Here is a 72,089-nt window from a genome sequence, read left to right as displayed (position 1 = left end):
ACATGGTGAATACCAGTGAAAAATGAGGTAGGATCAGAAGAGGCTAAAATGGGGAAAGAGCAAGTTAAAAATTAGACAAATTAGATGTCTTCAAGTCACCAGGGCCTGATGAAATGCATCCTAGAATACTCAAGGAGCTGACTGAGGAGATATCGGAGCCATTAGCAATTATCTTTGAAAAATGATGGAAGATGGCAGAGATTCCAGAAGACTGGAAAAGGGCAAATGTAGTGCCAATCTATAAAAAGGGAAATAAGGAGAACCTGGGGAATTAAAGACCAGTCAGCTTAACTTCTGTACCCTGAAAGATAATGGAGCAAATAATTAAGCTATCAAATTGCAAACATCTAGAAGATAATAAGGTGATCAGTAACAATCAGCATGGATTTGTCAAGAACAAATGCTGTCAAACCAACCTGATAGCTTTCTTTGACAGAGTAACAAGCCTTGTGGATGGGGGGAAAGTGGTAGACATGGTATACCTTGACTTCAGTAAAGCTTTTGATACTGTCTCGCATGACCTTCTCATAAACAAACTAGGGAAATGCAACCTTGATGGAGCTACTATAAGGTGGGTGAAAAACTGGTTTGAAAACCGTTCCCAGAGAGTAGTTATCAGTGGTTCACAGTCATGCTGGAAGGGCATAACAAGTGGGGTCCCACAGGGATCAGTTCTGGGTCTGGTTCTGTTCAATATCTTCATCAATGATTTAGATAATGGCATAGAGAGTACACTTACAACGTTTGCGGATGATACCAAGCTGGGAGGGGTTGCAAGTCTTTTGGAGGATAGGATTAAAATTCAGAGTGAACTGGAGAAATGGTCTGAAGTAAATAAGATGAAATTCAATAAGGACAAATGCAAAGTACTCCACTTAGGAAGGAACAATCAGTTGCACACATAAAAAATGGGAAATGACTGCCGAGGAAGGAGTACTGTGGAAAAGGATCTGGGGGTCATAGTGGATCAGAAGCTAAATATGAGTCAACAACCCTGTTGCAAAAAAAGTGAACATCATTCTGGGATGAATTAGCAGGAGTGTTGTAAGCAAGACACGAGAAGTAATTCTTCTGCTCTGTGCTGATTAGGTCTCAACTGGCGTATTGTGTCCAGTTCTGAGCGTCAAATTTCAGCAAAGATGTGGACAAATTGGAGAAAGTCAAGAGAAGAGTGACAAAAATGATTAAAGGTCTAGAAAACATGACCTATGAGGGAAGATTGAAAAAATTGGGTTTGTTTAGTTTGGAAAAGAGAAGACTGAGGGGGGACATAACAATTTTCAAGTACGTAAAAGGTGGTTACAAGGAGGAGGGAAAAATGTTTTTCTTAACCTCTGAGTATATGAGAAGAAGCAATGGGCTTAAATTGCATCAAGGGAGATTTAGGTTGGACATCAGGAAAAACTTCCTAACTGTCAGGGTGGTTAAGCACTGGAATAAATTGTCTAGGAAGGTTGTGGAATCTCCATCATTGGAGATTTTTAAGAGCCGTTTAGACAAACAGCTGTCAGGGATGGTCTAGATAATACTTAGTCCTGCCATGAGGCAGAGGGACTGGATTAGATGACCTCTCAAGGTTCCTTCCAGTCCTATGATTCTGTCAAGCTCAGGTCAGAATGGCCTTGAATCTTATCCTAGGATTTCTGCAACCATCTCTTAAATTTGGACTAGGGTAACTAAAGGCATTTCTACATTCAGGAAATGTACATTTAGGACATCCCAGGGATCATGCAAATACCAGTGTTCAAAATACATTTTTAAGTGTTTATTACTGTGTCCAGGTATATTTAGAAACACATTGTAGTGCCATTTTAACAAGGAGCTTTGCATGAGTAAGGAGACTTGATTTGTCATATAGTATCAGCTCCTCCCTTTTCAGTGCTGTGTAATATTTTATTTACCTCCCTGTAGTCGTGATTTGTCTTTTGTTTTGTATATCCCAAAGACTGACTGTAAGGACAATGCTGCCAGCTCCTTCATCTTCTTCATTATATCTGGGGAAGCCCATTTAGGGAGAGTATAATTGTGAATACTCTATAGTAAAAAAGGAAAATGAACATTATTTTTCTCCCATTCATTTTCTTTTCCCCCAGCCCACCCTTACACTGTTGCCTTTGGACTCCCTGTGGCTTTCTCCCAGTTCCTTCATCGTGTGGCTTCATTTCCTGGCATCTTCCCCAGAACACCCTTTTAGGGAGGTTCCATTGGGGCCCCAATGGAAATGTAATTCTTTCTCTTACTGCAGTTGCTTTCCATCTTGGTTTCTGCTAGTGTGCGGGTTTGGCATGTCCCGCCTGGCCAACTCACTCCTGCCCCTTCTCTACCACTGGATCTGCAAGGCATAATCTAGTTCATAGTGGGGAACTCTCATTTCCTGACTCCCAGTTCCCTGTTCTAACCACTAGACAATGCTGCTACCGCTTATTTTCAACTTCCAGCTAAGTATTTCTATAGTTACAAGGAGTTGTTCTAAAGAAAATACTTTTTTCTATTAGCAAAAATCATGATGAGCTTCTCAGCATGGTTGAGTAACTACAGTAACTCACTGGGTTGTACAGAAAGGGAAATAATATGAGGAGAAGGATTTTAGTGTCCTGTTTTAAAGGGATGATAAATAACAGGGATGAATGAAGATTAGTTTTCTAAATTGTAAACTATGCTTTGAGAATGTCCTTTTCTAATGCACTAAATTATGCTTCATTATCATTCACCATTCTTCAAATGGTGCTGAAAAGAAACCAAGCTCAGGACAGAACAGAAGATCCGTCATTACTGTGTTTGGTTGAAACCAAATTGCTGTGTTTAGCTGAATCAGATCTTCTGGATTAGTCTCCCTCTCGCTTTCTCTTTTAAATACCTCACAAAGCAGAGTATCGTATGTATTCCAGGCTTTGAACTTATTCAGTTGTTTGAGAGTGTCCAGGTCATATCCTGTGTTAGCTGCCATAGTTTTTAAAACACCCTGAAAGACAAAAACAAAAGGAAACATACACAATGAATGCCTCAATACACTCAGATACATGTTCATGTGGACTCATAGGCCCTGATCCTGCAAACTCTTACACGTGTGCTTAACTTTACACATGTGAATAGTCCCAATGAGGGTTTTTTGTTGTTGCAGTTCTCACTCATGGCCCCTAGATGCTCCTGCTCTTTCGGTTTCTGTGACTGCCTTTTGCTCATCCTTGCTATTATTCATTGGAAGGCTCCACTTGCTGCTTCTTCTCTCCCTGCCTTGAGTACTTCACCCCAAGGAGAGGGTGCAACCTCACTCACCTCTTCAAGTGAACCTTCCAAAATGGGTCAAGTATCAGAGGGGTAGCCGTGTTAGTCTGAATCTGTAAAAAGCAACAGAGGGTCCTGTGGCACCTTTAAGACTAACAGAAGTATTGGGAGCATAAGCTTTCGTGGGTAAGAATCTGAAGAAGTGAGGTTCTTACCCACGAAAGCTTATGCTCCCAATACTTCTGTTAGTCTTAAAGGTGCCACAGGACCTTCTGTTGCTTTTTCGAAAATGGGAGCTCCCTTGGGGAAGTGGATAAAGAGAGAGAAGGCACTGGGGGAAGGGGAAGCGGAAGAGAGGAACAAGGGAAAAAGGAAATGGAAACCCCAAGGCAGGAGGGAGGTGGAGAACCTACGGGATGGAATGGGAACAAAGCCCAGAGGAAGAATTCAGGAAAGAAGGAAGAGAGAAAAACAAATTATGTAGGGACAGGAAGAGGGAAACTGCCTGGATGACTGGAAAAGGGCAATGTTGGGATGGGAGAGATGTCTCACAAAGATGCCAAAAAGGGAACCAGGCTTGCCAGCTGCCCCATGAAGAAGGTGGTGAGGAGAGGAGACAAGACCTGCTATTTGCTCCCAGTCACTCTGGTGAGGATAGCAGACCACCAGCCTTCTCTCTCCCACAGAAGACAACAGTTTGCGGGGGCTGAGCCTCTTAATGGGGGAGGGTTGTTTGTGTATGAGCAGTTGAGCAGTTTGGTGGGGTTGGATAAGCATCCAAAGTTTAAGTTGCTTCTTGAAAACTCTAGGATTCTCCCATCACTGTTTAATATGTGTATTTTACAATATTGGTTCATGCATTTGCAGCTTGTGTCCTTGTGACAAAACATCATTACATATTGCTGTAAGGTTGCAATGTATGCGGCAAAAAATGTAGCGAATGTGGGATTTTCAATCCAGGAAGAGGATCAGTTCTTTGAAACAGCCTGAAAAACTGTATCAGCTTTGGGGTTCTGATAATTAAATGAATCATACGAGACGCCATCTAAATGTCACCAGAAAGTGTACACTCTAGCTGGCAGCCAGGTGACCTCTACACCTCTAGGACTGACTTTGGAAAAATCTTTCAAAAACTGAGCAATCCTGCACCTTGCCTCTGGACTACCAGAATGGCAACCAGTTTGAGAACCACAGTGCTTGACTACCAGTCCTGTGAAAATTAAGCAGAATTACATTGGAGTGAAATGAATGTGAAATATGGAAGCCCCACTATGTCCTTCGCTCCTTGTGAATGATTTATATCACTTTGACTTTATAAAAAAAAAAAAAAACAGTACCCGCAATGTAATGTTTGTGAGAGTTGTCTTTCCTTCTAACCCCGAGGGGCCTGAAACTGCCTGAGGTTATGCAGGGCTCTGCCTTCCTTATCTTTTTTGCAATAACCTATTTAATGCACCATTTCCAGACACCATTTGTGAAGCCCTGCTCATGGTAGGCCTGGTCTATATGTCTCTCAGGCATGTGAAAAATCCAACCCCCCAGAGATCTAGCTATACTGATCTAACCCTTGGTATAGATCAGCACGAGGTCGATGGAAGAATTCTATAGTAATTATATAGTTGGTATAGCTGAGTGTGTGTGTGTGTGGGGGGGGGGCAGGCTTTGTCTCATCCATGAGAGATGTAGCCATACGAAAGTAAATTCCTATTTTAGACCAGGCCTTACTGTGCACTTATTCGTGTGAGTAAGGGTTTCACAGCTGGTTCCGCAGGGACCCTTGCTCTGTGCTCCTGCAGAGGGTGGCTGTGGTGAAGCTGGCCAGCACAGCAGTTGGGGCAGAGTGGGAAGTAAACTGCACAAGGAAAAAGTCGGGCACAGCTTGCTTTCCCCCATAAAACAAGGAATAAGCAGGAACTGCCTAGTGACACTGAGGCAGCACAACTAGGCACTGCTTCAGCAGGCTACCCAGTGTAGCAGTGGCTACTCCATAGACTGTGCTGTGTTGTTCAAGGCCTGTTCACCCTATTTACTTATTGCTAGGCTTACAGAGGCTGTAGCAGGAAAAGTTGGGGGGTATTTGGGTGAAGATGTGTGTCAAGGCCAAAGCAGAAACACCGCTCAACTTTGGGTGAGAGGATGCAAATAAATAGCATTGTAATGTAACTTGTACAAGGAGAAATGCTTGAGTTGTTTTTACATTGGTTTTGTGTTGCAACAGTCACATCCTGAGGTCTTTATTTCTCCTCAGTTTCAGCAGAGTAATCACATCTGTATGATTGGTTTTGTGCTACAGTGTAGTGCAGGAAATTGCTGCCTCCGGAATATTTTCAGTCTCATTAGACTATTTAGCACAAATTAAATATAACTCAAAATAGCCTGAGCTACTTAGTGATACATTCACATCTAAACATTAAAATAAAACTCAAGTTTACATATATATTTAAGACTTGTTCAGTGTACAAGTATATTAATATTTTTATAGTAATATTAGCCTGTCTTGTGGTAATTTTATTTTTAAGAAGCTGTTGTTCCTCGGGAGACGGTAACAGCATTTCAGTAAATGGAAACAATCCAATGTTACAATCTCTTAAGTTTACAGTCTTTCCTTTTTGTTTTACCATATAGGGTTGCAACTTGTTTTGAAATTGCCATGATGTCAGGGTTTCATTCTGAAGTTCATCAAAACATGGACAGTTAGAAGAAGGAAAGTGCAGAATCTGAAATAAAAAAAAGTTAAACTTGTCATGTGGTCAGGCACTTTGAATGGGATCCACACAGGAACTTAGGTGTTGCAAAGTTGGGCATCACAGCGCCTAACTTTTAGGTGCCTAGGAAATAACCGGAACAACACTGGGATCCACAAAGCCTAAGAAAGGGGTCTAAGCTCCCTATCCAATGAAGGGGAGAGGTAGGCTCCTTAGACTGTGATCCACAAAAGCCAGCATGGCTAGGTGGTGAGCTGCCCAAGCTAGCCAATGGCAGTTGCTGATGACAGGGATGTGTGCTAAACACTGGCCGTCTCTCTCAGAGTTAGGTACCTAAGTCCAGGCTGAAGGGAGGCGCGTATCTTTGCTTAGCAATCCATGAATAGGAATCAGCCACATGGAGTCAGACAGCTGAAGTACTTAAGCTACTTCTTGAGACATTGAGTTAAGCGCCTGCCTTGCTCCACACACAACAGCCAGAGGAGGGGGGGCCCACCTTATAGCTTTTTGTCCAGTGGTTAGAGCACTCACCTGGGATCTGTGAGATCCAGGTGCAACTTCCCCCTCTCTGCCAGAGAGGGAGAAAAGATATGATCTGGGGTCTCCACCCTCTCAGGCACATTGTCCAAACCCTGAGCTATGGGATATTCTGATTTAGGGCTTCTTCAGTCTCTCCTGTGGAAGCTGTTGCTAAATAACTATGGCTAAATAATGAAAGAGTGATTGGAGCATGGAGACTGGACCTGGAGTTTCTCACCTCCTAGGTGGTGCCCTAACCACTGACCTACAGCATCTCTCTCTCTCTCTCTCTCTCTCTCTCTCTCTCTTGCCCAGTGAGTGTTCCATTGTGGATAAGTACTTAAACAGTCTGGGGTTTAGGCACCTAAATACCTTGGTGGATCTGGATCATTGTGACTATCTATTTAACCCAACGTGGATCAGATTCATGGACATGCTGCAGCTGCTTTGTGCCAATCCATTGGTGCAAGTTGTTCATATACTTGGTGAATTTGGGCAGTGGAAGATTTTGCTGGCATGTCAAGGAAGCTGTTAATCTAGCTGATCCCTTCTGTCAGAATGACCCTCTTAAGCCGCTGTGTATATCTTAGAACTGCTCTGAGAACTGGCCCATTTCCCAGGATCCAGTGTGTAAAGGCGGTTGAAACTACTTTTTCCCCACTTCTCAACTCCTGAGTCACACCAAATACAGCCCAGCACTGGAACCTGCATATTAGACTGCTGAAAGTTTGATTTCTTTGTCCAAATCCTGCTCTCAGATTCGTGTGTAAAATATGGCATTGTTTCAGTGGAACCACAATAACATGGTACCTGTTTTGCCGTTAAGTATTCTTGGGAATAAACAAGAGACAGAAGTGAATTGTGCTCCTAAATATTGAAAGGGTGCCTATGTAATAGCTTCATTACTGCTTAATTCACCATGTGTGAAATTCATCCTTATTCAGAGAATCTGCCATGTATCACTTAACTCCTGCTTAAGCCCAGCTTTGATGGCTTAAGAGGGACTTCAGTGTTGCATGTCTTGTATTGGCCTTCTCTGACCTAATGTGAATTTCACTCTGGGTAAATTGGGCAGAATGCACCTCCAGTGCTTCCCCCTGTAATGGTCCTTCCTCACTGAAGTGTCAATACAGAGGCTGGAGCAGATGCTAGCAGAAAGGAGTTAACATTTTAAATTGGAAATATTGCATAACCTCCGGAGTGCGTGTTCTTCTGCAATAGCGGCACACCTTGGAGGTTCAAGGCTACGTTGGGAGGCTTTGGAATTGCACAATAACAAACACTCCTTTTGCTTAATTACTACCCTTTGGGTGTTATTACTTAAGCCATTCCCTTTGGTTTCATTAAGTAGTACACAGTGCTGCTAAATGTCAGTTCTTAATGGATCACAATAGGCCAAGAAAATTATCTGTGACCAGGTTTATTACTATATGATACTTTGCCTTGATTTCCCAGTCTGTGTTGTTTGGGGCTTGAAAATACCCAGAGACATTTAGACATGGAAGGCTCGGGAAGACAGAGTTCCTGGCTTACAGGTGGTTGGCCTATTCAGCAGAAACTTCAAGTTGCTCCAGGAAGTCATTGTAATTAAACTTTAATTCCCACACCTGGGAAAGTTGTAGACCTGACAGGAAGAAGAGCACTCATGCAAATGCCCTTGTCTCCTCCCACAGCTCCCTTTCCCTTTAAAGTAGTGACTCAGAGAGTTTGGAGGTTTGTTTTGGATAAACATCTGACAGGTCTGATGCTTATCAAAACCTCTTTCAAGCCCTTCCCACCTGCAAACCTCCCTTCCTCTTGCTTAATTGGAGGACAAAGTGAAGGTTCAAGCTGGGTCACATTGTGTCTGGTCCAGTTTCCTTGAAGCACATCTCACTTTCACACATGGCTTTAGAATGGAGTAGTGCTCATGAACATCTCTGGAGTAGACAGGCAGGGTGGTCTCATGACAGTGGCCCATCCTCTGATGACCTTGATGACATGGTGTGTGGTGGTTTTATTGTTTCTTGTTTCTATTTCCTCAAAGTACTGTAGGTAGCACGAGGAATGAAGCCCTTTCTGTCCCTGCTTTCCGCAGCTTTTGTTCTTGTTAAATCTTTGGCCTGCACAGTGCCTCATTGCAGCAGCCCACCCTGGCTGATAGATCTGTACCTGAGTCAGTCAGGAAGAGTTGTTTATGCCATAGCTTCTACCTGCCCTGTCATTTGTTAGATACATTCACTTGGGCTGTATGCTTCTCAGGGTTGGGTCTGTCTTTCAATTATGTGTTTATACAGCACCTAGCACAATGGGGCTCCAATCTATAACTGAAGCCCCTGGGTGCTACTGCAATATAAATGAGTAATAACCACAGAGAGATCGTTTCAGTTTTGATGTAAATGTCTCTCCTTGGCTGACCTCAGGAGCACACCTGTCAGGCAGGGAAGAGTACAAAGCACATTTAAACTTGAAACCACCTTAAAGGTCTGTCTGTCTGCCTGAAAGAAAGAACCTGCCCCCATGAAAAGATTTTAGTGGAACTTCCTCAGCTTCATTCCTGACAGGATAACATCAGAGCTTCCCTGTGGAGGAATGCATGTCAGCTGTTCAGCCCCTGTAGACTTTCATGCAACAGTTGTGGTTGGGCCTGCATGACTGCATGTATTTATAATAGAGTTACCATATTGGAGCCCCTGAAAAAGAGGACACTTCAAGGGGCCCCAGCCCCGCCCCAACTCCGCCCCTTCCCCGCCCCAAACTCCGCCCCTTCCCTGCCCCACCCCAACGCCGCTCCTTCCCCAACGTCCTCGCCCCAACTCCGCCCCCTCCCCTGAACGCACCCCCCCCGCTCCTCCCCCTCCCCTGCTTCCCAGGAATCAAATGTTTGCGGGAAGCTTGAAACAGGCAGGTAGCAGGTAGGCTGGGGCTGGGGGCCGAGCACCCCTGGCCCCACCGGCCCCAGCCGAGCGGTTCTGGCCCGGCCCCGGCCCTGGCTGAGCAGCGCCGACCGGCGGCATCCCAGCTCGCAGCCACCTCCTCCTGGGCTCCGGCTGCTGCTGCACTGGGGAGAGCGGCGGGAGCTGGGAAAGTTGAACCCCGGGGAGGAGGCGGTCCCCTTACCATGCCTCCCTATTTTCCCAGACATGTTCGGCTTTTTGGAAAATCCTCCCGGACGGGGATTTGAGGACCAAAAAGCCGGACATGTCCGGGAAAATCCAGACGTATGGTAACCCTAATTTATAGACCACCAGCTATGGAAAGTGTGGGATTGAACATGTTGAGAAGAATGATATTTTCTCATCTCCTAATTTGTGTTCCTACTGAAAAATCTGATCAGAGGTGGAAAGTTCCCAATTGGTACTCACATGGTCTTTTGATAGTGGCGCAGTGCGTACTGGGATGGGTTGCCAAAGGATCTGGGGATTCCAGATCTGGTTGCCCACTGGGGGAAAGAGTCCGGCGAGATATACCTGAGCGCTCATAATGGTTCGATCATAATCTGTGCTTTGAATGAAAATCTGAAAGTAAAATGACAAATATTTTTTTCCTAATAATTAACAAGAGGGCAATTTTATCCAAATTCCCATTCCATGCTTCCCTCTTTTCCTTTCTCCTGTTTTGCATAAATCACAAAAGGTGAAATTCACCCTTGTGCAGAGGGCTAGCAGTAGATTTGTGCACCACTTAAGTCACACTTAAGTCCTGTTTCTAGGAATCTACTTCATCAGTCTAAATGGAATTTCTCGACGGCACCTTTTACCTTGGAATCTAAACACTGAAAAAATTATGAATAAGCATTAAAATCTAGATTAAAAATCATTTATTTGTTCCTCTGAGATTCAAGCATGTATCGGCATAGGAGCTGGAACTAGAGGCGTGGGGGGTACTGCAGCACCCCCTGGCTTGAAGTGGTTTCTATTATATACAGGGTATACAGTTTGGTTCAATGGCTCTCAGCACCCCCACTATAAAAATTGTTCCGGCACCCCTGTGTATAGTTTGTATGTTTAAGATGTGTTTTAAATTACTTGTGTGTGCCATTTCTGGGGCAAGGTTGACAGTTTACACCTGGGCGTTTGCTGGTGCTGCCTTCATTCCCCTTCCCATCATAGTTCACAGTATATCCTATTACTTCCATTATATACATTTTTTGCAATAAGAATTTTCTCAGCTAATAGGCCCCTGATTAGGATATCATCCAAGTATCAGCCTTTTCAGCCATGCTTAGAGCATTTCTCATCTTCAACCTCATCCATTAGCCCAGTGGAGCAGGATTTTAGGAAAATGTGGAACTGTAATGCAGTTTCCCTCCCTCTCTTGTGACTTTCTGAAATTCTGTTAACCCTTTATATGATGTGCTCTATGGCCAAAATTTTCAAATTTAGGTGCTTAACGTTAGGTTCCTTAATTTATATTTATGCATCTAATTAAGTGGCCTGATTTTCAAAAATGCTGAAATGTTGTTAACCTTATCTCTTGCTTTAATATGGTAGAGGTTTTTTTTGACCCAGTAGTACAAGTCTCACAGTCCAATGGTGCAAGAGAACTTTCCTTCACACGAATTCTGATGCTTACCTCATTCCGGTTATATGTGGCATTCAAGAAGTTTGAGTATCTTTTCCGCATATACTGTCCAAGCTTATATTGCTGCTGCATTCCAATCTGTGTGGACAGCAGTACAGGTGAGTGTCAGTTTAAGGTGGTTGTGAAACTTTAATACAGCTTTTCTTTCCACGCTTCCTTCTGTCTTCAGTGAATTTTTCAAGTGATCATTAACCATTTTTATGCCATATTGTATGCTTTGTGCATGTTTACATCTTGTTTTTCAACGGGAATGTTCACTTATATCCATAAACTAGTATCAGTATACTAGGACACTATACTTTCTAAGATATTGAGGGTGTTAATAGTTAAGTCATAGTTTATGTCCTGCTGTGAGAGATGTTGGGCCTGATTCTACTCTCACTTAGAGCTTTCATACTGATGTAACTCCACTGACTTCAGCAGAGTAATTCCTGATTTACACTGTAGGGTGTGTGTGAGGAGAATCATGCCCAGTAAGTTGAGTGGTAAGTTAGTGCCAAATGAGTGTGTTTGTTTATTTGATTCAAATACTTATGAAGAAAATGATTTGCTTATTCATAATAACTCACTGTTACTAAATTATTGATCTGACTCCTGAGTTTTTAGCTTGACTCTCATCCCAAGATACATTCTGCCATCTTGTTTTGGTGTAACAGCAGCATGTCTTGGAGTGGTATTCTATCTGTTCTATTAGATCTCTCCAAGACTGTGGGTAGGATCCCTTAACCTTTAGCAGCCAAACAAGCACTTTTATTGAACTGGAGTCTCAGAGATCCACAAAAGAATTTCACATACTTAGAATAAAAAATAATGAATGGAACATTTCAAAATTATTAATCATAGAATCATAGAATCATAGAATATCAGAGTTGGAAGGGACCTCAAGAGGTCATCTAGTCCAACCCCCTGCTCAAAGAAGGACCAATTCCCAGCTAAATCATCCCAGCCAGGGCTTTGTCAAGCCGGGCCTTAAAAACCTCCAAGGAAGGAGACTCCACCACCTCCCTAGGTAACGCATTCCAGTGTTTCACCACCCTCCTAGTGAAATAGTTTTTCCTGATATCCAACCTGGACCTCCCCCACTGCAACTTGAGACCATTGCTCCTTGTTCTGTCGTCTGCCACCACTGAGAACAGCCGAGCTCCATCCTCTTTGGGATGGTTAATTAGTTAATTTTAATTAATTAATTTTTAATTAATGAAAATAAATTAGAGCAGCTTTCTACAAGCTAAGACAAAGAAGTTTTTTCTTATCTTAAATAGAGTGCCAACACAAATATAGGTCTAACCAGCATGATTATCTATTTTTTTTTAAAATTTAATTTGCATCTTATCTGAATACAGTCACATCATCAGGAAGGTGCGCAATACCTTCCCCCTAGGCTGAGTCACATCTCTACCTATAAAGAGCCAGATGGAATTTAACACCTACTGGTGAAATATCACTGCACTAAAGGTTTAATTTATGAATTACACCTACCTGGTTAGTTGCTAATATTTTGTCAGTCACAGATCAGACACCTGCATAATTTTTATTGCATTAATGTTCTAATTTCTGTGAAAAGCCAACAAACCTTGGTAAGCTGTCCAAATCCCTGTGGCCATTCGCTTTCTTTGTGTAGACCAGTTGGAAAGTTTTCAATTGGGGTTCGGTCACCATGTCGAAAAACCTAGTCAGATGAATCAAAGACTGAATTAATTCCCTTTGAGTTTCCTTTTTACTTGTCTGGAAGACTAGCATATCATTTTAGTCCTAGCACCTCTTGGGGAATCCAAAGAACTGGAGAGTCTGCAGAAACACCGGTCAACCCATCAAGTCTGATTGAAGTATATATTAAGATATTGAGATATCATTGTGGTGCCCACTGAACTGTGAATAGGAACAGTCCGATGATTTTTCCCACATAGGACATAAAAGTATATTGGCCAAAATTTTGAAACCCGGATGCAAGAGGTAGGCATCCAAAGCCATATTTAGGCACCTAAACAAGTGGCCTGATTGACTTGAGAATACTCACATCTGAAAACCAGACCACTGATTCGGGGGCCTAAATATGGATTTAGGTTCTTAGCTTTGGCTAAGTAAATAGTAAATACCTACTGATATTAGTAAATATCTACTGACTGCTATTCCCCCCCCCCCCCCCCCACACACACACACTCTTGCATAAGGGCAAGGCACAATCTGGCTCCATTGGATCTAGATACTAATATACATTATCTCAATGTTACTTCCTGTTTTGGTCACCTCAGATGACGGGACTGTTCTTAAAAGTTTGAATTCAAGAATTTGTTTCCATTAACCCTGAAAACAGGGGGTATTGAATTTTTTGCCCTTACATATGTCTGAAATGACTGGTATGCCATGTAAATCTGATTGATTTAAGAAGGTACCTACCTAGATTTTGGGTGGACTTGGAGTGAAATCCTGGCCCTTTGAAGTCATTGGGAGTTTTGCTATTAACTTCAATGGGACCAGGATTTTACCCTGAGAGTTTGGTCCCTCTGATAAGCAGAACACGTGAGCTACTGTGCATGCACATGCAAGGCAAGTGGTGACATGAGTCATGCATCAGAGGGCATATATGATTGCTTTTGTGGTCTTTTTATTCCAGTGTACAAAGAAAGTGCCAGCCCTACATATTCTGTTCTAAATAGCTCTGAATAACTCTGAATTTCCCTTGCCAACTCACTCATACTGTAGGGTCACAAAAATGCCTCCCACCAAACCCTCCCCCCATTTTATCCTGTACCCCATTTAAAACAATCTCAGACTCATTCCCTGACTTTGCCTTTGCAGTACTATGGACTAGATGCTTCTTTGAGAATAAATGCATCACACTTCCACAAAGCAATTTGATTTTGCAAACAGCTTCATTATAAATAATACTTTCCACTGCTACTGCACCTTTCATCCCAGAAACTCACAAAACTTTACAAATATTAAGTAAGTCCCCCAGTGCCCGATGTGAGGTGTATTATTATTATTTATATTCACTTTACAGATGGTAACCTAAAGCATGCAGCTTTTAACCACTGTCCTAAAAGTGCCAGTTACCATGCCCACCCTTCCTGGTAGCCCTCTAGACCAATATCCACAAACACCAGGTGGTAAGGTGAGTGTTAAAAATAAAGAAAAGCTGCCAGTCCTTTAAGGTGAATGTAACTGTATTTTTACCAATTCAGAGTTCATCTTGCTAGAGTAGATGTCCCGACTAACACCTAAAGCAGTATAAAGAAGCTTTCTGTAAGGTGCTAATGTTGTGAATAAATGTTGCAGAAGAAACACAGAACCCTAAATTCCTGAACTCTGGTGTTGGGATGTAAGCAAAGGAGAATCTGATTTTCAATATAATGTTTCATATCTATGTGTAATTTTTAATTCCACACTTTTTTGTTACTGATTTAAAATCTTAAAACAGTGTTTTCAATCCCTTCTCAGGGTACCTCTAATGAACAAGATAATTAAGTAAAGAGCTGTGTTCCCTGATGATTGAATCAAGTGGACAGGGTGGGAAGGAATGTGGGACACTTGCATCTCTGCTGGGGGGATGGGGAAGAAAAGTCGTTTGTTTCTTTGGCCAAATATTTGTCATGTTGACATACCACAGGTCTCTTGTGGGATTAATTTGCTCTTTTAGAGAAGCAGATGGCTTTGCTAAGAATGAAGATTAAATTCCCAATTAAAAGGCAGCTATGTAATTTGCATGCAACTGAAAATATAACTTCATAGCAAGACATTTTTTTCCTAATTTTAAGCCCAGACCAACTCCCATTGAAGTCAGTAGAAAGACTTCCGTAGACTTCAATGACTATTGGCTCGAGCCCTTGATACAGAAGCATGCCTTATTTGTTAACTAGTAGCAAGTCACTAAAATCATGGTAGATTTGTAGTAGTAGCACTCAGCATCCTGAACTCTGTATGCAACATAACTTCTTGCACACTCTTCAGTTCAAAGTTCTCTCCTTCAAGAACATTTATGGTGCTGAGTAAAACAGCATTGTAGCTCTGTCTGGGTGGGTAAAGAACGGGAACGTGCGAGGGAGTTTTAAAGATGAAAACATATAAACCAGTGTCCTTTCTGTTCGGTGTAGATTAAAGAAACCTTTTTCAGAAGAGGAGGGATTTACCCTCTTCTGAAAAGTTTCGTGGCTTCTTTAAGTCCACACAAAGCAGAAAAGACCTTGGTTTGTATGTCTTCATCTAAAGATCACTGCATAGCATAAACTTTATGTAACTCCATTTCTCTGTATTGGAAGGGTGAAGAGCTGAATAAAGACTACTGAGGCCTAAGCCCATGGGTCTTGGAAGTCACAACAGAGGAGGAGGTTGAGTTTATAGGTTTAACAAAAACAAATTGCCTCCCAAAACTGGAGTGTTTGAACAATATTTATAAACGGGGTTTCCTTCCCTTTTGTCCTTATCTTGTTTCCATCTTTCCAGAGATGGGCCCAAGCCAAAACGCTGCATTCGAATGACTCCCCCAAGTTTGTAGAAGTTTGAATCTGAACTTCACAGCTAGGATCCATCTCTCCTTGCATAACTCAGAGCACAGAAGATGGCAAGTGTGGGCAGAACCATAATGCACAAAAAAGAGCAGAAGGGGAAATTGAGTGGGTGGGGAACATCTGGTATTGTCCATTGGAAAACATAGTAAATTATGCGCTCACTCTGTGCCATACTAACCCCAACAGAGAGATCATAGAGAGAGTGGGGAGGCAAAAGCAGTATGGCAATGAAACCAGCCATGCTACCAGTGCCAGGAAATCCACAGAGGCTGGGAAGTTGAGCAGGTTTGCTCAAGGTTCCAAAGTGTTTGAACTATTATTGTTCCTGGGTTCTTTGCCTGTGTGCCACACCCCTGTGCCTCTTCTCCAATGCTGCCTATCCTGTGTTACAACAGGGAGGATTTGGCGCAACTTCAGCGTCTCAGAAATGACTCACCTTTTGGGCGAGTGACTTCTTTCCTAGATCCGTGGGCGGGGACTATATGGCTCTATGAATCTGTGATTTATAGATGCAATGTCTTAGAAGTTCATTTCTACCTAATGGGATTCTGCTAGATATTTCCCATTTTTTCTACCAGATCTCATTTGACATTCAGCATCAGGGCCCTGCACACCAGCTTCAGTGGAGGTTAAAGTTTACACGTCAGAAGGAAAGTCAAAATAGCATTTTGATAAAATGGCTTAAATTATTCCTGTTCAGTGAAAAGAACTAGTGGTTTGTAAAACACAAAGTGCAGAGTCAGCGCAAAGGTGAAAGTCAGCTGGAGAAAGCTTGGCAGCTTTTCAGAATGTGGCAAAGTCCTGAAAGTAAGAAAGGGAAATATTTGTCTTGTTTACTGCTGCAGGTGTGCTTTATGCTGTGAGTTGCTGCTAGGAGGGAAAAGTAATAAGAAAAAGAAAGGGGTGAAAATGGTTTCCATTTCGGCACATCATTTCAGTATATCGTTCAAACTCAAATCAGTGAGCCCAGGAGACAACACTTAAAAGATAAGAATTCAATCCAGTGAAGCTGTGCCAGGGAAGGGGAAATATGCTCTGGTGGTAAGACCCAGATCTATAGAAATTGTATAGCTGATTGCTCAAGCAACTAAAGGGTAACTGGAATACTAGAATAATGTAGCCTTTATCTGAAAAGGAGGAGAATTTACATGAAAATTCTCTGGAATAGCAATTCTTGTAAGTAAGGAAATAAATAAATAAAATGGGGTATGCTATCCTAGAAATAAATGGAGTACTATGTTCTTTTTTAGTGGGTGGGAGAAAGTGAATGGAATAGAGGTAAAGAGGTGGTTCTTAGATATTAAGGACTTGATTCTCCAAGAAAGTGAGCACCTCCTATGAATGGCTCTGCAGAGCTCTCAGTTAATAAATTGGGTCAGGACATCAATTTGTAGAACATAGTTACACCTATTCAGCTCAAGCTTAAGTTGCTTTAGAGTAGTGGTCCTCAAACTATGGGGTGGGCCTCCCAAGGCATGAGAAAGTGTCAAAGGAGGTGCGGGCTGTATCCTTTTCTTGGGGGTGTGTGTGGGGGGGAAGAGCTCTGGCTGTCAGTCACGATTAGCTGGGGCTCGTGCAGAAGGGCCATGCACATCCAGGAGGTGGGGATAAAGGGGACAGCTGGAGTCCTGGCAGCCTGGGGCTGACAGCTGGAGCCCCAGCCTCTTCTTCCCCACCCCACGCCTCAATCCCTCACCGAAAGCAGCCTTGGGATCTTCTTCCCCCCCATCCATCACATGGAGGTGGTGGGGCTCCAGCTGCCAGCGTTGTGGGAGCAGCAGCAGCGCAAAAATAAGGGTGGCAGTGGGACTCTAAGTCTGCTGTGAAAGGTGATATTGATGAATATCACTTTTCACATTGACACCCAGTGGTGCTGGAACAGTTTTTAGAGTGGGAGCAGGTCCAATCAGAGGGGGAGTCAGGAGGACCATTTGGCCTGGGCCTCAAGCTTAAAGGGCGCCTCAAAGGAATTGCTTCAAGAAATACTCAAACTTGGACTCTGGGATGTTTCCTAATATCACAATTGCATTGTGTATTTTTGTCAGTTTGCCTTCATCAGTGGCTTCAGGTGAAAGCACCTTCAACGTGTTATAATAATATATAACAATAATAATAATAATAAGCAGTGTTGAAGCAGGTAAAGAACTAGCACTGTTCAACTATGGGACAAGAGCATTTGAATGGGCTTGCTATGCTTAATATCAACTGTGATATTGCATGAAAGATAGATTTTTCCTCAATAATTAGTGCATTTGCACAGACAAAGGCTAGAAAAGCATTTGTTAAATAAAAAATATTCAAATTATGTCTCACTCTTTTTTTTGGTGCCTTATTTTATTTTCATGTGGCGTCTTTTTTATTATTATTATTATGGGTAGGGGCCTCAAAAGCTGGAAGTGGCCTGGGCCTCTCTGGACCTCTGAGAGGGCCTGAGTGGGGATGCTGAGCTGTGGCCCCCCCTTACCCCTGTCCCTACAGCTGGGGTTGGGAACAGGGCCATGGCTTCGGGAGGGGGGACACGGACAGGGGTAAGGGGGTCAAGGCTGAGGCCACAGCTAGGGGTGGGTGCGGAGGTTAGGGCCAGGAGAGGAGCCCTGGGTACAAGGCCAGAAGCAGAGCCCCAGACACGGGGCCAGCAGCCAGGACCCTGCATACGCAAAACCTAGGGGTGCTGCAGCAACCCCACAGCTCTACTTCCCACACCTATGTTGCCACTCTTCTGTGTTGCTGCTGGTGTGCACTGCCTTCAGAGCTGGATGCCTGGCCAGCAGCCGCTGCTCTCCGCTCTGCCTTCAGAGCTGGGTGGCGCTATATGTACTTGGGGGGCGGGGGTGCAGGGACATAAACGACTACAGACACAAAGAAGGGGGCCCCGATCAATACGTTTGAGAACCACTGCTTTAGAGAGTTCCTTTCTCCAGATGTGCCATCTGCCTGATGCCACCTATGCATTCAGTGCTCTTTCACTCACTTTAATACTCTTAAATATTCCTATATACATGCACTAATGAATGGGACAGATTTTGAACATGTTGCTGAAAACAGAACTTGGATCTCTTTTTTGCCTGGTGCCTGATCCATCTCCCTTTGAGATTCCCACTGAAGTCAATGGGAGTAGGATAAGATGTTCTGGCCCACGAGCCAAATGGTTCTCCTACTAACGTCAGCCAATAGAGACATAAGAAATATCACAGATTCTTTCTTTGGCACAGACAGTAGAGTAAGCACACAATAGGTCATACTGTTTTCTCTACATGGATCAGTAAGTGCTCATTGGGAACTGTGGAAGGTATAAGAATGTTTGGATAACAGAGTTTCTTGGAAACAACACTTTAACTGAATCTTCTTTATCACTGCCACCCGTACATATATTTAAAAAGAAAGATATAAAGGGCCAGCTTCAAAACATACTATTTAAATTCCAGATCCATTGGGGGGGAAAGCCTCCCCTAATCTGTTGAGGGGAAATGGATGTTATATTGTCATTCTATAGACTTTAAAACTAGAAATGAGCATGAAAAATTGTTGCAGCCAGTTTCCAAATTCATCCTAGTTAATGCAGCATGTACATCACAACACTGTATAAATGAAGCTTCATATGCCTCGGCATGCTGCTGGGCCAATTCAGCTGTCATAAGAAATAAAATACATGCATTTTTAGCATGCCTTCCATTTGAATTTACCTTTGAAACACCTATGAGCTAAGCAAGTATCCTCAATTCTACAGATGGGAAAACTGAGGCACATAGAGATTGACACGGGCACACAAAGGATGGGAGGGACAGACAAGGATAGAACCCCAATCTCTTGACTGCCATTCATGTGCTTTAAACACACATTTTGGGGGTTCTTTTATCTTGTAAAAAATCTTTACAATTTGACTTATTTTATCTTCATTAAGATGAGCCTTTAAGGCTTGATTGTAGGTACATAGAAATGCCTACAATATTTCTTTCCTTGTGGAATCTGTACAAAGAGGGGTTGAAATCTTACATTTTTATCAATTCAAGGAACACCATACTAAAATCATTACCAGCGATTAAATGAAGAGGCCATCTACTTACGGCAACCACACATTTCAGCGTTCTTTCTGCAGCAGTTTGGTGAAGCAGAATGAGAAAAAGACTAAAAGCGAAGCAAAAACTCCTGGACCTGCATGGAAGCCGTGTCGTTCCCATCGTGGCAGCAGCTGGAAAAGCTTTGTAGCTACAGTAGCTCTTCAGGTTTATCAACCTGAAGTGAAGCTGTACTTTCAAAAGGACAAAAGGGGTGGATCTGCTTCCTGTGCATTTCAAATGCAGGAGAAACTTGGGGGTGATTATGTAACACATCTATCCTTTTAAATCATTTTCTTTCGAGGTTGCTGTTTACATTCTTTTTAACCTAATTCAGTGTTGCCAGAAGGCAAGTAAAAAGAATGCCAAATCTATTATTTTTACTAACTCTCATGATTTTAAGACCAATCTCATGATTTTTGGTGAGCCTGCCTCATGAGTTTTGAACATTTGGGGTTGACAATAGTGTGGTTTTGTTTTTTCCCATGTGATTTGGGGGGGAGGGGTTAAAAATAAGGGGGTCATCATTCCATAAATAACCAGATTTGCAGATTTTTGCATCTCTGCTTTGTCTATATTTTTCAGTTCTTGGACACTTTACAGGAGGCAGTACGGCCTGGAGGAATAAGCATTGGACTAGGAGAAGGGCAATCCTCAGTTTCCCTTTGCTCCCTCCCAGTCACCTCTTCTCCCCCTTCACCACTATTTTAAGCCCTTCTTCCATTCCTCCACCATTCTCCTCCTACACTCTAACTCAACTTCCCACAACCATGTCAAGCTACTTTTTAAAAATAATATAAACAAAAACTAAAATATATTAAAACTACCCTGTTCCCAACAACTGTAAAATAACCTCCTAGATGCATGTGCAGCTCTCAGAGCAACAGTACAGTAGAACCTCAGAGTTACGAACACCAGAGTTACGAACTGACGGTCAAATACACACCTCATTTGGAACTGGAAGTACACAATCAGTCAGCAGCAGAGACAAAAAAACAAACCAAAACCAAAACAAAATACAGCGTTAAATGTAAACTACTAAAAAAATAAAGGGAAAGTTTAAAAAAGATTTGACAAGGCAAGGAAACTGTTTCTGTGCTTGTTTTATTTAAATTAAGATGGTTAAAAGCAGCATTTTTCTTCTGCATAGTAAAGTTTCAAAGCTGTATAATGCCAATGTCCAGCTGGGAACTTTTGAAAGAACAATCATAATGTTTTGTTCAGAGTTATGAATGTTTCAGAGTTACGAACAACCTTCATTCCCGAGGTGTCCCTAACTCTGAGGTTCTACTGTATGATTTTGTACTTGTAAGTACTGGCCTCACTTTCTGCTGCAAGCCTATTCTACCCTTTGAATCTGTTTGTGTTCTGGCTTATTTAGGCCCCAATCCTGCAATGAACACTGTGTAGGTGGATCCCTGAGCTCACACTGAGCCCACTGCAGAATCGGGGCTATAGATTGTGATCAATTGGATGCAGACTGTGCCTGTAAAGTGCCAAGTACATTTTAGACACGATACAAACAACAAACAATAATTACAGTTCTGGTTCTGAAATGGCTGTGAGCAGGTTGCTTAACCTTCCTGCCGTGGCTTTCCCCTCTATAAAATAGGGACAATGATGCTTTCACACTCACCTCCCAAGGGCTGTGTGCAGACTAATTAGTTAGTGTTGGCAAAGTGCTAAAAAAGCACTAAGTATTATTATTGGTAATGATTTCTTGGGAATTGTCCAAAGTGCCCCATTCCTATCACTCCCAAACATGCCTCAGTGTCCTCCATTGAGCTCCGGCAGTAGTGATCTGAGGACGGAGTACAAAGCACACCTTACCGTTTTAATTTTAGTTTAAAATGTATCAAGAGGCTATATGTATCCTATAAGTCACAAGGCCTTCAGAGCTCCATCTGGTGACGGGGTGCGGAAGGGGTTTCAGGGTGCAGGCTCTGGGCAGCACTTACCTCAGGTGGTCCCGGGAAGCAGCGACATCTCCCTCTGGCTCCTAAGCGGAGGCCTGACCATGTGGCTCTGCGCGCTGCCTGCGCCTACAGGCACTGTCCCCTCAGCTCCCATTTGCCACGGTTCCTGGCCAATGGGAGCTGTTGAGCTGGCGCTGGGGGCAGCGTGCATAGCCCCTGTTGCTGTCCCTCTGCCTAGGAGTCAGAGGGAGATGCTGGCAGCTTCCCAGGAATCACGCAGAGCCGGGTAGGGTGCCTACCTGTGCCGCCAATCAGCCACCAGGGTCTCTTTTCGACCAGGTGTTCCAGTTGAAAACCAGACACCTGGCAACCCTATGCAGGGCAGACCTAGTGTTATTCCCATGTTATATACTGACCTAGTCTTATGTAAAATTCCTTCCAAATTTAACATAAGCTGATCATCTTCCTCTAGTTTTTTAAACCAGCCAGTAGAATGTAATATTGTGGCTTTAGAATTCTGTTGAATGGTTCTAAAGTCAGTAGAGAGGATACTATTCTCTATTAAAGCTACACGTACACTATGAGCTAGGGGTGTGATTCTCTTGCTCCTGTACACGTACTCGCACTACCCTCATCAAGCTAGTGTGAATATAAATAGCAGTGTATCCAGGGCAGCATGGACAGGGCAGCACAACACAGCTTAGCCAGGCCGAGTACAAACCCACCTGAACGCTGCTGTTTTCTTGGCAGCTACCAACTCCAGTCACCATATTTGACAACCTAACACCATATCCATATTAGGAATGTTGCTCCTGTGTAGTGAAATCAATTTAAAGTGAATCTAGTTACACCGGTGCAAACCCCATGGTATAGATGGACTTAAACCATTGTAAATCACCTTTAAACCCTCTTAGTTTAATGAGATACGTTATGGTTAGTAAATTGCTGCATTAAGCTAAAATTGTTGTAAACACAATTTAAGCCAGTTTAAATGCATCTGTCTATATTAGTGGGTTTGCACCAACGTAACTAGAGTGGTTTTAAATTGATCTAGTTACATGGTGCCTGTTCTCTAATGTACGTAAGACATACTTTAGTTGTGTGGCTGCTGGTGCAGAGATATCCACATAACATGGAAGGGGAGGGGTGGGTATGTCTATTGCAGCTGGAAATGTAAGTGCTGATGTTTGTTTGCTCTCATAGAAACAGTCTGCTTGTGAGGCAATAACCCAAAAAGCCTGTTTGATCTGCACATGTGATCCAGACAACTTTGTGCCCCATCCTGAGGACATACTGAGCTGAGTGAACCATCCTCAGTTCCTTCTCAACCGCCCTATAACCTGAGGCACAGCACCTTGTGCGCCTGCTTTCAGTTTAGCTGTAGCCGTTCTACTCTAGTTCTGGTATAGTTCACTTTACTTACTTAACCGTCTATCTGGACAGAACCAAAGCCAAACTGTTTGGAAAGTCTCCCAGACTGATTGTTTTCATTTGCAGACAGAGCTAAAGGACCCACAATTTCCACTCAAAGACTCGGCACTGTGGGTACGTTCTCTCTTGTTATGATGCCACCAATTTTTAGCTACTGCAAGATGTTCCAAGTTGTTGAAAGTTGCAGAGCTGCAACCTGGGCCTCAATTTTCACGCTTCCAGATCGGAGGCTGTGGTTGGCAATGCAGTTCTGTCTTCAGTGTTAGATCCGACTTAGAAGCCCTCTTCTCCTTCTGGGAGCACTGCTTAGGAGTCACCTGAAGTGGAGCACCCTGACGGACACTGCTTGAAGGAGGAGGAGAGATTACTCAATTGTGTAGTAGCTAGTGTTTTTCAATATATGTGTCCCTATGGGTGTTGCACTACCCACCCTCCTTCGCTTCTGCTTCAGAGTTTTGTCTCACAGGACTTCATGGTAGAGAAGGAACTGAGGGTGGTTCACCTGCACAGTCCTATATATCCTCACTATGGGGCATGAGGATGTTTGGAGCGCATGTGTGGGCAGAATAGGCACTCCTACCGAAAATCTCCGATCAAAGGTGCCATGGGGTGTCTGCACACCTGAAATGGAGCATCCATAGGGATACCACTCAAAGAACCATAGTTACTTCACATGGTGATTAATCTCTCCTGCTATAAATCTTCATTAAAATACTTTTCTTGATGAAATCTGGGTTTAGATTTATTAGGAACTGGGGAAACTTTTGGTAAAGGAGTCGCCTATACAGGAAGGATGGGCTCTACCTAAACCAAAATGTAACTAGATTGCTGGCACTTAACATTAAAAAGGTTGTACAGCAGTTTTTAAACTAAGGGCTGGGGGAAAGCCGACAGGTGTGGAGGAGCACATGGTTCGGACATCCCTTAGGGGAGGATCTATTAATAGAGAATCTCTATGTCCTAGTGAGGACGAGAGGCTGGAAAATGATAAAATACAGGCAGGGTCCGATCAGAAACAATCAAATAAAAAAGAGTCTCTTTCAATTACATTGTGTAATGGCAGACAGCTAAAAGGAGACAAGTTTTTAAAGTGCTTATATACCAATGCTAGAAGTCTAAATAATAAAATGGGTGAACTAGAGTGCCTTGTATTAAATGAGAATATTGATATAATAGGCATCACAGAAACTTGGTGGAATGAGGATAATCAATGGGATACAGTAATACCAGGGTACAAAATATATCGGAAGGACAGAACAGGTCGTGCTGGTGGGGGAGTGGCATTATATGTGAAAGAAAGCGTACAATCAAATTAAGTAAAAATCGTAAATGAATCAAACTGTACCATAGAATCTCTATGGATAGAAATTCCATGCTCTAATAAGAATATAGCGGTATGGATATATTACCGACCACCTGACCAGGATGGTGATAGTGACTGTGAAATGCTCAGGGAGATTAGAAGGGCTATTAAAATAAAAAACTCAATAATAATAATGGGGGATTTCAATGATCTCCATATTGACTGGGTACATGTCACCTCAGGACGGGATGCAGAGATAAAGTTTCTTGACACCTTAAATTATTGCTTCTTGGAGCAGCTGGTCCTGGAACCCACCAGAGGAGAGGCAATTCTTGATTTAGTCCTAAGTGGAGCATGGTGGTTGAGCATGGTTCAAGAAGTGAATATAGCTAGACCGCTTGGTAATAGTGACCATAATATAATTAATTTTAATATCCCCATGGCAGGAAAAACACCACAGTGGCCCAACACTGTAGCATTTAATTTCAGAAAGGGGAACTACATAAAAAAAAGGAGGTTAGTTAAACAGAAATTAAAGGGTACAGTGCCAAAAGTGAAATCTCTGCAAGCTGCGTGGAAATTTTTTAAAGACACCATAATAGAGGCTCAACTTAAATGTATCCCCCAAATTTAAAAACATCATAAGAGAACCAAAAAAGAGCCACCGTGGCTAAACAATAAAGTAAAAGAAGCAGTGAGAGGCAAAAAGGCATCCTTTAAAAAGTGGAAGTTAAATCCTAGCGAGGAAAATAGAAAGGAGCATAAACACTGACAAATGAAATGTCAAAATACAATTAGGAAGGCCAAAAAAGAATTTGAGGAACAATTAGCCAAAGACTCAAAAAGTAATAGCAATTTTTTTTTAAAGTACATCAGGGAGGAGGGATAGCCCAGTGGTTTGAGCATTGGCCTACTAACCCCAGAGTTGTGAGTTCAACCCTTGAGGGGGCCATTTGGGGATTCCGTTGGAGATTGGTTCTCCTTTAAGCAGGGGGTTGGACTAGATAAGCTCCCAACCCTGATATTCTATGAAAAGCAGGAAGCCTGCCTAAAAGGCCAGTGGACAATTGAGATGCTAAAGGAACACTACAAGAATGATAAGGCCATTGCAGAGAAACTACATGAATTCTTTGCATCAGTCTTCACAGCTGAGGATGTGAGGGAGATTCCCAAACCTGCGCAATTCTTCTTAGGTTACAGATCTGAGGAGCTGTCCCAAATTGTGGTATCATTAGAGGAGGTTTTGGAACAAATTGATAAATTAAACAGCAATTAGTCACCAGGACCAGATGGTATTTACCCAAGAGTTCTGAAGGAACTCAAATGTGAAATTACAGAACTACTAACATAGTCTGTAACCTATCATTTAAATCAGCTTCTGTGCCAGATGACTGGAGGATAGCTAATGTGACACCAATTTTTAAAAAGGGCTCCAGAGGTGATCCTGGCAATTACAGGCCTGTAAGCCTGATTTCAGTACCGGGCAAACTGGTTGCAACTATAATAAAGAACAATATTGTCAGACATAGAGATGAACATAATTTGTTGAGGAAGAGTCAACATGGTTTTAGTAAGGGGAAATCATGCCTATCAATCTATTAGAATTCTTTGAGAGGGTGTAGCGAGGCCGTGGGATACCCCACAGCCCCGCTGAGGGCCGAACCTCCCTAACACCAACGTGGGCGGAGCCACTGGGTCCGGCGCCCGCCCCTCAGAGGTCACGGCGCCGACCCGGAAGTATAAAAGCCCGCCTGCAGAGCTCAGTGGAGAACAAGCTGGTAGAGAGAGCAGACGTCTGTGGCCGAGCTCCCGCTTGGGAGACAGCAGCAGGCCGTCACCGGCCTGGTGACTCACCAGGCCAGCCGAGCCTACCCCTCGCCCGGTACCCTGAGGAGGACTGGCCAAGCCTGCCCCTTTCCAGCGACCCCGAGGAGGACTGGCCGAGCCTGCCCCTTTCCAGTTATCCCGAGGTGGAGCTGAGCCTGCCCCTTTCCAGCTATCCCGAGGAGGAGCCGAGCATACCCTTCGCTACCTACCCGGAGGAACCGATGCTGGTGGAGAGCACCGAGGACACTAGTACGGCCCAGGTACCCTACGAGGGGGAGTGTGGAAGTAGCCCGGGGGCAGCCGACCCCAGTCTGGCTGCAGCACTGCCAGAGCCTATGTCAGTGTGTTGCGGTCAGGATCCCCACTGACAGCAGCGAGTTTCCGCTGCTGCTAGGGCCCCGGGCTGGGACGCAGTGGAGTGGGAGGGCCTGCGTCCCCCCTGCCACCCATTCCTTGGGTGGCAGACTCCCCCTTTTCCCTGACCTAGAGAGGCTGCGACCTCTTGCTCCTTGACTCAGCCTCTGCTTAAGGGCCTGGGTTCCCGACTGACTGTTTGATTGCTGCCCCGCCCTGACCTAGGGCCTGGGCTGCTACAAACATTGACTCAGCCCCTGCTTAAGGACCTGGGTTCCTGAACTACTGACTCAGCCCCTGCTTGAGGGCCTGAGCTCCAGACTACGTGGTTGCTGTCCACCCTGATTGAGGGCTCGGGGCTTTTTCTGACCTATTGGCTCAGCCCCTGGTTACGGGCCTGAGCCCCTAACCGTGTGTTTGCTATCCCAGACTGCCGCTGGACCAGGACTGACGGCGGACCAGAGCGAGGCGGTGGGATACCCCACAGCCCTGCTGAGGGCCGAACCTCGGCAGAGACTATTACAGGGGGTCAACAAGCATGTGGACCAAGGTGATCCAGTGGATATAGTGTACTTAGATTTTCAGAAAGCCTTTGACAAGGTCCCTCACCAAAGGCTCTTATGCAAAGTAAGCTGCCATGGGATAAGAGGGAAGGTGCTCTCATGGACTGGTAACTGGTTGAAAGATAGGAAACAAAGGGTAGGTATAAATGGTCAGTTTTCAGAATGGAGAGAGGTAAATAGTGGTATGCCCCAGATGTCTGTTCTGGGACCGGTCCTATTCAACATGTTCATAAATAATGTAGAAAAAAGTGTAAATAGTGAGGTGGCAAAATTTGCAGATGATACAAAATTACTAAAGATAGTTAAAACTCAGACTGCGAAGAGCTACAAAAGGATCTCTCAAAACTGGGTGACTGGGCAACAAAATGGCAGATGAAATTTAATGTTGATAAATGCAAAGTAATGCACATTGGAAAGCATAATCCCAACTATACATATAAAATGATGGGGCTCTAAATTAGCTGTTACCACTCAAGAAAGAGATCTTGGAGTCATTGTGGATAGTTCTCTGAAAACGTCCACTCAATGTGCAGTGGCAGTCAAAAAAGCGAACAGAATGCTGGGAATAATTAAGAAGGGGATAGAAAATAGGACAGAAAATATCTTGGTGCCTCTATATAAATCCATGGTACGTCCACATCTTGAATATTGTGTGCAGATGTGGTCGCCCCATCTCAAAAAAGATATATTGGAATTGGAAAAGGTTCAGAAAAGAGCAACAAAAATGATTAGGGGTATGGAACGGCTTCCATATGAGGAGAGATTAATAAGACCAGGACTTTTCAGCTTGGAAAAGAGATGGCTAAGGAGATATGATAGAGGTCTATAAAATCATGACTGGAGTTGAAAAAGTAGATAAGGAAGTATTGTTTACTACTTCTCATAACACAAGAACTAGGGGTCACCAAATGAAATTAATAGGCAGCAGGTTTAAAAAAAATAAATTTCTTCACACAACACACAGTCAACCTGTGGAACTCCTTGCCAGAGGATGTTGTGAATGCCAAGACCATAACTGGGTTCAAAAAAGAACTAGATAAATTCATGGAGGATAGGTCCAGCAATGGCTCTTAGCCAGGATGGGCAGGAATGGTGTCCCAAGCCTCTGTTTGCCAGAAGCTGGGAATGAGTGACAGGAGATGGATCACTTGATGATTAGCTGTTCTGTTCATCCCTCTGGGGCACCTGGCACTGGCCACCGTCGGAAGACAGGATACCGGGCTAGATGGACCTTTGGTCTGACCCAGTAGCGTCATTCTTATGTTCTTAAACATGTTTTGTTTGTACGTTTTGTGAAAGATGAGGGTCCCATGTGTCATTGTGATACAGGTATTATTACATGATCCGTTGTACCATTGTTTCTGTGCAGTTGTAAATACCTAAATAGCACTAATGCTGAGCTGTAATTGTTTGAGGTTTTTTTTTTTTTTTTTTTTTTTTTTTTTTTTAAAGAAAAGACCAAATCCACATGCATTTCCATTTTAAATTTCAGTTATAAACAAGAGCTGAAGATCTGGATCCTGTGTTTCAGCTTTCAAAAAAGCTGATATTAATATTCTCTAAAACAGAGCAGAATGTATGCAAAGTATTTCCTGCTGTGCTTCTTCAGTTTTGCTGGTAGAAGGGAAAAGTGCCTGATGGGTTGTGGTTAGACAGAGAAGAAGTTAAAAGTAAGATTTGCTTTTTACTTGTTTTTTTTGTGTGCAAAAAATAAATTTCTCCCAGGAAAAGGAGACATGATTGACTCTGTGCTTTTTGTGCTTGAACAGCTTCACTGGCTTACACTGTAAAGCAGGGGTGGGCAAACTATGGCTTGTGGGCTGGATCCAGCCCATGGGATTGCCACCACCATGGGCCCCCCACTGCTCCCATAAGTGGCTGGCACAATGTCTCTGCAGCTGGCAGAGGGCTCCAAGTGCTGCCCTCACCTACCACCCCCTGTAGCTCCCATTGGCTGGAATGGGGAACTGCAGCCAATGGGAGCTTTGGGGGAGGTACCTGCAGGCGAGGGCAGCACAGAGCCCTCTGCCCCACCACCCCCAGGGATGTGGTGCTGGCTGCTTCTGGGAGCGGCGTGGGGCCAGGGCAGGCAGGGAGCCTGTCTTAGTCCCGCTGTCACCCTGGAGCTGCTCTAGGTAGATGGCGCTGAGCAAGAGCCTATACCCCTCCTGTGCCCCAACCCATTGTTCTAAGCCCCCTCATGCATCCCACACCCCTCCTGCACCCCAACCCCTGGCACCACACCCCAGCCCTACATTCATAGAATATCAGGGCTGGAAGGGACCTCAGGAGGTCATCTAGTCCAACCCACTGCTCAAAGCAGGACCAATCCCCAGACAGATATTTACCCCAGTACCCTAAATGGCCCCCTCAAGGATTGAACTCACAACCCTGGGTTTAGCAGGCCAATGCTCAAACCCCTGGGCTATCCCTCCCCCCCATTCATGGCCCTGCATGCAATTTCCACACCCAGATGTGGCCCAAAAAGTTTGCCCACCCCTGCTGTAAAGGCTGCATGCACTGCCAGGCCTGGAAAGGCCTTTAGCTGTAGCTTATTAAAAGGATTAGGGTTATACTGGAAAGAAAGGTTTGTGGGAGAGAGAAGCTGCTCTCTTGATTAGGAATGACCTGGAGTTGGCTGCCCTTAAGCTAAGGAGAAGACATTTTTTATCTTTGTTTTGCTGCTATGCCAAAGCGGAAAGGTTTTTTTGGCTATATATGCTACCAAGAGGGAATCCTTTGTTTATTTTTTTTCACTCTTCTTTGCCACAAAGCAGACCCAGGGCTGTTCTTTCTTGAGCATGCCATTTGGGAGCCTCTTTGTAACTCCCTACCACTATTGAGGAAAGAGAAGTGGCTATTTGGCCCCAGCTGAGGAGAGAATGGGCCTGCCTGCTCAGAGGAGAATCCCGAACCTGTGTTACCTGCCTGAAGGAAGAAAAGAATCTGTATGTTCTAAACACATTTATTTTTGGTATTTTATTTTTCTTCAGTGGTGTAGGGAACCCTTATTCCAGGTGTGTGGCGGTGACCCAGTCACACCTTGGCTGATAGAGCCTTTTAATGTATCTGTCTGTCTCCATCTCCTGTGATGCACCTCATTCTTCAAAACAGTGGCAAGGAAGCCAGAATGTCAAAAAGGCCCCCTTTCTCACATAGAACCACAGTTTCTCTACTTAAGGACTTGATTCTGCACCCATTGAGGGCAATGGCAGCAGTATGAGGCCCCTCATAAAAGAAGAGTCTATTTTGGGTGTCAAGAAACCCCCTCTGTTTCCAGAGGTTAGCAATCTCAGTCTGAGTCAACTTCCATGGGAGCTACAGAAATTACATTTGGAAGAGGGAGATTAGAAAAACAAAGTGGGAAAAATCACTGAATTCCTCCTTTCTTTAATAAGAATTTGACATGCAAAAAAGCAATTTCCCTGTTTTCTTTATTTTCTGCTGGGGAAGGTGGGTGGGTATGGATTGAGCATGGAGCAGAATTTGCAAAGGCACAAAGGACCATTACGTGCCCAGGTCCCATTTAAATTCAAGTTCACTTAAGCTGCTTTGAAAATTCCAGCCAAAATTCTTTTCTTGGTTTAAAGCACAATCGGACTATCAATACCCTGTATACATGGAAATCAGACAAGACTGAAGTGGAGAGCATTATTATAAATATATATAGAGTTATACATAAATTCAGAAATTCCATCAGGTGGAACTGTAGTGACACCCATATGGTTCATCAGCAGGGGTGGAACCTTTAGATCCACAATACAGATCTCTGCCACTTGAGCTATAGTATATTGTCATCCTTTGTGCAGCCCAGTCACTAGAGGATGTTGATACACTTTGCCTGTTGACTTCACAACGATTTGCTTAGGAAAGTTGAGACCCAGGAATCTTGGATTCCATTCCCAGTTCTGGAAGGAAGTGTTCTCTAATGGTCACAGACTTTTCTGCCACTGTTCCCCCACATCTGACCCCACCTACTCCTGTTTCCTCCAGCCTAACCTGTCCCTTCCTAGTCCTAGCCTTGTCTGTAACTCCTCCTTCCCCTAGCTCCTCATACAGATCTTTTCATCTATCCAGTCCCCACTTTTGGGTTCCCCATCTGAGTCTCAGCTTTCCCCCAAAGACTCTTAGTTCCAGTCTCTTCCTCTGGCTTCTTGCTCAACCACCTTGGTTCCCAATCCCAGATTCCCTTCTGGGGTTCCTCATCCCAGTCTCCCACAACCCAAGGTTCCTCTTCTGATCCCACTCTTCCCTCTCAACTCCCAGTGTCCATCCCCTGTCTTCTTGCTCAGCCAGTCCTAGTATAAAGGTTATACATCACTAACACTCAGGTCTGAAGAGGTGCTGAAGCCTTGCATGGGTTCTCTGTACAGGGGTGAATTCCTCTCATATATGCAAATTGGCATGTTGTAATTTCCTAGGTTAGGTTGCTGAAATGGTGGTAATTGCATGTGAAAATGACCAGATATGTGTTTGATTTGCCAACTGCGTGCAGTCATGGTAGTTGCTTCCACAAATTATACTCACAGTTGTGCACTTGCAGACTTCTCAAGTTCTAGCTCTGTAAGTCAACTAGCCCATTTTCCAATTAATGGAGGATTGCTCCCTACAGTGTATTCTGCTGTGTTTTATCTAGCACTTAAGAGCTTGTGGCTTTTTTCTCCACTTTTTGCAAGACCTTCATTTTTTGTTGTTAGACTCAGACTTTGCACTGACCCACTGATTTTTCTGAAGCAGGGACTTTACTGTGATCAGAGTAATGACAATTATATCCAAAAGCAAGGTACATTTTCTATGTGAAAGGATGACATACAAAGCAACAAGTGATTTCTCTTTCACCCATGACGGCCGAGATTTGCAGCCTCCTCAAAAAGAGGGGAATGGCTTGATGCCCCTTTCCCTTGTCACTTCAGCTCACTGTCTACACTGCTTTTACAGCAGATGTGCTCGCTCGGAATTTTTTTTTTCTTTCAGTTGCAGGCCAGCAGTCCATTTTGCCCCACCCCCTTGTCTTTTTCCCTGCTTGTATGTTGGTTTTTTTTGTGTCTCACCCCTTCACTTAGTAAACAACTATTTTCCTTGTTTCTTGGGATTTCTGGATCTTTGTACAAAATGTTTAACTGTTCTTGGAATAGATGGAAGTGGGAGCAGACTGGATTGACTCTTCTATTTGCATGCATCTTTCCTTCTGATTTTTGCTTTCCATACTGACCATTGACTTCAAGGATCTTCTTGTTTCCTAAAGAGGCAGCAGCACTCAATGGACAATATCACATCTTTTCTGAAAATTAAACTTATTAACCCCCCAAAAAAGTTAGCATCAAAAGTATACCCATAAAGTTTAAAGTAATCTCACTGAACTAAGGTCAATCAACTAAACAGTCATAAATCTTGGTAAATTACTCGGGCTTTGTAAAGTCAATATTTCATTTAAGGTACATGATTTGATTAAAGCAGAAGTAACATTCGTTAAGAAAAGTCACAGCCATGTACAGTTTTCACAGTCCACTGCAATACTAAGATGTATTTTCTCTTGACAGGTACAATGCTGGCTCTGGTCACACTGATGGAAGTTACCGCTGAAATATCTGAAAGGTTGATGTCACTTTGTTGTGTGGGGGGAGTTGCTTCACAAAGCTAGTCTCCTGAAGATCTTAGAGCATGCATCTGAAGGTAAATGAATTACAGCTTTTAGCAAGCGGCTTGTTCTCACAAAACATGATGAAGGTGAAGCAGAGGAGTAGGGGACAGTTTTAGCTACTCACTGAATTGACAGTATTTGAATATGGGGACTGGTGTAATTGGACACAGAAGAGGCTGACACATGCCCCTGCTGTCCTCATCAGAATGAGAGAATGAAGATTATTTAGAAAGAAGGGGGGTGGGTGATTAAAAGCTTGTAGCAGTGGTGACTCAGCCCATTTTGAAAGGCATGATGCTCCCTGAGCATCAAGGAGAGTGTGAGGAAGGGGTTCTCTTCCTACATGCATGTAAAGTGAACCCTCTGCCCTAGGGTGACCAGATGTCCTGATTTTATAGGGACAGTCCCGATTTTTGAGTGTTTTTCTTATATAGGCTTCTATAACCCCTCAGCCCCTGTCCCGATTTTTCACATTTGCTGTCTGGTCACCCTACTCTGCCCCTCAGCATAGTTGTCCTAATGTTCAGGTGAAAAGACATGGCCCTTGCCTAGAAACACCCCTCTGGCTCTCTAGGGTTGCCAGGAGTGTTAATGGTTTCCTAATGCTATACATTCTCCTGTGTGATGGACATGACTCATCCCCAATAAGCTTATGGTGATGAGGGGAAGGGCCCCCTGCACCTTCTCCGCACGTAGCATACTCATGCAGAGGGACACATAATTTGGTCCTAATGATATTTCTACGTTTTACTTGAGATAAACATGTTATGGGTTTCTATCCAATGGATGCTCACTCATAAATACATTATAATTCAAAGTATCAACACAAAGTACATATGCAGCACCAGGGGACAATGTTAAAGATGATTTTGACAAAGTTGAAGGTGAAATTAAATAGAATTACAACCATTTACACTAGGACTGAAGCTGGCCCAGAATCTGTGTGTGGTCCTTGTGAATTTGCTTCAGCTTCAGGATCGGTTGTTCCCTTCTGTCCTGATTCACAGTGACTTGGTAATCTTTGGGGCAGCAGTTCAAATTCTAATTTAGTGAAAGTGGAAAAATGGTCTGAAAATACTCATTCAGATTTGAAAGTCAACCAGGTTTGTGACCTCTTGTGTTTGGTTTTCCATGTATATTTGAGTGTTCAAGGTTTACTAAGACAACAATCCTGAAGGGTGAAATTTGTTAGTACAAAGGGCCAGTAAGAGGCCTAGGCACCACCTAAACCTGACTTGCCCCGGTTTGAGAATTTAAGCAGTGCAGAGACCTTATGCTGGCCCTCTTAACAGAGGTGTACTTTAAGTCTGAATAATCAAATTGTTACCAAAAGCAAATTTTGATTATGTATTTGGTAGTAATTTTTCACTTGTTTCTTTGTTGGTTAGTTACATAATTTATCCAATCAGGGAGCAGATTGGACATGACTTAGGTAGCTAAACAGCACAGTGCAGGTGTTGGATATTTACAACACACTCTTCTTGATCATGTTTGTCAAAAACTACAGGAATCACATTCAATAGTGAATAATTTTGATGATTTCTTGATCTGCTTACTGACAGTCTGTGAAATTCCCTGAGTAAATTATTCATTGCTGATTATTCACTCACTCCAGCGAAAACATCTTCCTTCTGTTCATGGATTTGGAAGAGTGTAGTAAGAAAATACTTACAGCCAAGTGAATTGGTTCATTATGCTCATCTAATATCTGCAGGTCCAAATTCCTCTTGAGACCAGTGATTCAGAAAGCCATATGGGATTTCCAAGCATGACATACAACAGTTGTAACTTGAAATTTTTGACAGTTTTCTGTGTGTACTTGTGTTCTGGGCAGTTTTGTTTTTGGACTCTCTATTAAGGAATGTAAAGCCAGATATAGGAAGGAAGGTGTGATTTTTCCACCTGCCCCTCCCAAATATGGATATCTCTGAAAAATCAGAGATTGCATGGACTTGCCAATCAGCTGGGAGGTATATTTCCATGTAGAGAAGATTGGGAGATTTGAAATAGCTCAGTTGCTTTCCAACTCCTGTTGTCTTGTTTTAATAACTTAAATGTCTTTTTGACTATGCTAAAATAAAATAAAAAAATAGTATCCTACAATGTTTCAGCCATGTAATAATCCTTGATTTCATTCTGAGGCAACATCTACAGTGCAACTGGAGATGCAATTTGGGGCTCATTTAGATGTACATATGGTAGTTTTAATCTAGCTAGCTCACTAAAAATAACAGTGAGGACACGGCTTCGGCACAGGCTGTACAAGCTTATCTAGCCCCCATCAGGTATGTACTCATGTTGCTAGCTCACACTGAAGCCTATGCTGTCATGTCCTCACTGCTATTTTTAGCAAACTAGCTATACTAAAGCTAGTGCAGGTATGTCTACACAAGCTGCAAGTTAAACCCTTGGTTGCAAGGTAAATGTAACCTGAATTTTTCTTCCACCAGAAGAGCAGTTTAGGTTTGGGGCTGGCTGGGCATATGCATCAATAGAGAGGTAGGAGGAAAATTATCTTAATGGAGCTGGATTGCTATTCATTTCAGATCAAACCTGTACAAAAATATTGCTGTTTCAAAGGTATGTCTAGTCAGGGTTTTATCTGCTCTTGCCACACATTTATGATGACACTTGCACACACAACATTTAACGGCACCATATTTACCTTGTTTATGCCCTACATCCTGCATTCTTTTGTCCAGTGGTGCACTATGATTGACGAAAGTAGCTGATTAAATTGCTCGAGTGGACAGCGAAATTTGCAGCCTGGCAGAGTGAGCGGGTGGGGATCTTTCAAAGAGTGATTCCGATAGTACATTTCAATGGTGTATTGCCTGAGTCACAGCACACAAATAAAAGTAAAATTAGGCACACCTTCTTTGAAGTTGCAGTGTTTGGACCCATTAAATACAGTTACACCACGGACAAGTTTGATACACTTTTTCTAACTCTTTATAAAAAGTGCCAAATGGAATGAATTATTAAGAGAAACAGTGCTTTATTATCCGAGACAGGGACTTGCAGTCCATGTGCCCTCCTGTTAGTAAGGGTGTCATGGGTAGACTAGAGAGGTATATTTGGTCTTATATATATATATATATATATATATATATATATATATATATATATATATATATATATATATATAAGGTCTAAATGGAATATTGATACATAAATGTCTGTAAAACATTATGGATCAACTTCACCTCTGCTGTAACACAGAATGAGTGAATTTTGTCCTATACGTTAACATTTAAATTTGCCTTTATATGTAGATATTGAGAATCAAAAAGATTTACTGGCATTAGTTCATCTAAGCTGATTTTCCTGCGCTGACATGACTGGTTTTCCTGTACATTCTCAAGGTGTTTTGTTCAGTCTGATTTTAACAACTTATTTTGAAACATCACCATCTTTCCTTGGAAGATTTGTATGTTCTTTACTTGAACTTATTGTAAGGGCATTTTTCATGGGGGTGGGATTTTAAAAGGACCCAAGGGAGTTAGATGCCCAACTCCTATTGACTTTCAGTAGGACTTGTACTTCTAAGTCCTGTTAGATGCATTTGACAATCCCACCTGGTATCCAGCCATTTTGTATGACATCTAGTATCCCTGAACTAGCACTAGTCATGTGTCTGGAAAAAGCTGTTCCTTCAGCCATGATTCTAGAGAGCCCTGAGGCACCAGAATTGTGTGATTTCACAGTGGAAAGGATTTTGTGAGTCAGGGGAGGGTGTTATGTTGCTCTGCTCCACAAGGGTTCCCTGTGTCCCCAGCATGGAGGGGGAATTTGGGAGCTGAAGGGACTTGGGGATCCTCAGCTCTACATATCCACTCTCGGTGGAGAGTCAGAGGACTGAGTGGCAGTGGGAGCTGAGTAAAACCTCTCACCACTGGAGGTGGTCCTAGAACAGGGTTGAAATTCACTGGTAGGGAAGCTTACACTGTAGGGAGAGACTTCAGGCTCTAGGGCTGTGAACCTGGTGCCTTTCACAAGCACTAAAGTCACTCAGATTATAATAATTAAGCTAATACCATGATCCCTATTATTATTTAAGGCCCCATATGTCCAGGCAGCTCAATATTGGCCACCAAAACCAGTTTTATTTATAAAATACGCTGGGGCTTCAGTAAATTGGTTTTTAAAAAGTACATTTCAGTAATACAGCTTTATCCAGATACTTACCCATCCTTTTCCTGGTAAAGTTCAAAAAAATGGCAGGCACTGTATGGAGGGAGTTTTCCATTGAAAATATTGAGTGCCATCTGTAAGGCAACAATGGTAGCAGCGTGCTGTAAACAGAAGGAACATTCCCATTAAAGAATTTCTGAGAATGATGTGGTCACTACTGAGCAAACATTCAATAATTTCTCCACCAGTTAAGCTGCACAGTTCACTTTACTTGCACAACTCCGTGAATAAGTACTTGGTCTCTGAATCGTTGATTATTCTTATTTTAAGAAAGCTTTGGAAAAAAGTTCGCTTTTTTTCTTGGTGTGGAGATACCTATGTGATAAAATGCATTTATATCAGCCTTCCGGGACTACTACTCATATTCTAAATCTCAGAGCGGGTTCAAATAGTTGCCATTAAAAATAACAATATCAACCTGCCAGAGAAATGTTTCCTTCTTTTCATCCCAAATATATATTAATTTACCCAGAATCATGCTGGCCTGAGGCCCAGGACTGGCAATTATCAGTTCCAGTCCAATGGTAGACGTAGGTCTAAATTTTAAAAGTGGCCTTCAATTTTGAGTACCTCAGTTGTTAGGCCAAACCCTTTCAAATGTGACCTCTAATTCTGGATGCCCAACCTGAGACATCTCGCGTCTGATTTTCAGAAGACCTGAGCACTTGCAACTCTATTGAAAGTGCATGTGAGTTGGGAGTATTCCATTCTTCTTACAGTCAGGCCCAAGCTTTCTCCAGTTGGGCATCCAGAATTAGAGGTCAGATTTGAAAGAATTTGGCCCTAAGGTCCAACATCTCACAACCTAACTGGGCTATAAATAGTTTTTGCCAAGTAATCCAGGACTCTCCCTGCCAACTGGGAGAAGGTGCATGCTCTGTGCAAAAATAGAAAACCTCAGTATCTAAGACAGCCAGTCCAGCACCTTTTAAAATCACTACATTTAATTAAAAAAAAAAAAAAGCAGCAGTAGGCTGGTTTCTAGATCAAGGATGTCCTATTGGATCAGTTCAAGACCTTGGACCAAGCCTTTTGATTTCTTTACTAAACAATCAAAACAGCTTAAGAATGAAGTAAACCACTAGGTTGGACTGGGAAATGCGATGCTGTATGTATCTGAGCTAATTTTCCAAAGTAAATCATGATGAAATGGTTAAAGCTAGACACAAAAGAAAGAAAACCCAGTGTAACTGTTGTTAGATGCAGGAAATGAAGTCCCATGTCTTTTACTATAGTTGACAACTTCAAAAATCCAACATAAAAGAAAAAGATGACTCACTCCAGAATAGATCATTATCTTTCGCCGGTTGGAAGGCTTTCTGGCAGTCGAGAGATGTTTGAGAATATCTTTTAAAAGAACACCTGGAAGAAAATTGGAAAATAGTGACAATAATGGTATAGGGAGCTTGTATTAATATTGATATTCTTAACACAAGGAAGTGCTTAAACACATGGTAGATTAGTTAACATGTGTTTATAGCTACTTTTTGAAGTTTACTGATGAATCTGACCCAATCTTTGTATAAATAATGGGCCTGATTGTGTTCCCACATGCACCAATTTTAGGGCCAGATTCATTGAATTAGAATTAGAATTAATGGAGATATCCTATCTCCTAGAGCTGGAAGGGACCTTGAAAGGTCATTGAGTCCAGCCCCCTGCCTTCACTAGCAGGACCAAGTACTGATTTTTGCCCCATATCCCCAAGTGGCCCCCTTAAGGATTGAACTCACAACCCTGGGTTTGTAGATCCCAGTGGCTGAAAGCAGCCATAAACTGGTTTAACGGGCTGGTTCACAAGGGTAGTGTAAAGAAGCCAGAGTGTATTGGTGAGTCTGGCCCTCTCTTTAGTAAAAAGAACAGGATTTGTTAGTCTCTAAGGTGCCACAAGTACTCCTGTTCTTTTTGCAGATACAGATTAACACGGCTGCTACTCTGAAACCTCTCTTTAGTGTAACTCTATTGTAACTTCCTGATTTCCATGGGTTCAAGTAAGAATAGATGGTGATCACCTTGTAATAAGTGTATATAGCAGCTTCCATAGTTCTAAATATGATGTGAATTCCAGTGTTGACTGTACACCCTTTCCACTCTGTTTCCTATCACGCTCTCACCCCACTTAGAATTATGTATTTTTGCTTACCTCCCTGGAGTCGGGACTTCTGTTTTTGTTTGTGGAGCCCAAATTCTGCCCGTAGCAGCAGTTCTGTGAGCTTTAGAAGCTTGGTCCTGACACCATGAGTGGCCCATGATGGTAAAGTGTAATTGTTGATCTCCTACAGCAAAGAAGGAAAACAATGATTTTCTCTCTGATTTCTACCAGATTGTGTTGCTTCCTTTTGTATTGTTACCAACAGCAAAGCTCTGGTACATTCAGGTACAAATCCTGAATGTTTTGACCAAATTAAAGATTTCTCTTTATTTTATATTAAACTAAGGACCAGACACTGCACAGGGGTGGCGGAACTCTCATTTATATCAATATATTGCTCAAAGACAGCAACTTTTAAAGGGTAAGAAGAGATGGCAGTATTCATGAAGACCAGGAGCTGGCACAGCACTAATAGGGAGGGATATGCAAAAATGGCTGCATGTATAGTGGATGATCATCATCAAATTATTAAGGATGAAGCTTGTGTCTTAGTGAAAATTTTCTATTGTCAGCAAGTTCTTGGGCCACATCCAGAAGCCCTTATTCAAGCAAAACTTACATGGCAGTCAAGACTTTTCGGCTTGGCAGCTCTGAGAAATCAGTGAGCTAGAGAATGGCTCAAACTGCCACATTTATATCTGCATTTTGAACAACCTGACCTCTGGTGAGGGTTGGGGATCTGGAGATGAGTTCTGGCCCATTTTACACCAACGCTTACAGATGTTGCCTCAATTCCCAAAACAAAGTAGAATGAGGCTATGTTTGCCTCTGGGCTGGAGTCAGATATGTTAAAGGCTACCACTGTGAAGAGGTAGGAAATGCACACAATGCTCCAGATTTGTACTGAACTGAAGTCCTGTTTAACAAAACCAGTCTATTTTGTCATAACATAGTGTACCCTTATCAAAGTGTGACAATTTGTGAGCTAAACAGTGTGAGCGTTCTCAGAACTACCTGCTTCCATTCTACCTGTTATGTCCTGACAAGGACTTGCTAATTAATGACAGGATTTGTTTAAATAGGGGAAACAATGGATCATGTCAGGTTAAATCAGCTCAGGTCATAATGTATTATTTATTTCTTTAACAAACATGATTTGTTTCGAAAGAAGAGGACATACTAAGTGAATATTGTTTCATACCATTGCTGCAGGCAAACAAGTACTTGTGCCTTTGGAGTTACCTAGAAGTCAAATGGCATGTGACCATAATAAATAATATGGTGAGGTAACTTCTACCGTGGCTGCATGAAAACAGCTAACCACAAGACTCTTTTTGCACTGCTGGTGGAGTTGTTACTTTTGTGGCAGGAGCCCCAACTACAGTCCCAGTTAGGGTGACCAGATGTCCTGATTTTATAGGGACAGTCCCGATTTTTGGGTGTTTTTCTTATATAGGCTCCTATTACCCTCCCCCTCCCCCCCCACCGCCTGTCCCGATTTTTCACATTTGTTGTCTGGTCACCCTAGTCCCAGTTGAGCAACGTGAAGGACCCATACTCAGAGTCCAACACTGGAGGAAGTACTCTACTAATTAGTTAAATTCTCTCTGGCATAAGGGCCCCTGATGACAGACAAGGATGGACAATTTTGTAAGTTTACCTGATGGAATAAACTCCTGCCTCAGAACACCAGGACGTTTGCAATACAGCATTGTGGCCTTGCATTGGCACATCACTGTCTGGTATGTGGTGATGACTTGCTGCAACATGCTCAAGTTGCAGTTTCCCATTACGTTGACATTTCATGGGTCATTGAACTAATGTAGAGATCTGGGAAATGTCCCAGGTGGGATTGCCTTGGCAAAATTGGGACTATCGTGGAAAATACAGGACAGATGGCAACTTATTGCATAATGTGATACAATTGGGTAGTTTGCATCCACAATGTAATCTACTTTAAAACTGCTTTAGTCTTCTAGGTAATATGCCAAACAGTTATTTAAATAAAAGAAAACAAACAAAACAACAACCAACAACTTACATTGCAAGACCTTGCAATTTTTGTTTGCTCCTGCACTGGAAGACACAGTCCCTCTGCTTAGAACAGCCTCCCAAACAATATTCACCAATAGACTTCTGCCTTCTTCAAATTACTGCTATAATCCCACTTGTTCAATGAATCTTACAGGTGTTTCCATTCACACATTGCTCCATTTGCTACTACCTAATTATTACTGTACCTGCTTGCACCATTTGACTCTAAAAATCTTTGAAGAGGAAGATTATATTTTCTGGGCCAATCCATGTATTTTTACTAATATAAACGCTATGCATCTTTATGGTGCTGTATAAATAATACAGCAAGCAGGGGGGTCTAAAAGTTACCTCATCCTTTCCCTTCCAGAACTGTGGTGATATGATTGATAGACTTTCTCAGTGGTACTTAGGGCAACAAGGAAGTTAACACACAAAAAAAGCTATGTTGGCATAGAACTGGATGAAGGATATGTATGTCAATTATTTGAGGCAATTGGTCTAGTAAGAATCCCTAGCTCTGGACATTCTAAAACACCTATTCCTTGCAAACGTATAGCTTTTTTCTAACCACTAAGGAGCAGAGGATGAAGTTTGTAAATCAATCCTCCTTGTACTGTAGCATGTCTGAATGGGATCTTAGGGGAATTTTCTTATATACTTTTACCTCACATAGTAAGGTGTCATATATTTTTATAATTCTTTCAGTGTTCAGCCTCTTCAATGGGTATCCTGTGTGAACTGCTAAAAATCTCAGAAATGGCTGGAAGACAAAAACAACAAACATGTAAATATGATGAAAGGCTTTTGTTTTGCCCATTTATGACATTCCTATATAACACCTTAGTGGTATATGCTATTGTTATAGAAAGAATAAAGACAGACCCTGTCCCAGTGAACCTACAGGTCAGGGAGAGATGACCACAGGCAAGAGGAAAGGATGTTTACACACAACATGGTTGAGGTTGCTTGTCCCATAGGATATATACATCACTAGTTTCCCTTCTAAAAATACTGATTTTCTTCTTCTTCTTAGATTGTTGTGGGAACGTGGGACACTGTAGGAGGAGAAAGGGATTTTGAGATGGGATCTGAAGGAGCAGAGGGAGGCTGCATGACCTACTGTATCAGGGAGGAGATTGCAGACATCTAAGGAAACATGGGGAAAAGCACCAAGGCACTTTGTGGGAAAGGGGTAAACAGGACCGTGTGGAGAAGCAGAACTAGTGCAAAGTATGTATCGAGCAGGAGAGTGGCAGGAGACAAAAGTGAACAGTAAGCAGAGGCAGAACTGTGTAAAATATGAGTAGATTGAATGTGGTGCCAAGTTGCAGAGCCAGTGAAGAGCCTGAGAAGGGATGATGTGGTCAAAGCAGTGGAAGATGATAGTTTGGCAGCAATATTTTGGATAAACTTGAGGTTTAGAAAGTGGAAGTCAGGCCAGAGAGCAGGAGGTTGCAGTGGAACTGACAGAAGATTACCCCAGTCACGGTAAGGATTTTGATAGTTGAGATGTGGAGGAAGGGAGAGGCATTTGAGATGTTGTGGTGAAAGAAGTGAAACACTCGAGCAACAACCTGAATGTGAGACGTGAAGGGGAGAGAGAGGTGTTCAAGACTGTAGTGAAGTTGTGGGAATTTTCTAACATGACAATGAGAAAAATTAGTGAGGAGATTTTTGTGGAGGAGGAGTCATCTGAGCTAGCAGAGGAGCATGTGGGGAGAGATGTCAGAGGAGGTGTTGTGGATGTGAGACTGAGCAGAGAGAGGGAGGTGAGTTTGTAGCTGAGCTGAGTTTTGTTTAGATTTCCACTAATCTGGTGGCCAAGAGTTTATCTTCACTAAAATTGCACCTGTCATTTGGTGTGGACAGGCCAGCCTAGCAAGTTTTATAATTTCATAATCAGTTAGTGGGCATAATCTCCTTCCAATATGTGGTAGTTAGGCCTGTTAATGTTAGTAGGAATGAAATACCTGCATTAAAAGGAGAATATACAAATGTGATGTTCTGTACCTCGTGGGAGCACCCTACACCCCCATGTTCATCCTTATAATATGATTGTGTGGTATCCAATACAAAGTTTGTCATGTCGGCTGTCTTTGGAAGGCTCATGATGCATTAAGCATTGTTGTTACAATGATGTTATAGGATGTAATTTCATGTATATAGTTATGAGGCTGAAAATGTGTCCTCATGGCTTAAAATAAGCCCAGGCAAAAACTCCCCAAGAGCAGAGGGGCAGTTCACACCTCATCAGGGCATGGATGGGACAAACCCAGCCCAGCCTCACAGGAACAAAGGACACTGGCCTAGGCAACAACAAAGGATCTGTTGGACTCTCGAGTGAGTCACCTCCCTTCCTTTCGTCAGTTTGGGACTGCGATGAGGTAATGCTCACCTGACTCTGAAGGGGAGGGGGGCAAAGCCAAGAGGGAAGAAAGGACATGATAAAAGGGAGAGACATTTGCCATGCTCTTCCTCTCTCTTCCACCTACATCTACAGACACCACACCAAGCGAGTGAAGCGCTGATCAAAGGGAGAGCCTGGCTGAAGAGCAACCAGCCAGCCTGTGGTGAGAAGCATCTAAGTTTGTGAGGGCACTGAAAGTGTTAAGGTCAGCTTAGAATGCTTTTTGCTTTTATTTCATTTCACTAAATCTGACTTGTTGTGCTTTGACTTATAATCACTTAAAATCTATCTTTATAGTTAATAAATTTGTTTGTTTATTCTACCTGAAGCAGTGTGTTTGGTTTGAAGTGTGTCAGAGACTCCCCTTGGGATAACAAGCCTGATACATATCAATTTCTTTGTTAAATTGATAAACTCATATAAGCTTGCAGCGTCCAGCGGGCATAACTGGGCACTGCAAGACGGAGGTTCCTAGGCTTGTGTCTGGGACCGGAGATATTGGCTAGTGTCATTCGGTTGCACAATCCAAGGAGCAGCTTACATGTCAGAGGCTGTGCGTGAACAGCCCAGGAGCGGGAGGTTCTCACAGCAGAGCAGGGTAAGGCTGGCTCCCAGAGTCAGGGATTGGAGTGACCTAGCAGATTACCAGTCCAGATAACACCAGAGGGGAACATCACAGTGGTGCAGTGAGCAGGGCGCATGTGCAGCTTGTTACTACAAGTGAAGTTCACACTTTAAGCACTGATATTTGTGATTTTTAGTGAGTCTTAAGTGCAATGGCTAAGAACAGTCAGGAGGAGGTCACAGTTTTGTTATTTTCTTTTTGCTTATTTCGGGAAAGGGAAGTAGAAACAGAAAAACAGGAAAATGAATGAAAGCAGTGAAGCAATTGCAAAGTTGGAGCTTTTTAGGCTGCAGTCTGCAGAAAAGGAGAGGGAGCACCAGAGATTATTGCAACAGAAAGAACTGGAGATAAAAAGAGAGAGAGAGAGAGAGAGAGAGAGAGAAAAAGAGGCAGCCAGAGAGGAGGCTGCACACAGAAGGGCTATGGAGGCAGAGGCAACTAAGGAGGAGGCTGCATACAGAAGGGTCATGGAAGTGAAAAGAGAGAGAGAAGAAAGAGAAGGAGAGAGAAAACACCAGTTGGACCTGCTAGAGAAGCAGAACCAGAACCTCCCGACCCCAACAACTCCCATCACTCCAAAAATCCACAAATGGAAACACATGTCCTGCATGCAGTGGGATGGGAGGATGAGGATGATATTGCTGAATATATGACTACCTTTGAAAGGTTGTGTGTAATACATGAAATCCCTGATGATAAGGGAGTTCCCACCCTGATTGCGAAATTAACTGGTAAAGCTCGAAATGTATTCAATGGAATGCCTATTGAAGATGCTTTAGACTATTGTAAATTTGAAGATACTGTTTTACGAAGTTTTCAGATTACCCTCGAAACGTATAGAGTTAAATATGGGAATCTTAAGAAGGATATTGGTATGAGTAAAGGGGAATATGTCAACAAAATGAAAGATTTGTTGGGAAAATGGGTTGGGGTAAAGAGGCAACAAGTTTTGAGGGAATGTTGGATCTTGCTGCTCAAGAGCATTTCCTAAGCATATTTAAGGCTGATGTAAAGCAGTGTCTATGGGACAAAGATGTAAAGTCTGTGGATGAGATGGCTTTTTTAGCTGATGCCTTCTAACAGAATCAGGCGTCTATTGAGGGCAGGCCACAGAAAGAGGGGTTTAAAAGTGGTGGGAAGGGAGGATCCCATTTTGCCTCTGGGAAGAGAGAAGGGGTTTGGGAGCCTAAACATTCTTTTACCCAAAACCATTCCTCTAACCCTCGTCACAAATCTCCTGTAAAAGCAGAAGAGCCCAAAAGGTGCTATCAGTGTAATTCCACTGATCGCCTGAGGAATAAATGCCCTGTGCTAAGAGGAAGCAGGCAACCAATAGCTCATGTTAGTTCTGCTGTCCTCAACACAGAACCCCGCCAAGCAATTGAAACCTATCATATTGCTTTTGTGAGGTTAGTCTCTGCAGAACCAGATATGGAGCATGTTAAGGCTGTCCAAATTGGTGGCAGGGAATACTTGGGGCAGAGGAATACAGGGGCCCAGATCTCTCTAGTTAAGCAGAGTGTGGTCCCAAAGGCCAGTATGTTGCCTGGCCAATGGCAGAGATTGTGGGCGAAAGCAGATTCCTCGTACCACTAGCTAAAATCCATGTGGTTTGGGAAGGTTTCGAAAGTGTTTTGACTGTGGGGGTAATAGAACACCTCCTAGTCAACCTGCTTCTTGGTAATGATTTTTTCCGTGTAGCTCAGGTTAAAGCATTTGCCTGCAGCAGGAGGGAATTTTATGCTCGGACCCCCAAGGGAAAGAGTAAGGTCTCAGGAATTGTTGAGAGAATGGGAGAGAATCTCCTTGATTCTTCGGCAGCAGGGGGAAGCCACATGCTTCCGGGTGGGAGGGTGGTTAAGACCAACTCCTGCACTGCAGCTGGAGACAACACCTCATCAGGAAGGGATAGGGGTGTAATGCCTGCCAGAGAGAGAATTGTCCAGGTTGTTAGCTGCCAGTAGGTTGCAGCTGAACCAGAGGTAAAACCGGCTCAAAGGAGCATAGAGTAATGTGTCCCAGAGGAGAGCCCAGAGAAGGGGCAGTGGATCTCAGGAACCACTAAAGTAAGTGAGGATTCCTGTGACTCTGTAACACAAGGAAGCAGTGTGCTTCCAAGTATGGGAGGGGCTGAGACTAGCTCCTTTCCAGCAGAAGGCAACATGCCCTTAGGCACAGGGGCAGGAGAGATGTTGTCAGCGATTAAGGAAACTTTCCCAGTCGTTAGCTGGTAGAGTTCTGCAGATGAACAAGAGACAGAACCCTTCCTGGGGAGCACAGAGAAATGTGTCTTAGGAGGGGGCCCAGAGGAGGAAACTGGGGATGGAATAGTGGGGGTACAGGAGTGTCTCCTCACTGGTCACTTGGGGCAGGATGCCCAGGACACTAGGAGGATGGCTGGGTCAGCATCTCTGTACCCAGGCACTCAGCCTGTGACCCTTGTTTTGAGAAGGAACTGTGTAACTGACCTCCTGGAGGGGAGCTGTCACACAGCTGACTTCTCAGGGACAGAGAAAGGGGTGGCAGAAGGTACCCCAATCCCAGTTCCAGTTTTTCAGGATGCTATGTCTGATAAGTTTTGGAAAGTAACTGTCTCTCTTTACATCAAGATGCAGCTCCAAGGCCTGTGATAACAGAGGAGTTGAGACCAGGAAATTGCCAGATGGTAGTTTGTGAGAACACAAATGACCGAACTGACAGGGTGTGTGTGTTTCCCCCCAGGCTTGTGAGAGACAGGGAGCAATTATGAGAAAGCTGCTGGGAAAAGGTGCATCTGATCAAAGGGTAAACACACCTAGCCCAGAGAGCACAGATCACAGCCCTATAGGGGGCAGGGAAGGACTCAGTGCTGGGAGTGGGAAACACAGGGTAACCCCAAAAGCAGAACTGGACTTTCTACATATGTACAGTCCTGGAGTTGGGAGACCGCTCCCCAAAGGGCCAGCCAATGTGAAGGATCCCCCTGGACCCTTATCTGGCCAGACCCTGAGATATCAAAATGCTAGAAACATGATTAAATTAAGAGCCCTCACAGAAGGAAACACTGGAGGGAAAGAAAAGCCAGTGACTGATTACATGGGAGAAAGTCAAAGGACACCATGGGTAATGAACAAACTAACCTCAAACTACGCTATCTGAACAGAGGGCGTGGTATCATAAAGATACTTGTAAACGCACATCTGTGATAAAAATTTTGATATTAATGTTAAGTTTTGGGGATAAGAATTTTGACACGGATGTTGAACTGTATGATAATGCTATTTTCAATTAATACCTGTAAACAGGTTTAAAGCTTATCACAGCAGAGAAACCATAAAAAACCTGATTTGCTGTGTGTGATTGGGGAAACTGAGGCATGCTGCCTCATGGTCTTAATGGCTGTATGCCAAGAGAGCTATAACACAAACTGTCTTTGAGCTAGTCAGTGACTAACCCTCTTGCAGTAAACTAAGAGGGGAGATGTGATGCTCTGTACCTCAGGGGAACACCCCCATGTTCATCCTTGTAAAATGATTGTGTGGTATCCAATGCAAAGTTTGTCATGTTGGGTATCTTCGGAAGGCTCATGATGCACTGAGCATTGTTGATATAGTAATGTTACAGAAATGGTATAGGTTATAATTTCATGTATATAGTTATGAGGCTGAAAATGTGTCTTCATGGCTTAAACTAAGCCCAGGCAAAAACTCTCTAAGAGCAGAGAGGCAGTTCACACTTCATTAGGGCATGGATGGGACAAACCCAGCCCAGTCTCACAGGAACAAAGAATGCTGGCCTAGGCAGCAACAAAGGATCTGTTGAACTCTCGAGTGAGTCACCCTCTTTCCTTTGGCCAGTTTGGGACTGCAATGAGGTAATGCTCACCTGACTCTGAAGGGGAGGGGGGTAAAGCCAAGAGGGAAGAAAGGACATGATAAAGGGAGAGACATTTGCCATGCTCTTCCTCTCTCTTCCACCTACATCTACAGACACCACACCAAGCTACTGAAGCACTGATCAAAGGGGAGAGCCTGGCTGAAAAGCAACCAGACAGCCTGTGGTGGGCAGCATCTAAGTTTGTAAGGGCATTGAATGTGTTAAGATCAGCTTAGAATGCATTTTGCTTTTATTTCATTTGACCAAATCTGACTTATGTTTTGACTTATAATCACTTAAAATCTATCTTTATAGTTAATAAATTTGTTTGTTCATTCTACCTGAAGCAGTGCGTTTGATTTGAAGTGTGTCAGAGGCTCCTCTTGGGATAACAGGCCTGGTACATATCAATTTCTTTGTTAAATTGACAAACTTCTATAAGCTTGCAATATCCAGCGGGCATAAGTGGACACTGCAAGACGGAGGTTCCTAGGGTTGTGTCTGGGACTGGAGGTATTGGCTAGTGTCATTCAGTTGCACAATCTAAGGAGTAGCTTATATGCCAGAGGCTGTTCATGAACAGCTCAGGAGGGGGGTTCTCACAGCAGAGCAGGGTAAGGCTGTCTCCCAGAGTCAGGGATTGGAATGACCTAGCGGATCACCAGTCCAGATAACACCAGAGGGGAATGTCACAATGAGGTCTCTTGATTTCCATTCTCGTGTCCTACCATTGGCTAATGCTGTCATGAGTGACAGTGTGATGGAGTCTAGTCCGCAAACTGACCCTGCAAGAGCTGAATTGGGACAGGTGGTGCCAATAAGTTAATTAGGCTGCAAATAGGGTAGTTTTAGGCTTGCAGCAGCTAATTAGAGAGAAGCTCACCTGTGAAGGACACATGGGGCTTCTAAAAAAGACAGGAAATTGGAAGCAGAGGGGTCTGCTGGGAAAGTGTTTGCAGTTATTCCCAGGGAGAAGGGAAGTGTGTTTGAGGGGGCTGCAGTGATGAGTTTTCCTAAAATTACTCCCTGGGATGAGGGAGTGAAGAGACTGGCAAACCCAGAGAAGTGGGGAAGGCTAGGAGATATGGAAGCAGAAAGGGGCAGAGGATGGCTCTTGGCTGCTGTGTAGAGGGTCCCTGAGTTGGAACCCAGAGTAGAGGATGGGCCTGGGTTCCCCTGCCTGCCATTGCAGAAGTGGCACTGTAAGGCAGTGAAGTGGAAGACTGCTTGATACATTTCCCTTGGAAGGGCAAACCACATTAGTGACCTAGTCAGACGGCTGAGTCACAAAGAGGATGCTGTGGTTTCTGGAGTGAGACAAGGGCTGCCTAGGAGAAACTGACTGGGTGTTACCACAGGAAGGGGCATCAGCCTGACTGAACTAAAACCCAGAACCACCAAGAGGCTTCCCTGTCCAGTGGTGAGATGAGGAACCCCTTACCAACAGTTTTTAATTAGACTTTTTCCACAATTGAAAACATGTGTTCTTTACCCTGTAGTGCTTCAAATGTCTTCGAAATGTCCTTGTTGCAAAGGTTTCTTTCTGAAGTTCGTTGTATCGTGGGCAGTTTGGATAAGGTAAGTGTAGCAACTAAAACAAAAAATACAATGGATTAATTAGGCAAGGTGTTTCCTATTTGGCTATTTAATGTTTTTTCATGAGATTCCATTTTTCATGTGTGTGTTAGTTGAGCCAAACTGTACCGGGGGGTTGGTTTGTTTTCCAGTGGCTTTTGCCCTAGGTTAAGTATAATAGCCCTATGGACTCACTTCTGTAATAGAACTATTAAACCTTTATGGAAGTCCCTGCTTAAAATTAGAACATAACCAGTCAAGGTGAAATCCACACCTGTGCAGAAGGTTGTTGCAAGCTCATGTTCTGCTTAAGCCTTCAAAATAGGGCTTAAGTGGTGCATATGCCTTTTGCTGGCCTTCTACATGGGTGAAATCACCCATAATGTTTGGTTTTAGAGATTTTAGAAAACTTTGTTTACTCTCACCCCAAGCTAAAGACTGTTTAGATTATATGGTCTAAGAATTGGTATTTGTGTAATCTGAGAATTTTTATTTGAAATTATCTGCATTAAATTTAAATAGTAAAAAACAAAATTACAGCCAATTTGAAATGAAATGGCATGTATCTGTCCTACTGACATGTGTTTTGTCCTCTCTCACAAAATAATTAATAAAACTATTTGTAGCCACACAATTAAAACAAGAGCTTTAAATAAAACCTTGGACAATTGAAGAGCCAATTAGCCTGGAAATATGCACACCTACGTTTTTGCTGCTTTAAAAATCTACTTGTTTGAGCTATGTCATCCTGAAATCTAACCACATGTTCATGAATAGGTATGATTTTTCTTGATGTAATTGAACACTTTCTTTGAATAGAAAGACATTTGTGTAGTCAAGTCTGCTGTATATTCATAGTAATGTAAAATGTAATAAATAATGTGGGTGTGGGTGGGGGTGGGGGGGAATCACATCTACATTTGTTTTCCTATTCATGAGAATTTTTTTATTAACTTAGTTTCTAGTGACTGTAGTACAGTACTTGCAATGGGCATCAGACCAGGGCAGCATTCAGTGGTCAAGGTAAATAAGGACTACAGCAATGTTTTACAGTAATTTGATTCACTTGTGTATGTTATATGGCCCAGGGTATGGCTCTCTGATCACTTGGATAAAAATGTGAGACATTTTGCTGAATTTGATACCAGTGCTCTAGGCCACCTATTCTCAACCAGTGGGGTACACCTCCACTGAGAGCTGCAAAATTCCTAGGATTCAGTGGGATTCAGTGGGAGCCTGAGAAAGGGAAGGAAGGAACAGCTCACACACTTCTCCCTACTCCTGCTGCCATCTGTGCCTTGCTCCCTTCAAGGCACATCTTCCCCTTCCCTGCCCAAGTCCCAGCTCTGGGCAGGGGAAGCAGCACTTCAAGTGGCTGTGAAGCTGGCTTGATCACATTCCCTTGGAAAAGTGTTCCCCACTCCTCAGAGTGGAGTACTGTTGGGTCCAGAGAAGAAGAGAGAGAAAGGAGTGATCTATTTACCTCACAAGCCTTACCCTCAGCAGCACCAACCCCAACTTTTTTTTAAAACTAGCAATTGACAAAATAGCTAAAACATTATCCCACAATCCAAATATTACTGTGGGATATGGAGAGACATGGGACAATTCTTTTGTCATAGACCAGAAAAGATTGAAGACCACAGCCCTAAAGAGTTGTAGGGGGGAAAAAAGTACTTTCCTCTCAGCTCTCAAATGGAGCAAGCTATTTTTAGTCTCTGTGTGAGCCAAGAGAGTGGGTTAATCTGTTACCAACTCTGAGTTGTGTTCTCATACAGTGTGGGCAAACTCACTTCCTTAGATTTTAGACTTAGATCTTTCTATTTTCATTAAGCACAAGGCTGTGTAGTGGAATTCTCTTCTTGAGGAATCTCAACATAACAGTGCTGCATGATGCCTTAGCTTAGTGTCACTTTCATCCACTTCATTCACTCTTCATCACATATTTTGGCTTTCTGATAAAGCCAAATGGGAAGCAGAAAGTCCCCAATTTGTACTCACCTTGTCATGTGACACTGGCACAGTGTGAACTGGGATTGGCTGCCAAAGGATTTTGGGGTTCCAGACCTGATTACCAGCCAGTGGATACAGTCCAGCAAGACTTGCCTGGGCACTCATAAGAGTTGGATCAGCATCTGTGCTTTGAACATAAATCTGGAGCAAGGATAAAAAGAATTATTTCTTAGTGTTCACTAACAGAACCCTGCTCCTGTTAATTGTCTGACTTTTAGTGGGAAAGAAGGGAACTTGAAATGGGAATGGAGGGTTGGCATCCAAAGGGCCAAAAAGGAAACCTGGGATAGAGAGGAAGCAGTGAGTTGGAGCAGGAGCAGGCGTTGGAGGGGATAGTGAGCTGGAATGTGATGGCAACCCCATTAGAAATTCTAGTGGAAAAAATTCAACTGTCTCTAGTTGGCCAGCTAGCTTTTGGGATTCAGCAATGGATATGATGAGCTACTGGACCCCCAAATGAAACAGACTAAGATATCAAATAGTGAGCAGCCAAGAGATTCTAATAGCGTCTTATGAAATTTCCAGTTGAGGCTCTCATGAGCATGAGAGAAGTGGACACACATTGTTAGTGGCTGAGGTCCACAGTAAGGAGGATGTGGGGTCTACAGGAGGGCTTATTGCATCACTGAAGAGAGGCTACTATTAGTGAGGCCCTAAGGCAATGATCTCTGTATTCACGGGAATCCAAATACAACACCAATATTTTTCAGGTGTTTTCAGGCTCACCCAAATACCACAACTTTCTGTGTAATTTGATTTCTTGCCAAACCTGATATACCGCTGAAGTGAAGATCTCTCTGCACTAACTCTTCATTTATCTTTCTATAATGAGTAAACTTGAACAAAATTTGGGCCACAACCTCAGGGAGTCTGAGAACCCTGAGAACTGCTGTTGACTTCAGTGCAAGTTAAGGTGCTCAGCACCGGGCAGGATCAGACCCCTCAAGTCTTAAGGAAGTCCCATTAGTATGTAGAAAAAAATGTCCTTCATGCTAATTCTGATACTTGCCTCAAACTGGTTATATACGGTACTCAGGAAATGTTTATATCTCTTCCGCATGTATTGCCCAAGCTCATATTGCCGCTGTATTCCAAGCTGTGGAAGCAACAATATTGATGAGTGTCATTGTAAGGTAGCTGTGGATGGGTAATTCAGGTTTAGCTGATTTTTAAAAAGAGGAGGAGCAATAGATAAAATAAATCCTATAGGTTATTTTCTTCTTTTTGATCTGGCCAAACAGGATGCCCTGGGATATTTTTAAAATAAAACCAAGAAAACCCACCCCGAAACATCACATCTCTGATTGCTGTATGTACAAGAACCTTAGCGAGGCACTCGTGCTTCCCCTATCCATGTCTCTTTCTATCTGATTTATTTTAAATCTTTGTCCATTAGGTATCTCAACATTTATGCTGCATAGAATCCGAGCTACCCAAGAGAATCAACCTCCATATACGGTAATATATAATGAAATACAGTACATCTATAGTCCTACAATTTGAAGATACATAGTCATAAGCACAAAAATCAGGAAATGCAACAGTTTTTAACCTCAGCATGGTATTATACATTTTAATAATATTGAAATTAGTGGATGAAAGCAGCTAAATAAATCCATTATTATTTTATTTATTATTATTACCACCTTGGGTCCTGCAACCAGGCAACTCACATGAGTAAGCACTATTCACATCCTAATTAAGAAAATATCTTAAAATATTTGCATAAGGGGGGTGGGCCTGGAGGAAGAGGGAAATACTGCAAAGTTAACATTGATGTTACAACCTTAGCTTTTGCATTTCCTCACTCTGTAATTGTGAAACATTAGTGTTGCATGAACATAGTCCTTTCAACATTTAATTTCTTTGCCATTTAAAAAATGGGGGCGGGGGCGGGATTGTTTGGGATTAAGCTACATTGCGTACAAATACAATTTACATCATTGTAGTTAGCCTTTGAAATTTATATCTTATTGAACTGAGCAGGATGGGGTAGGGATGAGTTCCCATATTTCTTATTTAGTTAGATCAGGGGTTCTCAAACTGGGGGTCAGGACCCTGCAAGGGGTCACAAGGTTATTACATAGGGGGGTCACGAGCTGTCAACCTCCACCCCAAACCCCGCTTTGCCTCCAGCATTTATAATGGTGTTAAATTAGAAACGCTTCTTAATATATTTATAAGGGGGGTCGCACTCAGAGGCTTGCTTTGTGAAAGGGGTCACCAGTACGAAAGCTTGAGAACCCCTGAGTTAGATGCAGTTTTCTGTAAATTGGATTAAAAAGGCAGCAGTGCATCCGTCTGTATTGTGATGTTTGCATTGTCATCCTAGACAAAGAGAGAAATTCAAGACCTGATCCCGGAAGGTGCTGAGCACCTGAACGACTATTCAATGACTGGAGGCTGAGGATGCTCAGTACCCAGTTGGGTAGAGCGCTTCCTTTGTTTCAAATGAAATATTAGCACCTGTAGATATCAGAGACCATCTGCACAAAAGACTGTACTGCAAATGTGACCCCAACTTTCATAGATTTTAAGGGCAGAAGGCACCATTATGATCCAGTCTGATCTGTATAACACAGGCCGTAGAATTTCACCCCATGGTTCCTGAATTAAGTGCATATCTTCTGGCTGAGCTAAAGCATCTGTTTTAAGAAGACATGCACTCCTTCCTCACCTAAAGTCTTAATCAGAATCTGTCACATCTGTATGTAAGAGATCCCAATGGCTTGTTTACCCTCAGTATAAACAACTCACTCCTTATTTCTTGTCTGAATTTGTCTAGCATCAGTTTCCAACCCCTGGGTCTTGTTATGCTTTTGTCTCCTAGATTAAAAAGCTCCATGCCATCAGAAATGTTCTCCTTTGATCAAGGCACTTCTTAACCTTCTCTTTAAGCTAACTAGCCTGAACTACTTTAGTTTGTCACTGGAAGACCGTTTTTTCAGGTGTTGAGCCATGCTTGTAGCTCTTTTCTGAACCCTATCAAATTTATGAACAGCCTTTTAAAATATGGATACCAGAACTGCACACAATATTCAAGTAATGGTCTCACTAATGCTGTGTACCATGTTAATACAACATCTTTATTTCTACTTAATATTCCCCTGCTCATATATTCAAGTATTGCATTTGCTCTCTTACCACTGAATCAAACTGGGAGCTCATGTTCAGTTGTTATTCACCATGACCTCTAAGTCCTTTTCTGAGTCATTGCTTGCCAAAATACAGTTCCACCACCTTAAAACTTTACCACGTGAAAGACAATTTCTGTTTCAATATGGGCCCCTGTATAGCCAACAAACCTTGGTAAGTTGTCCAAATCCCTGTGGCCATGCATTTTTCTTGTGTTTATCATTTGGAAAAGATTCACACGGGGTATGGTCACCATGGCGAAACACCTGACAAAATAGATTGTTTCTTTTTTATTAGAAGTAATTATTGCAATTCCAGCAGTGTCTTCATTAATAGTTAGTGCTGAATATGCTGTGTACTAATACACAGGGCCGGCGCAACCCATTAGGCGACCTAGGTGGTCGCCTAGGGTGCTACAATTTGGGGGGCAGCGACCGCGGCTGTATTTTGGCGGCGGGACCTTCCGTTGCCTCTGTGGGGGCCGGCATTTGGGGCAGGACCTTCCACCACCTAGGGCAGCAGAAAAGCTGGCAGCGCTCCTGCTAATACATCTATCATGTGTTCATTGTCTATAATATCTACTACTAATAAATAATTATTTGTATTACAATTGTGCCTAAGAGCCCTACTCCTAGACCTACAGTAACTTATTTTTTTAGATTGTAAACTTTACATGACATAGGGACTCTATTCTTCTGCATTTGAAAAGTAGCTAGCTCAGGGTTTTGTTCGCAATCTGTATAAGTTTGTATAATAGCCTTATATATCATATGCCAGATCTATTTTGGAGAGGTTAGGATAAAATAGGAGGTATAGGTCACACTACATTAAGCGGGCAGGACAATAGTATGAAAAAAAACTACCAGTCACATTTTTCTTGATAAAACTTACTCTAAGACAGTAGTGTGTAGGCAGGCAGATATCAAATATTGCAAGTATCATCATCTAAACTCAGGGAAGATAGTTGTGAAAACTCTGAATCTATCCTTAAGTCCCTTTTAATTCCATTCCATGTTATAATCCTGTATAATTCACTTGACTACACATACCTATTAGTCACATCACTTTAAAACTATATATGACACATTAATTTGTTCCCTGAATCATCGAAGTAGAAATACAATTTAAGAATACATCTAAAAAAATAGTTAGTGATTTAAATGGATGTGCTATGTCCAACATAGACCATATTCAGACCTCCTGCAACCAGGGCAACTTGCAAATCAACGCAAGTTGTGTCAACTTGCAACAGGCCTGCATCTGGGCTGTTTGAATGAATAAACAAAAACAGATGTGTGCTGCATTGTTTAATTACAAATAAGGGCGACATTGCTTTCCCTTGAGCCAATAAATTAGTTCCAAGGCAAAGAGGAATTCTCCACTAAGTGAACATTATTATGGCATCTCATCTATTTCACAACTTTAAGTGATCATTGCAAAATGCCTCTTTGGATGTCACCAATAAGGGACTCACTGTAAATCTTCAGTATCACCTGAGATTGCAAAAAGGAAGCAAAGTTACAAAATGTTCTTTGAAGTTTGGGACTTTGTTTATTTTTCTATGGGAAGCGATAATACAGCTTGACTATTCAGGAAATATTGAAATGTCTACAAAACATTTCCCCCCCGGGGAACACTTTCTAACTCAAGAAGAACAATAAACCACAAGTGCTGTAAGAAATTACTTTCATTCACATAGTGAAATTAACACTGCCATCTACTTACTACAGACACAAACTTCAGTTTTCTTTTTGCAGTGGTTTGGTGAAGCAAAATGAAGAAAAGACTCAACAAAAAGCATAAACTCCAGACTCCACATAGCAGCCGTCTCACTTTCATCCTTGCAATAGCTTTAGAATGTTTTGTACACCAAGTGCTTGGACTGGACAGAGCCCTACTGCAGGTTTGACATACAGTTAGATGAATAAGAGGGGAGGAGTAAGTCTTATGTATTATGAATTCTAGAAATGGACCATAGCCCTGCCTCCTGCTCACCTTATTCCCCTTTTGGGTTACTTGCACCCCAGGGGACTTGTGATGGGAGCAGGGCACTCTGCTGGTATCCAGGATGCGTGTGATAGAGGGACGCCTTTGGCCCCATGCACCCTGACAGTGCAGCTGGACACAAGCTGACCATGAGTGCTCATACTGTTTAAACTAAAGCCTAGTAACACCATCATAGATCTGCTTATGAGTGTTGCATCTTTATAAATGAAAACATTGCAAGTATACTGGTGTAGTTTTAATATGCTGTATACAAAAGTCTCTCCCAAGATAACTCCCACCACCCAACAGCTGAGAAGCAAACCCATTTTGTCTCCGTACTTTGTATTGAAAAGTATGCAGCTGCAGCAGCGTCGGCGCTGGCAATACCCAGTCTTCCGTTATTTGATCCCTTTGGGCATTTCTAGATTTGGCTGTGGGCGTTAGGAGAAATAAAATAGCAGGTATCTTTATTTATTAGCTCTAAATTAACTGGCAAGAATAAAAATGTGTCCAACAACTTCCCACCTCACGCAATGGATTGATAATATCTCCAATGGCAATGGTTACTAATTTCCTCTAAAGAACTTTTCCCCTAAAGTGCCATCAATCTTGATAAATCTTTCTTTGCTTGTTAACTTTTCTTGTAGCAGATGTACTTAGTGCCTCAACATATGTAAGTCAGAAGATGTTTCTTTAATCATCCTGCTATTTGTTAAATTTAAAGAAAAAGTATCTGGTTTACAACCAGGGTCAGCTGTGACACCACAGATCTGATCAATTTATTGGTCTTCCTCTGGTGCAATCACATCTTTGTCAGTGACTTTTGATCTTACTAAATTTTAACACATAAGTCTTGACATTTAATCAGTTGAAAGTTTGTCCTCATTACATTATATAATACCGGTCTTCATAAGTAAGTTAAGACCCATTTAATATATAAAAATAGTGAGCAATTTGTTGGTGATGGAAAATTGCCAGCAAATAGTAGCGTTAAGGGAAATAGCTGACAAAATGTCATAGATGTCATGCTGCAGCCTAAAATAAGTGTATAAAATTCACAGGATATAGTTTAAAGCAAGAATTAATAAAAACTGCCTTAATTGTTAGATCTGGAGTTTGCTCACTTCTAATTCCTGGAATAAAAAAAAATTCACATTGTGCACATTCATCAGAACTGAAGAGATGCCTCTCAGAAGCATTCAAATGGCAGGGGAAAAAAATCCTGTTGTAAGATGGTTTTCCTACTGTTTCTGCTTTTGTGAGCACTTGAGCCCAGTAATGGAACAACATTGGGAGCTGCCTCATCTGTTGGGAGGAAGACTTCTTTTTTAAATGGTAGACACTGGCACAGCAGGGTCAAGTGATGCAAGGCATCGATGCTCTGTGTAACTTGCCCTCTCCAGTGGCAGGCATGCTTATACATTGCTTTGAGGAAAATGTGCTATCTTCCATTTCCAAGGGGAACAATAAATACATCATATACACATAAGAACGGCCATACTGGTTCAGACCAAAGGTTCATCCAGCCCAGCATCCTGTCCTCTCACAGTGGCCAATGCCAGGTGCCCCAGAGGGAATGAATAGAACAGGCAATCATCAAGTGATTCATTCCCAGTTGCTCATTCCCAGCCTCTGGCAAACCTACACCTACTCTGTGTAGATCTAGCTGGAAAAACATATCCATACCAAGAGTGACAGCCCTCAAATGTTATTTTTTTCCAAGCACTCTCTGTCTCCCGCTTTATTCTAGGAATCTAGCAATAGGGCTGAAAATATTCTGGCGTTGTAGGCCACCAAATGGCATTGTAAAAGCTAACATTATTTTCTGTTTTGTCTTATGTATTTATGTTGCTAGCTCTAACAAGAGAGAGGCTCTAAGGGAGGGATTTTCAAAATGTGTTCACCTAATGCTGCTCTGGTTGAAGGTAGCCGAGTTAGGAGAACATGAAGTGCTTTTGAAAATCCCACCCTACCCATGTAGGTACCTTCCTTCCCTTGTGGGGGCATTCTCCCTCATCAGTTACGTTCCACAGAAGCCATCAACATGGAGGGTGACTCTCCTGAGAGCAGTGCTTTCTTGGCAGCCAGTCCAAATCTTGGAAACTCCCTTTTGACTTTAATGAGGATCATCAAAATGTAACCCATTCAGAGAAAAATGTCAACTTTGCTGCTTCAATTCAGTTTGCACACAGCCTCAGCCAAAGCCACTGACAAGAGGAGAAGACAACCAAAACCCCCAAACAAATAAATGACATGACTCCCTTGGGAAAGTAGGAAGAAAATTAGATCATGTGATATCAGATTGTGATAAACATGGTAGGATTCTTATGAGCATGGTATAAATACTTAGATATAGGTATCTCTCTACAGCATATGCCATATGGTGGTATCTTAAAAAAACCTCACAGGACATACAGTATTTATCATTTGTATTACTATAGTGCCTAGGAGCCCTTGTTGTGGACCAGGATCCCATGCTCCTAGGCACTGTACAAACACTGAATAAAAAGACAGTCCCTGCTGTGACGTTATTGATATAATCTGGGACCATACAAATCATTGTTGCAACCAAAGTCCTATAGTGGCACCAAATCTTGTATAAAGGGGGTCAAATGAGGTGTCTAAGACAAGATTATGGTTTGCTGGTTATAATTATGCTGCCTATATGTGTGTATCAATTTTGTAGATCAATTTTGTAGTTGAAGTTATGAATATTGGCTCTATACTGTCTGTATTTCAAACTTATGCTATGCTTCTGGGAAACTTCCCAGACAAGTTGGTGTTAGCTCTGCCTAGCCTGCGTGATGGCCCATTAAGGACCATCAGCTATACAATTGACCCATTGAGAGAAAGCAAATACTCCTTGCAACGCCGCAAAGTATGCAAGGACTGGCCCATGTGACTCCAGACTCCATTTTGCTGTAACTTTCCACAGTAAGGACAAAGAGGCGTTCTTACACCTGAAAAAGACTATAAAAGGCTGATGCCTCTCCTCCATCTCGTCTTCAATCCTGGAGGGACTTTGCTATGAATGGAAGCTCTACACAAAGGACTGATGACCCATCCCAGCTGTGGATGTACTCCAGAAACTTGATTTTAAACCTGCAGTTTATTCTATCACTGCTACAAGCCTGAACCAAGAAGTTTGCCATTACTGTATGTAATTGATTCCATTTAACCAATTCTAACTCTCATCTATATCTTTTTCTTTTATGAATAAACCTTTAGATTTTAGATTCTAAAGGATTGGCAACAGCGTGATTTGTGGGTAAGATCTAATTTGTATATTGACCTGGGTCTGGGGCTTGATCCTTTGGGATCAGGAGAACCTTTATTCTTTTACTGGGGTATTGGTTTTCATAACCTTTTGTCCCCATAATGAGTGGCACTGGTGGTGATATTGGGAAACTGGAGTGTCTAAGGGAATTGCTTGTGTGACTTGTGGTTAGCCAGTGGGGTGAGACCAAAGTCCGCTGTCTGGCTGGTTTGGTTTGCCTTAGAGGTGGAAAAACTCTAGTCTGGGGCTGTAACTGCCCTGTTTAAGCAATTTGTCCTAAATTGGCACTCTCAGTTGGGTCCTGGCAGAACCAGCATCGTTACACCTGCCCCAAAGAGCTAGCAGTATAAGTATCAGACAACAGATCGGTACAGACAGCCTGACAGGGGAGGAGAAGGAAACCATGAGACAATATTGGTCAGCTGGATCTTTGCAGTAGCATCTAGGAAATTTAGGGTTTGTTTAGTATTCAGAGTGCACATGCCTAAAAGTGACACTATTGTGTCATTGCATATTTTAAAAATTCACCAGGGCAAATTGGATCAAATTGTGCTGTGAATGAAACCCGTTCCAGTATTCAAGGGCAGCCAGCCTTCACACAGTCTTAGCTAACGCTTTCTAATACACACTAAAAGATCAGGTTCACGCCTGGAGGTGTAACTTCTTTCCCTTTGTGAAGTTATGCAATGGATGAATTTGATCTAGTCAAAGTTACACTGATAATTCTCTCCCACACCTATGAAAGAATAGACTTCTTCATGAGACTATATTCTTCTCCTCCAAGCTGCCTCCCTTTTGCTTATGTATCATGGGGAGTGGAGAGAAGAAAAGAGATTGTCAGCTCAACTAACATTTCCAGCTGAAGTAATCAACTAATTGCAGTAAAAACACTTCTGCAATATTTAAATAGTTGGGCGTCGCTGAATCTGATAAAGGCTGGTGCTTACACTAGGTTTCTTCATCTATTTTTGTCAGGAGAAAAACAATAGCATAGCTTGTCATAATGCCCATGTCACAGTGACACATTGTCCCCCCACCTCCACAAAAATGGGTTCTGCCCAAGCCAATGTACTGTTTTTATTAAAGATTTTTACACTGGCATATAATATTTTTCAACCCTTTTCAGCACAGAGTTAAAGTATGTTTAAATAGATTTAAACTTTTCCTTGTAACATAAATCTGAAACTATTGAAAGTGCTTTTGTATTCAGTGGGTTAGACTTGTAGTCTGTTAAACTGGTTTAAAGTTAGACACAGAAGTGAATGTACTTACTTCAGATTTATCTATCATAAGGTTTGCATAGAATCCATCACTGCATCTAATTGTTACACAGGTGAATTAGATCCATGATCTGAAGGCCATTGTGCAATTCCTAGAACTTTCTGCTCATGTCCCTTTCCTGGATATAGGGAGCTGTGTGGGGGAGATGTGTAAATATAGTGCCAGGTCCTCATTTTGATGTAGGATGGCAGAGCTCCATTAACTTTGATGGAGCTACGTCCATTTACAGCAGATGAGGATCACCTCTTACTCATGAGCACAGTTGACTTGGGTGAGGGGCAGGGGGCATGGACTGAGATGTAGTTGCTGATGTAGCTAGTCTGTTACTGATTTATGACTGTAAAATTAGGACCAAGGTCTTGAATTGGTAATGGAAGCAGAATGGTAGCCAATAGAGGTATACACACAACAGGGGGTAGTCGCTGTGGCTTTGGTTCATAGAGGAGGCAGATTGATGAATTCTGCACAATATGGAGCCCCTCCTCTGCTTGCACCTTCAGCCTCAAATACAGCAAGTTCCAGTAACCTTATCTGGAGTATGGATTACTGAGCCAGATTACCATCTGGGAGGAAGGAATTAGAGTCAGAGTTTAAGGGCAGAGAGGACCCCCCCAGATCATCTAGTCTGAACTCCTGAGTTTCATCAGCCACCAGCACCATGTAGCACCCCACCCTAAACCCAACTAAAATTAGACAGAAGTATTACAGCCCACAGGGGACTAACCTATTATGTGCCACAGGCAGAGAATAGGAGGGACCAAGGAGTACCAATGCCTGAGGTCCCCGCAATGGTAGGGAAATAATTAAGTGAGAAATAACCAGATGATCCTGGCAAATGACCATCACCGCAGGATGTAGAGGAAGGAGACGCATCTCCAAGGTCACTGCCAATCTGGCCTGAGGGAAAATTCCTTCCCCACCCCACCTATGGTGATCAGTTAGAGCCTGACATGAGCAAGAATCAGCCAGCTAAACACATGAGGGAGTGAATGCTTAGTATCACCTCAGAGCCCTGGCCCACCCCGTCCCATGTCCCACCTCCTTTAAAGGCAAAACAATGGCATAGTATGTCAAAATGCCCATGTCACAGTGACACATTGTCTTTCACGCCAACCAAAATGATTATATGCTTTATATAGGTGCTATTTTCCTAGCAAACCTGATGTGGAAGAAGAGTATTTTCACTCCTTACTCTACCTGATCATTTAGACTTATTTATGAGTTGTGCAGGTCTCTGAGACTTCACATGATGTTGACAAAGAGGGTCAGATATCTTTGATGTAAGAGGAGGACATGGACAACATTTCTTCCATCCAACCATCATCACAGCAGTCTGCCTTAGCTTTAAGCCAGCAGTTTTTCCTCCAGGTGCTGGCATACAGGAGCCACAAAACAATTTGTGTGTGTAATCAGGCATCCAACTATTGTTCTTGTGCACCTTAGAATAATTTCTTTTGCATTTTAATAATTGTATTTAACTTTGATGTGAACTACAATAACTGTGATTAAAGCAATTGTTCTATTCAGCTGGAATGCTTTCTGGTACTGTGCTAGCACAATGCAGCAATATTTAAAATGCAAACGCTATAGGGGGATGAATATTTGCTTTAAATAAAATTGTTTTCATTGGGATTAAAAAACCCACCAATTTTTACAAACATAAAATCTGGATAAAATTTGAGCCAGCAACTTTTCTTTAATAATGGACATGGATGATGATGATGAGTACAGTAAGAACACCTATATGGATAGATAGCTCTCCATCTCCAGTGTTTATATTCTGAACCGGATGTGAAGGATTAGCAAATGCATAATATGTTTCAGAAACACTATTTGTCTTCTATTACCATTTTATTCCATTTTTCTTATATTTTCTTGCTCTCTTCTGACTTTTCTCTTAATGTTTTTTTAAATCATACCATCATTTCATTCTGGGGCACACTTCTACTATAGTTACACAGTTGTATTTAGTAATGTATTTTTGATTCATTTTGGAGTGGGATGATTTCAATGCTTGCGTAGGCAGTCTCAATATTTTTTCTATATTTTGAATATTCCCCTTTGACACCATTTTCATTTATGTCTGTTACAGGCCACATGCCATTCCTGCCTTTTAGTATCACAGAAACCGCTCCAGCTCCACTGGTTGTGTATCCACACCATAATGCTTACTTATGTTCCCTGCACAAACATCTTTACAGTCCTGTGCAGCAATGCTGTTCACAGGGTCCCCTGTGGTTTCAGCCCTTCCCTAGGGCCTGAGAGGGGAAGAGGTTTCCCTTCTCTGTGAGACTGAGCTCAGTTAGCCCTGTTTTTCTATCTCAGTATTGTCTTCCTATGCCTCAGCTGATAAGCTAATTAGTCCTTTAGCTCACCCAGCCTCATTAGCTAATTCCATTCCATAGCCTCGACACTCATGCTTCCCCTATCTACGGCTCTTTCTATCTGATTTATTTTAAATCTTAGTCCACACCTCCTTTGCTCCCTAACCATGTTTGTGTCTGTGCCTTCTCTGAAAATCTGGGCAGGCATCCTATAGTGCTTCATCAATGGCTAAAGCGATGAGCAGAGTGGCACCAGCGGCTTGTCTGCTGTTTCACTCAGGGATATCTTACCACATGGAGTTGGGAGCAAAGATGATTGGCAGGGTCCTCAGTCATGACCAAGAAGTCCTTTTTTTGCTGCAAAAAAAGTGTGCCAGCAACAAGTAGCCATGAAGCAGCACAGGGCACTGGCAAGGGCAAACTGCTGTGAGCTGCCACAGTTACTTAGTATGCATCATGCCACTGACTAGTTACAAACTCAGTTTAAAGTTATAATGTGGACAAGACCTTATACTGTTCTAGTGTGTAGTGGTTCTCACACGCTACATTGTGGTTTTGGGTGATGATGTACTTATTCCCAAGGCTTTTTAAAACACTACCTAAAAACAAATAAAAACAAAACAGGGCAAAATTTCTTTCTCCAGACTCTGCTGTGATCTTTGTTGTCTATTCTGTACTTTACACGCAGACTTCAATTGGTGCCCTGTGCAGAGCATGAGAGCAAAATAGAGAACTAAGATCAGTATTGCAACTAAGAGATATCCAGTGCAGATCAGAGATGGGAATTTTACCCTCAAGATCCCAGTGGTACTCTAGTTGAAGTCAATGGCTAAACTCCAAATGACATCAATAAAGGCAAGGTTGGGCCCCTCAAACCAGCTCTGTCTTGATGTACATTCCACTGACTTCAAATGAGTTGTTTATGGGGTGACATAGTAGAATTTGGCCTTTAAGGTTTTCCATGCACTACCACCAGTCTGTTCTTCCTAGAATGACCTTAAAAGGTAAGATACAAATCTACAAGAGACATTATTTGCCCTTACCCAGGCAAAAATAGTGTAAACATCTTTAAAATCTAAGTATCAGAGGGGTAGCCGTGTTAGTCTGGATCTGTAAAATGCAACAGAGAGTCCTGTGGCACTTTTAAGACTAACAGATGTATTGGAGCATAAGCTTTCGTGGGTGAATGCCCACTTCATCAGATGCATCCAACGAAGTGGGCATTCACCCACGAAAGCTTATGCTCCAATACATCTGTTAATCTTAAAGGTGCCACAGGACTCTCTGTTTAAAATCTAAAGCTTTAGTAATTTGGTCCTGACTACACCTGATACTGGAGCAATCGCAGCTCTCCTAACGCTCATCAACTCAATGCCCACTCCTCGTATAAAAAGAATGGGATGGTGGCAGGATATTTTTGATAATGGGTGGGTTCTTGGTTCTGGAATGCACTTCCTGCCCTGGTTCGTCACATCCTAGATTTGATGACACCTGGGAAGAAAGACCTGGTTTCCCAGGCCTTATTTGGCAAGGGGGAGGGGGCAGTTGAGAAGGAACCACCATGGGGATGGAAAGGAGGGTGAATGTCAGGGCCGGCTCTAGGCACCAGCCTGGCAAGCAGGTGCTTGGAGCGGCCGCTCTGGAGAGGGGCGGCATGTCCAGGTATTCGGCGGCAATTCGGCGGACGGTCCCTCACTCCCGTTGGGAGCAAAGGACCTCCCGCCGAATTGCCGCTGCAGATCGCGATCGCGGCTTTTTTTTTTTTTTGGCTGCTTGGGGTGGCCAAAACTCTGGAGCCGGCCCTGGTGAATGTACTGTGCCTAGAGTGGAGCAAGTTGAATTGCTCATTCATGGATTATCTAACAAATGTAGCACTCCTGTTTTCTTCACAAACCCTTTACAAGCCAACCCTGATATATACAAAAGTATTTGTCAAATAAAGTAGCAGGTGTACAAATTTCAGCCCACGCTATTGGATCTCAGTGTCCAGTTCACTTTAATTAGCTGCTATTCATTGTTTGTATGACTGGTCACCTAAGTCACATTGTGTTGTTCCTGATTGAATGACTGAAACTTTTAAAACAGGAAACTGATACATGATGAATAGTGGCTAACATACTTTGGATTAAAATTATAAATCACTTTTTCTATTTTGACCATCTTTAGACTAGAGCATGGGAAGGTGTAATTCTAAATTAAAAAGAAAGAAATGAAAAAACTAAGTTTATTTTCAAAAGACCCAGGTCAACATATATCTGTATCTACAGCAGTAAGTAGGTAGTATAATATTTAGCAAAATTAAATGTGTAAATATCTGTGTCCTAGAAGAATTCTTTTACAAAGGTATATTGCCATCTAGTGCTAGCTTCTGTCCTAAGTCATTCTCTTTTTGTTTGGTCTAACTGTAACATATTCTTGATTGACAATTATTCTCTTTCATAATTGTGTTTGGAGTTCTAGTTGTATGCTGGGAAGTTTTGACTAGTAACTTTTCAGACAGAAATCAAGAATGCATGGTCCAAAGCCATTTTACAAACTTACATAAATGATGGAGTTCAGTTCAATAACTTTTACAAAGACAGGGGTTGTTGACAACATACAATAAATTTTAATTACTCTCCAGAGAGGACCTTTGCAGAGGTCAAAACAGAAGTCTGTTTTGAATAGCTGCAGTTGGCTGATACCCTTCTAGTCTTTAATCAGTGCATCAATGAACTTTGTGTATATCAGGTTCTGTTAGTGAAACTTCAGGTTCAGGGGAACCGGGACAAGGTCTTCTTAAGTAGTTCCCCCCCCCCGCCTCTGGCTTATCTCTGGGGAATAGAGGTGGAAGGGAGGGTGTTAGATGTAGCACTTGAGTTTTACCTGTTTCATTGTCTCTCTTGAGAGGTTTCCTGTAAGGGTTGGAGAAAAAGTACCATTTTTATAGCAGTGTTGTACTGAGGCTTTGGCGGAAGTTAGGAAGCTGACAACCATGGAACTCTTCCAGAAGCAGATTTACGGGTGTTACTCGGGGGAGGGAGGGGGGAAATGGGTCCAGAAGGAGAGGAGGTATTTTGGTTTAGTTGGAGATTGGCCCCATGCTGAGAAAATGTACTCCAATTTGCGATTAATTGGAAGGGTTTTGTGTGGGAAGAATTTGGGCTTCATGGGAAGTGGAGTTCATAGAGGAGGATTTGTGCAATTGTAGGAGCCTTTTGGGTCTCCTTTCCTAGGGGAACAGGCCAGGGAAGAAACTGTTCAGGATTTAAACTGGGGGGAAAAAGTGGTGGCACGTTTTCAGGATCTGCCCACAAAATAAGCTTCACCGTAGATTGTGCACAGAACCAAAATATGATCATGTGTATTGCCTGGCTCTACTAGGCTTCTTGATCTTGGGTCTCCCCCATAGAGGGGCTTGAATGTGCCAAGAGACTCTGTTAGAATCCTTGGGCGTGGCTTCTAGATTGGTTAAAAAAAAGTGGTAATATCTGCCATGCACTACCCATGTGTTGCACCAAAATGAGATGTTACTGAGAATAAAATCTGCAGATCTGTGCCTTCCCCTCTTTTCTCACTTGAAGAATGAAATAATGAACTATGTTGACATTTAAATCATCATCACTGGGGCACCTGAGTTCAAACCTCCCAAAGTTTTTGTTCTATGCTCTCTGGAGACTCATGTCTGCACTGGTTACACTTTGTTCACATGGTTGGGCTTTCTTCTCAACTATAACATTTATTTTTGTCCTTAATTGAGATGAAAGGTTGAAATAACAAAACTTTTCATGGAATGAAACGTTCTGAAAAATTTCAGTGCAGAAATATTGAAACATTCCATTTTGGACCAGTCCAAACTTAAATTGCATCTTTCTGGGCTACTGTGGTATCTCCTGGGAGTTGTAGTTCAGATGCTTGATGCCTCCATTCTTCCCTATGGGCTGAGCCATACTACATCTCTGATGAGGCACCATGGTCATGGGACTCCCATAATGCATCATGCTGTCTCAGCTAGAGAGGCGATCATGGTGCAACATTGGAAGATATAGCCCAGCCTATAGAGGAGAACGCGTATATGAAGCACCTAAACTACAACTCCCATGAGGCACCACAATAGGTCAGATGAATGCAGCAATGTTGAAACTGAAATGAAAAATCTAAACTTTTCAGCAAAATTGACATTTACCTGTAGAGAATTTTGTTTTTGCAGAAAACTCATTTTCTATAAACCCCCTTCCCACCACATTTTGATGGAAAATTCCTTGACTTATTTTATGATGATGATGATAATGATGAAAGCTGAGATTCTGGAAAGACAGGTAATAGCTTCATAGAAGTGCCAGTATGGCATATGGGCATATACCAGCTGTTTCTGAGCCCTGAAACTCTTACTCCAGTAGTTTCTTTGTCAAACTTCTGGGAATTGGAGGTGGGGTGGGTGGCAGAGAACTCATTGAATGGAAAATGACCAGTAATTGTTTCTATAGCACTGGTTGGGGGGAGGGATAACTCAGTGGTTTGAGCACTGGCCTATTAAACCAAGGGTTGTGAGTTCAATCCTTGAGAGGGCTACTTAGGGATCTGGTGCAAAAATCAGTACTTGGTCCTGCCTAGTGAAGGCAGTGGGTTAGACTCAATGACTTTTCAGGGTCCCTTCCCATTCTATGCAATAGGTATATCTCCATATATTATATTTAGGTTGGATATTAGGAAAAACTTTTTCACTAGGAGGGTGGTGAAGCACTGGAATGGGTTACCTAGGGAGGTGGTGGAATCTCCTTCCTTAGAGGTTTTTAAGGTCAGGCTTGACAAAGCCCTGGCTGGGATGATTTAGTTGGGAATTGGTCCTGCTTTGAGCAGGGGGTTGGACTAGATGACCTCCTGAGGTCCCTTCCAACCCTCATATTCTATGGTTCTATGATTCTGTGGTGAAAAGTTGTGTGAGTTTTCTTATCATAACCCCTTAGTTAGCTTTCTCCTTTGGACTCTCTCATTGTTGCTGGCATATGGATCCATCACACTCACTGAGAAGACTAATATTTTGGATTCATTGTGCACAACATAGTCATTAAGATCAGGCTGGACTAACAACTTATTCTCTTCATCCTCTCACACGTTTTTCTTTGTCTTATTTCTACATGTCTTAAGCCTGACCTCCAGACTCAGTTGTTCTTACAAAATTTCTCTGTCATCTCACATTATCTTTGGTAAAATGTATATTTTCACAAAAGAAAATCAGCATTTCCAGCTATTTTCATTTGTTCTGAAGGGAAAAATAATAATTGTTTCAGTGCACTGATACTGCAATGTACATTTGTTTACATTACAAGGTGCTTCCACATGTAATGAGACTGTTCGAGCCATGTCATCCATGATCCAACATAATCACAGATTGATGCAGCATCATAGAACAGGCATGTCCCAAATAAATTCAGGATTCTTTAATTGCCCTACACGCTTATTTTAGCTGGTGGGATGTGAGAAAGACCTATGAAAAATTGATATGGTCCTATAGATTTTGAAGATGTGTGACAACTTTTATTTGAAAAGTTCAGGGTTTAAGCCAAATGACCTGTACATTTCCAGCAAGGAACAAATGTACCTAAAATTCATCTCCACCTCCATACAAAAAAATAATCAAGCGACTAATAATTATCAACAAATTTATGAATAGCTCTCAATTAACAGATGCACCATGCAATTAAAGCATGAGTCTCATACCTCCCTTCTGTTAGAACATCTTCCTGCATTACCACCTAATTATGAATCAGATTGATCCAAATTTATGCTTTTTAAATGATAGAACATGGTACAATTTTTATATATTAGAGGCAGGGCTGGTGGCACCGCCTATTATGAAGGTTGCATGACACTCTCATTATAAAACTCTGTTTCAGTTGCTTATAACTTTGTTACATTTTGACAGTTCAGGATATGTTTCCCATGCCACATATCTGCCTCAGGCTGAATTTTCGGAAAGATTCAGCCAAATGGTTCATCCATTTACAAGAACGAGGTTAGGGAATAATATGTTGTTTTGCCTGTGTTAAGCACTCTCAACTTCCCTAGTAAGCTTTCATGAAAGATGGGCGGCAACAGTTTTTTACCTCTCAGCCCCAAAGAATTTCCAGAGAGCATTTTCTCAAACTTAGGGCAGCATCATTGTCTTTACGTACATCAAAAGTTACACAAACTTTCTAAACATGTATAAGAAAAGGTTGATCAAATGTTGCATATGTATGGCAGGAGCACAGCTGGCTCCCAGCCTGGTTGTTAGGCAACCCAGCAAGCTCAGCTTGGGCCCAATGAACCCTCTGCAAAGGATGATGCCTCCTGATTGGGCAAGGGAGCAGGTGGCCTGCTACTTCAGCCTTGCTTTGGCAGTAGCATAGAGGCTGTTCAATATGTACCATGCCTATACTTGCAGTTGCCATGGTCCTACCTCCAGCCCCCTGCTCCAGCCTGGTTCCAGTCTTATTCCAGCCTTGACTCCTATGAGTTCCAGTCTAGTCTTGCCTACCTGCCTTACTCCTAATTCTGACTTTGGTTCTGACCTTTGGTTTGGCTCCTCAACCCTGACTCCTACTTGACCCTTGGCTTGGTACTTGACTCCTGGGTCTGTGCTCACCATTACTCTGAAATGCCACCACAACCACCATGCTAAGTCCTGCTCCACCCACTAGGTAGGTCATCCATGCCCTGGGAGTTTACACTGTATCAAATATGGCCCCCATCTTTGTGACAAGAGAAGATTGTGGGTTAGGTTAGTGCATCTCCAGCATTTATCATAGTTAGCTAAACTTGCTTTATGAAGATGCTTTGGTGTCAGAAGCTGTATAAAATTTTGTTCCGGAAAATTATAGCTATAATAAATGGATACATTTCTGACACTCCTGCCATATTTCTTCCCAGACTACTTCTGTCACTGAGAAATGTAACTCAGCTTCCTGCTTCAGAAACCAGTTTTTGCTGGTCTCTTGAATTGTCATTTCAGATAGATTGCATTGTATTTTCTTCACCCTCTGTCAGCATTACTTAAATAATGAATTTCAAGACATTGATTTTTTTTGTTTTCATTTTGACCTGGTGAGGAAAAGGGTATCTAAACACATATAAGGGCACAGACATTTTAATTTCCTGCAAGCAATATTTCATGTTGATCTGGCAGGCTAAATGTTGTTTGCTCTTTTTTGAAACTTTTATTAATACACTGCTAGAACTCAATATCTAACTGCACTCATTCTATTAAGGAGCATATTGCTGTAATGACATATCTAGCCTGGGAGTTTCTGGGAATATTGCTTGTGTGGGTGAATGTGGTTGGGGCCGGGAGGAATAGAGGGACAGGGAAGAAGGAAAAGGAGAAAACTTGCTGGCTAATGCGTATATAAATATCAAAATGTTATTCTGAAATGGTTAGCTGAGGCTTGCCCTCCATCTCCAAAATCCTGAGGCAGACCCAACTTTTGTATGCCTGCCCTGTGTCCCACAGAAGTCCCAGATTTATTTTTGAGGTTGCAATACCGTCAACACAGCATCACCCTGTGACAATGGCAGTGTTGTAATGCAATGACACAGCCTCACAATATAATTATTTTGTCACACTGGATGGTATTGCTTCTTCTGAACAGAATCATTGTTTCTTATTCCACAATCTGGAAAGATAAACAAAAAAAATCTTTTGACCATCCCTGTCAGATAAAAGCTATTGGCTATCATCCACTCGCTCCTTCCAAAGAGCAGGAAGATGTGAGTCAAATCATATCAGCACAAGAGATTGTGCGGTCAAGAGAGGCACTAGTCATAGCACAGCTGAAGTCCAGGTAACTATTCAGAAAGAATTTTAGCTAATGGACCAAAACCCATTATCCAGCTATTACTACCCCATCCCAATGGTGACTCAGATGAAATGGAACCCAACCTGAATTCATCCTAGGTTTGTTTTTACAAAATTCCAGCTTCCATGGTCCATCTTTATAGGTTTCCTTTGCTCCTCTTCCATGTTGCATTTATATTATTCCTTAACCTTAAATACTTTTCTTTAAATCAATGTATTTAACAGAATACAGCATACAAAGCATGTTACATATATTTATATTGAGGATACCTTCACTTCTATCTTGTGGAGACATTAAATACCAAGAGATTCATGCTGTCTGATCTTATCTCAGGAGGTGCAGAGGGTTCCCCACTGTCTTGACGATCTTAAGTCTGAATCCCTAGAATATTGTTTAAGCCATACTGTGTACAGTAAGACTATTCTTATAGGTTGGGTTACATCCATTGCATGCTCATCTTTATTAAAGCGAGAGGCCTCATCCAAAACCACCACGAACTGATGACTTCAGATCCTGTTGCCTATCAACAGATGTTAACACAATCAAGGCCAATACCATCCTGACTGAAGGACCCAGGCCACAAATACATATAAGTAGTAGAAGGGGAATTACATAGGTATCACAATGTGTATTTTTGCACTTAATGAATGGGTATTTTTTTGCACTTAAACACCTAATGGAGGAGGGAGAAGCAAAAGAAATGAAGGAAATGAGGAAATATATTGTAAAATAATGGGTCCAAATAACCAGAAAGCAAGAAAAGGCTTGTTAATGAACATGAAATTAAATAGGTTCCAGAGAAATAAAATCCTGTTTTGGGGGTATGTGTGTAAGACATTGTAATTCCTAACCAGGTCATCT

At 42.5% G+C, this 72,089-nt stretch overlaps 2 protein-coding genes across 2 annotated transcripts in view; both read right to left on the bottom strand.

Annotated features, from left to right (window-relative positions):
- LOC101939123 (prostatic acid phosphatase) overlaps positions 1-19,778 on the bottom strand; it is a 29,779-nt gene extending 10,001 nt beyond the window's left edge. The window contains exons 1-7 of the mRNA XM_024107718.2: positions 19,585-19,778; positions 12,586-12,681; positions 11,004-11,090; positions 9,794-9,946; positions 5,844-5,942; positions 2,858-2,962; positions 1,902-2,034 (exon numbers count right to left, since the gene is read on the bottom strand). Of these exons, the coding sequence (XP_023963486.2) occupies positions 1,902-2,034; positions 2,858-2,962; positions 5,844-5,942; positions 9,794-9,946; positions 11,004-11,090; positions 12,586-12,681; positions 19,585-19,698 (787 nt within the window). The 5' untranslated portion in view covers positions 19,699-19,778. The remainder of the gene's footprint in view (positions 1-1,901; positions 2,035-2,857; positions 2,963-5,843; positions 5,943-9,793; positions 9,947-11,003; positions 11,091-12,585; positions 12,682-19,584) is intronic.
- A 15,509-nt stretch (positions 19,779-35,287) lies between these two features.
- Positions 35,288-61,930, bottom strand: LOC101939381 (prostatic acid phosphatase-like). Its single transcript, XM_005278716.2, has 11 exons — positions 61,812-61,930; positions 56,269-56,290; positions 54,714-54,809; positions 52,418-52,504; positions 51,397-51,549; positions 49,313-49,411; positions 41,598-41,693; positions 38,948-39,080; positions 38,084-38,166; positions 36,799-36,905; positions 35,288-35,444 (listed from the first exon to the last, which is right to left on the bottom strand). The coding sequence occupies exons 1-11, from the start codon at positions 61,928-61,930 to the stop codon at positions 35,288-35,290; spliced, it is 1,152 nt and encodes a 383-aa protein (XP_005278773.2).
- Between the last annotated feature and the right edge of the window lie 10,159 nt (positions 61,931-72,089).

The sequence above is a fragment of the Chrysemys picta genome, chromosome 2 (assembly GCF_011386835.1).
Source record: "Chrysemys picta bellii isolate R12L10 chromosome 2, ASM1138683v2, whole genome shotgun sequence".
Taxonomy (NCBI): Eukaryota; Metazoa; Chordata; order Testudines; family Emydidae; genus Chrysemys; species Chrysemys picta.
Note: the sequence above shows the minus strand (reverse complement) of the source record. Positions and strands in the feature narration are given on the sequence as shown.

What these genes read in the sequence shown, in the direction of transcription:
- LOC101939381 (XM_005278716.2), bottom strand. Translation starts at nt 61,930, where the DNA reads ATGGTCATTTGCCAGGATCATCTGGTTATTTCTCACTTAATTATTTCC. An exon ending in CTGCCTGTGGCACATAATAG is followed by an intron (nt 56,291 to 61,811) that starts GTTAGTCCCCTG and finishes CACTGCAAAAAG; the next exon opens with AAAACTGAAGTTTGTGTCTG. An exon ending in CTTTACCAGGAAAAGGATGG is followed by an intron (nt 35,445 to 36,798) that starts GTAAGTATCTGG and finishes GCTGTGACTCAG; the next exon opens with GCAATACACCATTGAAATGT.